Source organism: Hakea prostrata, chromosome 5 (genome assembly GCF_041222555.1).
Source record: "Hakea prostrata isolate BN-2017 chromosome 5, UWA_Hpros_2, whole genome shotgun sequence".
Lineage (NCBI taxonomy): Eukaryota > Viridiplantae > Streptophyta > Magnoliopsida > Proteales > Proteaceae > Hakea > Hakea prostrata.
Window position 1 is genome coordinate 49,227,524 of NC_142604.1, and position 72,089 is coordinate 49,299,612.

Sequence of the window (72,089 nt, forward strand, 5' to 3'; positions counted from 1 at the left end):
ATTTGAATTACAAAAACTTCATTCAAGAACTTGAGAAAATGCAGACACATCAAAGAAAAGAAAAAATATAAAAGATAGATGCATGAAAACACAAGGTTCAATCCGAACCAAAGAATGAAAATTGACTAGATGACGTACATGCAAAGACAAGGTAATCCTGGCTAAGGAATGGGTCGAGCTCAATGACAATAAGCCCTTAAAATAGTAGTTGTAACTAAGGGTGTCAATACGGTACGGTATCGGTAATTCAGTACGGTACCGCATTTTAAATTGTCCAACCATAACTGTTCCATACCATATAAATTCGGTACGGTATGAAGACGGTATTTTAAAAACGGTTCGGTATGAAATCGGTACGACAAAAACGGAATGGTTCTGTATATGGTACGGTATGAATTCGGTATAAAATCATATCACTTTGCTAATGAACCTTAATTTAGAAGGGCACTCCAATAGATTAGAAAGAGAAGAGATTGATTAAGCCAAATAATAGCCAGGGTAAACATACCCTTAAGATAGACTGAAGGACATGGATGAGACAAAAAAATGGAGACAACATTGGCTATTCTGGAATTCAAACTTGCCTACATGTTTGTCTATTCTCTCCTATACAAGACAACGTTTTTAGGCTTCCAATATAACGAAACACCCATGTAAATTTCATACTTGAAATGCTTGGAAAATTGCAAATACAAATGAAACGCTATGCTTTCTTGGCTCTTGTTGCTAGGAGGTTAATGATTATTAGGCAAGTAGGCAACTTGTTTGGTGGGGAAAGAAATAATAGAAATACAATCCCAAATTAGCACAAGTTGTTTAGAGACTAACTGGTTAAGATCTACAGAAATGGAAGAACCATCTATTACAACTATAGTCCTTTAGCACCTTAGTTATTCACATATTAGGGTTTAAAGGTTAAACTAAAATTCAAAACTTACCTTAAAAACGGTATTCGCTACGATTTGGTATTCGGTACGGTATACGTTATCTACCAACGATATACTGTTTGAAACCAAAACCGTACCGTACCAAATTCCAAAAAACAGTTTCGGTACATACTGTACCGAATTTGAATCGGTATGGCACGGTGCGGTTTTAAACGGTATGGTTAAACGTTTTCGGTACCATATTGACACCCTTAGTTGTAAAAACCACAACAATTAAGCACAAGGAATACGACATATGTATCATCCTTCACAAACACCCAAAGAGGTGCAAAGACACACCGACGGCTGGTGAGTCTCGCAACAGCAAAGCTTCTAGATCCACGAGAAACACTTCCAGCTCCGGCTTAAAACCTTCAGATCTAAGGAATGCACTACTAGATCTCACATCTACTTGATTATTTTATTTTATTTTTCTAATAACCCCCAATTGGGAAAAAATAGAGAAACATAGAGATGGAGAGAATCAAAAACTGCTAATGACTCTTTTGTTTTTCTTCCTTTTTTTCCTAACCAAAACTTCACGGGATGAGAGACTGATGACAAGGAGACAGGAACCGCAACATCAGGTGGCAAGAGGCTGAAACAGTACAATATAAACGTATGAAAGTTACAATTTCTTATACGGAGACGGAATAAAGTATCAAAGTTCCAAGTTCAACCCAGAAAACTGAACTACGACAGATCGACCTACATAATGGATTCCTAAAATGAAAGTTTCAAGTTTCAAATCACGTTAGGAGGGAAGAATATCAACCATGAAGCATTTTTAAACTTTATTTTTTACGTGTTTAAACAAGGTTATTCACATTATTAACGACTGCACTGAAGAAAAAGGATGAAAGAGACTTAAGAATGTATAAATAAAAAATAAAATGACTAAATTAAAGGAAAAAGAAAAAGATAAATTACAGGAAGAGAGAAAACAAACTAGTGTTGGGTCTCTTAATAGACAACAAACTAATGTTGGGTCTTCTTAATATAATATATTACATTTGGGTCTCGATCAAGCTAATGGTGTCACTCACTATTAAGTGTTTTTAAATTTTAAACCTAGATGGACCAAAACACGCCTTAAATTGCTTAATAACCAAAATACCCCCTCACAAATCATGCTTTCTTTCTAATGCCAACGTTCCTAATACCAAAATTTAACCCTTTTGATTCTCAGGCAACCCCTCCAATTCATGAAGTCATGACTGTTACTTTCACTCTCCATCTACAACCTTCATCACATCACTAGATCAAATTCTTGCCATTGGAGGTTCAATGTTGAGCTGTAGCAGGCGAAAAGACAAAGGGTTTTCATTGAGAGAGACGCTTGGATCAGTGATGGCTCAACTCCATGACGAAGAAACAGATTGAGCAAGAATCTCGTCAGGGTATAGCAGGTGAAGAAGGCAGTGTTCAGCGATTTCATCTGGTAAACTAGGGATCAAGGACTCAGAATTCTGAGTTTTCTCTTTTGAGCTTTCTTCTTTGATCATCATCTTCAACCCCGCCTCTGCAAACTCATTATAGAGGGAGCAAATTGTAGTAAAGAGAATCAAGAACAATTTTAGAGAAAAATACATAACTAATTGATTACTTTTTCGGTGGAGTTTGTTTGTAGAATAATTTAATTCTCCAAGTTGCAATGTTACTCTCATCAGGAGTTTTTATTTGGAGATCTATAGAGAGGGGCTTAGAAATTATTGTTGACAATGGCAGCGACACTTGTAGGATCATGGATGAGTGAGCTGTTAAAACTTGGGGAAAAGATGCGAATTCAATTAACCCAGAAGTTCCCTCGCTCCCAACTTAAAAGACGAAGATGAGGAATAACTGAGGAAATCTCCTCCTTCCTCACCCAAATTGCTATTTAAGAGAAGCAAAGTTGTTCAAGTTGCAAGGCACAACGCCAGGAGTACATCTTAGAAGCCACAGTCTTTAATTCTTCGTCGTCATCGTACTAAATAAAATACGAGAAAAATGGAAGGTCTTTATTTGTCTTTACAAAAGAAAAGAAAGAAAAAAAGAGGAAAAGTCATCTGTGACACGTTTACTAAAAAAAATCCTTTTGCGGCTAATCATTTATTAGTAAAAATTGAGAAACTCAATACGAAGGCAAAAAAAGAGAAAATAATAACTTGGTCTTGGGCATCTACTATTATACTTACAGGGATTGGCCATACAATTGCTAGCCACCATCTTTATGCTTATGGATGGCTCTTTGCCTTCTTAATTTTCCTGAATTTTCGAATTGGAATGTTTTTGTGTTGTGTGTTTAGTATGTATATTTGATGCATCCAAAAATTGATCAACCTTCAAATTCTTGCAAAACAACGTCAGTTGTGGGCTAGTTTAGTAGTTGAGAAGCTACCTCCGAAGTCTAAGTCAGTAATTGAATCACCACAGAGCTCTGGCTAGTTGTAAAGCTTAATTGAATAATGATAATAGACGGAAACGGTTTAATTACCTCTACTTAGTGTGATACTTCAGTTTATATAAGGTTTACCTCTTATTCTCAAGCATTAGATTCATTTATAGTTCTCCTTCATGGTCGTCCGATCGTAAGGTTTTTCCCCTTAATTTGAGTCAATTACAGTTTCCATGTATGGCACAATTGTCTATCCCAAATTTGACTGAAACACGTCGCTCCATAACCTTTGTGTTCCTTCATGCTTACGATACCTTGGGTTCAGCTCTCGAACCGATCCTGGTTTGGTTCATTGAACCGATTGTGGTTAAACCAGATTATCATTTTATACTTATCATGAGCCCCCCAGGCTAAGTGATTGAGATGAAATGACCAATTGTTTGGTTTGTTTTTTCTCTATCATGAACTCTAAACGACCCATCACTCTTCAAAACATTGCATTTATTATACCCGTCTGTGCAATGGTACATTTCATCGAGCCGTACTCGTCTATCATACTTCGTGCCATCAGCACCACTTGGCCCTAGGGAACAGGCGCCATCATGACAACCTCACCCTTGAACTGTTTTCTTCTTTCCACCGTTGATTATGGGTTAATCTTACTCGTTGGATCATGTCTTGAACTGTCATTCGAACTCAACCATCAATCTAGATGCATCTCGCTCGTACAAGTTGTTCTTCCAAATCTACTTAAACCTTTGCGCATCCTCATTTCTTCTTTACTTTGTCAAAACTACGAGTTGCCTGTGTCAGAAGAACCTCTGCACACATGATTTGAACCATTGGTTGCCTTCAAGTTTTCAGTTCAAGCTTCAATTTCTTCAAGTTTTCTACTAGTAAGTTTCCCCAACTCTTTTTTCCATTTCTTTTTCTTTTCTTCTTTTCCTTTTGAGACCAGCTCCATCTTCTTTGGTCTTCCTCATTTCCACCGTAGAATAACCTTCTCAGCCCCATTTTTACTCTTTTTCAACCATGGGTAGTGGTAGAACCACGGACAATGACTCGATCGATCAAATGATCGACGGGGAAGAATCAGTTAACCGATCCACCCTAATTGCTTTTGTAGAACCTTCTAGGGATAGGAACATTAGGGTGACTGACCATTGATTTGGCCCCTCCACTCAATCCTCCAGTAGAGACCCATAGGGAAACCCTCTTGAAGATGATGTTGTTACCTCATCTCCCGTTCCCCATAAACGAAAAAAACCCTTTCAAGGCTTCTGCCAGCCACTCCCGACCATCTAAAAGGCCCTCTCAAGGTCCCAGTTACTTTGTCTCTTACCTTCATAGTGAAGAGATAGACTTTGCTTCTTATTTCTATTCCCTTCTTTTCTCTTATCTCCTTCGGGTACCCAATCCGAACGAGAGGGTTAACTCTAACCCTCCCGAGGAGTTCTCTTTTTATATTGACACCTTGAAAAGTGGTGTTCGATTCCCTTTTAACTTTCCTCAATTTTAGGAGATTCTCAACCATTGGGAAATTTTTCCAAGGATGCTCCTCTCAAACAATTGGCATCACATTGTCGGTTTTTTTGGCTTATGTTTTGAGTTAGAAATTACTCTCTCTCCCTCTTTTTCACACTTCTTCTATCTTAGTAAATCCAACCCTCCTAGTTGGATTTTCTTCTCGAAGCGCCTCAAAGATTAGTTGGGGTGGTCAGGGAGTATCCTCGCTGAGGGTACTTGCCCTTCTAACCATAAGGGATGGTGCCATCAGTACTTGTTTTGCCTAGAGCCTCCTTCTGAGTTAAGCTTTTCGGTTGACTGGAATCGACTTGATTCCTATACCCAGGCAAATCGTGCTCTTCCATTATCTCCCGATGAAGAAAGTGTCGTCAAGAAAATTAAAAACTATTCGAGTGCATCAAGAGATCCATGGTTTGGCCATGTGGAGTACAAAGTTGTCCTTCAAATGTGGGGTTTAGCCCCCGGTGAGCTCCCAACCCCTTATAACCTCTACTTTAGTCATAATCTATCTCGAATTTGACTGAAACACGTCTCTTTCCATAATCGTCAGGTTCCTTCATGCTTACAATACCTCTGGGTTCAGCTCTCGAACCGATCCTAGTTCGGTTCATTGAACCGACCGTGGTTAAACCCGGTTAGCTATCACTTTATACTTGTCAATATCTATAACAAAAGAGAGACATCTTTTGTTAATGATCTCAACCAAGTTGTAAACAAGTTAATGGCTTTGACTTTGGGTTTCATTTGATCATTCGTGATTACTATAACTTGGGTTGGACATTAATTGAACAAGCAATCATAATATCTCTTGAAAAGAAATAAAATTAAGGATTGGGGCGTTTTAGAAGCCAAATCTAATGGAGGACAAAGACCATTTTAAGATGCATAAGATTAAAGAAGTACTAGAAGACAACCTTAGAATCAGGAGAAACTGATGTTAGCCGATGCAAAACTTACTCTTGATTTAAAAAAATCTTTCACAACTGCGTATTAGATAAAATGTCTATTTTACCCATGTCTTTTATGTAATGTTCTTAATTGTAATCACTCATATGATATAAAACAACTCTCTCTCATCAACAATAGATTGAGAAAGATATTTCGTTAAACCTATTCTATTATGGTATCAGGTGCAGGTTCGGTCTCCTCACCGTGTTTTCTGCAATTTCTTCCTGTGGTTTTGTATGTGCAATTTCTGCAATTTCTACTCTCGTATGTGCATTTACAAATTTCCATCTTCATCATCCTCTCCCACGGCTTTGTCAGCTGTTTCTGCTTCACCTGCAATTTGGCATCTTCGACTTGGGCATGCTGCTTCTCCTATGGTCAGTCGTATAATAAAACGTTTTTCTCTTCCTACTGTTGGTAGCAAGGATAGTTCCCTTTGTACCCCTTGTCAGTTAGGCAAATTTCATTGTTTACCTTTTCGTACTTGTCATACTCATACTACAGCTCCTCTACAAATTGTGTATTCTGATCTTTGGGGTCCCTCTTTTGTTCCTTCTCATGAGGGTCATCGCTATTATATCTCATTTGTAGATGACTTCACTCGTGATACATGGTTGTATACACTTTCTAATAAATCTGAGGCATTTTCTATTTTTCAAATTTTTAAAGTGTTTGTTGAGAACCAATTTACTTCCACCATTAAATATTTCCAATCTGATTGGGGAGGGGAATTTCAAAGTTTTTCCAAATTTCTCAGAAATTGTGGTATTGGACATAGATTATCCTGCCCTCATACATCTCAACAAAATGGACGAGTTGAACGGGAGACACCGTCAGATTGTGGATGTTGGTTTGTCATTACTTGCCCACTGGATTATCTTTAGATTTTTTGGTCTGAAGCATTTTCTACTGCTGTCTACTTGATGAATCGTCTTCCCACAGCAGTTCTTGGATATGACTCTCCTTATTTTCGGGTGCATAATCGTCCGCCCGATTATCTTTTCTTGAAGGTCTTTGGCTGTAGGTGCTTTCCCCTATTAAGACCTTACAATAAACACAAAATTGAGTATAGGTCTGCCTCTTGCATTTTTGTTGGATATAGTGCAAATCACCATGGTTATCGATGTTATAACCCACTCACACAAAAGATAATCATATCTCGCCATGTTATGTTTGATGAAATGATCTTTCCTATGAAAGCAAATAGGTCATTATCATCCTCTGCTTCCAGTCAAGAGGCTCAAGAATGTTCTTTATGGCCGGCGGTGCCTCTTGTTGTTTTTCAAGATCTTTGAATCTCCTTCATCTTCACTGTCAATGTCTCATGGCTCTCAGATTCCAAGAAGTGGGTCACAAGCTCCTGAAAATTCTGTTATTAGGTCTCATGGATCTCAGCATCAAGGACGTGGGTCACAAGCTCAAGAAAATTCTGTTATTAGGTCGCATGGATCTCAGACTCAAGGCAGTGAGTCACAAGCACAAGATAATTCTGTTGTTAACATTACTGGTATTGTACCTAATGGACTTGAACATTGTCTTCATTTTGGGCCTGTAACTAATGGGCTTGGACATTTTGATAATTCTGGGCATGTAACTAATGGACTTGGACATTTTGATAAGTCTATTAATTTTTCATTAGATATGGATAATGGTTTACCCATATCTGTTGGGCCTCATGACTATCATGGACCATCTGGGCCTTTCACTACAGGGACTTTGGAAATAGCTTCCTCTTCCTTACCTTGTATTTTGGGTGCTGGGCCTTTGTCACAAAATGAATGTGTACTCCATGACTCACCTTCAGCTGTACCTCATGCACCATCAAATAACCCTTCTAATGCACCATCAAATGACCCTATTTCTTCACGCACACATCCTATGCTGACCCGTTCACAGGCTGGGATTCGGGTTCCCAAGAAAGTTTTTAATCTTCTTGCAACAAAACATCCTATTCCCATGGCTCTCATTAGCACATGTCAAGTTGATGTTGAACCGACATGTTACTCTCAGGCTTTGAAGCATCTTGTTTGGCGTCAAGCTATGGACGCCGAGTTTAATGCCCTTATTATTAACAAGACTTGGGTATTAACTCTTCCTCCCCCTATGGATAATATCATTGGTTGCAAGTGGCTTTTTAGAATTAAGCGTCGCTCCGATGGTACCATCGAGCGTCACAAAGCCCGTCTTGTTGCTAAAGGCTACACTCAAGAATATGGTTTAGATTATGATGAAACATTTAGTCCTGTGGTTAAACCGACCACTATTCGCATTCTTCTTGCCTTAGTTGTCTCTTCTCATTGGCCCATTCGATGACTTGATGTCAATAATGCATTCTTGCATGGTTCTATCAACGAGGATGTTTATATGCATCAACCGCCAAGTTATGTTGATTGTAATTTTCCGGGTCATGTTTGCAAACTTCAGCGCTCCTTATATGGGCTCAAACAAGCACCGAGGGCATGGTTTCATCGTTTGAGTACCTTTTTGCTTAGCCTTGGGTTTATGGGGTCTAAGACTGATTCTTCATTATTTTTTCGTCATCATGATGATGGTCCGCTCTTCATTCTTGTTTATGTTGATGACATTCTCATCACTGGACCGTCTCATCAGGCTATTTCTCATCTTATGCACACTTTGGCATCTGAGTTTGCTCTAAAGGATCTTGGACCGGCACGGTTTTTCTTGGGGATAGAACTCATTACACTTCCTACAGGGTTACTTCTCTCCCAACAAAGATATATTTGTACTTTACTTGATCGGGCTGGTATGACTGGCGCTAAACCAATATCAACTCCTTTTTCTCCCTCTTCAACTTTATCAAAGGAGGGTGGTCAAATACTCCCTGATCCCACTCTTTATCGAAGTATTGTTGGAGCTTTACAATATGTGACCTTGACTCGTCCCGATATAGCATTCTCCGTCAACAAATTGTGTCGTTTTTGGCTTCTCCGACCGATTTACATTGGGCGCTTTGAAGAGGTTGTTAAGATATCTCAAGGGAACTATACTCTATGGGTTACATCTCATTCCCTCTTCCACTCGTGGTCTCATGGCTTACACTGATGCAGATTGGGCCGGTTGCCCAGATGATCGTAAGTCTACGGGAGGGTTCTTGATATTTTTGGGTGACAATCTCATCTCTTGGCAGTCTCGCAAACAAACCACCGTTGCTCGCTCAAGTACGAGTAAAGTGAATATCGGGCTCTTGCGTTGGCAACTACCGAGTTAACATGGGTGCAATCGCTTCTTCTTGAACTAGGTCTTGCATCCTCTTCTACACCCACTCTTTGGTGCGATAATATCGGTGCTACCTATCTCTCTGCTAACCCGATGTTTCATGCTCGTACCAAGCACATTGAAATAGATTTTCATTTTGTTCGTGACAAAGTTGCCAATGGGGGTCTTCATGTTCGCTACTTGTCTACACATGAGCAGCTTGCCGACATTCTTACAAAGGGATTGTCCGTGTCTCGCTTTCAGCAACTTCGTTCCAAACTCAGGCTCCTTTCAGGACCCTTGACTTTGCGGGAGGGTATTAGATAAAATGTCTATTTTACCCATGTCTTTTATGTAATGTTCTTAATTGTAATCACTCATATGATATAAAACAACTCTCTCTCATCAACAATAGATTGAGAAAGATATTTTGTTAAACCTATTCTATTACTGCGAGCTTCAAAATATTCAACTACTAGACGAAGCCACGAAACTACAGATTGAAATAGAGAAGTTGCAGGGCTCTTATCGGGAGTTGATTTGGTCAACTTCTAGGCTTCCTTCGAAACCCATTTGGAAAAGAGCCCTAAGAGGGGATTTATAAGCAAAGAAGAGAGAGAGAGTCGAGGGGCGGTGAGAAGAGTCCGGATCAGCTCCCCCGACGGTTTCTGACCACACAAAGCAGTGGGGCCCACGGTGAAAACACTTTTTAGAAAAACAAAAAAAACAAAAAAATTTACCCGTGGGCCCCACGTTTTGTGTGCTCAGGAACCCGTCGGGGAGCACTCTGTGCTACCCCGACGGGGTGAGGATCCAGATTCCGGTGAGAATTGCAAACAAAAGGAGATCGAGTGACATGACTTCAAGAGTTGGAGTTGTTCCCCCTGCCACAAAAACTAGTGGGTCTCACTGGTGATTTTATTTTTAATTTTTTCAAAAAATATTTTTCACCGTGGGCCCCACTGATCTTTGTGGTCAAGAAGCGTCCGAGTCGCTGATCCGGACTCTGGAAACAATTTCGTAACGGGAGCAGTTGAATTCTCATTGAATTAATTTCTACAAATCTTGGCAACGGGTGATGATAAGGAGACAGGAACCGCAATACCAGGAGACAAGAGGTAAGAGGCTGAAAGAGTACACCAATAATAGAAGCTCCAAAACCAGAAATGCATGGAAGTTGCAAGTTCTTATGCCGAAAAAAGAATCAAATTTTCAAGTTCCAACCCAGAAGAACTGACGAACTACATCAAGTTCCAAACCAGCAGTTTATACATATTTATGTTCACGAAACCCAGACGAAGCCTCAACTAGTCTAGCAAACAAAGCTTTTCAATAGTTCAGATTCAACATTCTCCTTTTGCATTGTGAAATTTTTCGGCGACCCATCAAAACAGATTGAACAGAAGAGGGAAGTAAAACATCAGATTCATGTAGAGACACGCATTGAAAGTTTATATATATTTATGTTCATTAAAGAACTAAACAAACAGAGCATTACGTCCAAAAGACCAGAAGCCCCAACTCTGTTCCTAATTCCTACAGCACACACACCGTCCAAACCATTAACATTCTATATAGATAAAGAGAAAAAGAACTGAGTTATTTTTTCATGTTTTTAAGTGGAAAAAGCAGTAACCCAGATGGAGAAATTTATAGCGGGAAGTGAAACACTTGATCTACATCCTGCAACGGGTGATTCTTGAGCAACCACGAGTGTAGGGGTGAACAGGTCCTCTAGCTTTGTAGCAGTTATGTGTATAGTAAGACCTTCCAGAGCGAGGTGGGCATGGAATCCTGTTAGCAGAAAGAGCACCATAAGAAATGTAGTATTTCACTGCTCTCCAGAACAGAGATCTCCTTTCTAAATCATCACCATCTTCATCCTCTTCTCCGAATCCATCGTACAGTGACCCCTCCATTGATGGCCATTTCATGGCTTCTGTCATCATCTGCAAGCTAGCTTCCTCAGATTGAGCTAGAACAGTTACATTAAATGTGAGCAAAATCACGAAAAACCCTAACAGCAGAAACTTCGTTGGGGTTGAAGTTGCCATGGATTTCTCTGGTTAGGCACTTTCGCTTCACAGGTTCTCACTTCTCACTTCTCACTATTCACTACTTTTATGGAAGGAGGGAACACCAGTGACCAGACGAGACCAAAGATTTTAATTCTCTTGCTTTTAGCCAGCGTTCTAGGTTATGTTGCCGTGTAACGTCTAGTGAACGCGCAAGGGAGGTGGAGCCCACTTAAGAAGGACATTGATAGGTCAGAATGGAGGGAACAGAATTCACATGGTCGCGTTAAAGCTAATTGGTGTACAGCTGTGTACCTGCCCTGCTATCCAAACCCACCTCCACCTCCACCTCTCTTCCTTAATTGTAATATAATGCTGGGACCTCAAATGACACGTGTCAATTAAATAGGATAGCGGAATCATGATATGATCTTGAGGCATCTTTGGATGTAGTGTAATTTTTTTTTACAATTACTAATTTGATCTTAAGAAATTATTAACCCCATGTACCCCTGTATTTTGTGGTCAACATCTGTCGATGGAGCAAAGGGTGCTCTCCGTCAGAGGAGAAAATTCTGACTCTACACTCGTTTGCTTGAGTCAACTCGTATGCATCTTGACTATATCTTCTGGGAATATAAGACAAGGCTTTACCCTTGGTTTTGAGGGTCTCAAACCCTAGACGGTTAGACCTCATATTATATGGTATTAGTCTTTTATCAACAAAGCAATCCCTCAACGTTAAAATCCAAAGAGAAATATAATGACATGGGAGGACTTCTTGGATGTTAGCAATTTTCGTGCTCTTTTAACTTAGAAATAATTTGGTATGCTCACAATATCATAAGTGGCTTGAACTTTGGAGTAATTAAAGGGTTGGTATCCAGGTAATATTCAAACTCCATGAGATTTTGTCGTTGATTTCAAACACAAGTAAAGAAGGAGGATTAATGCATTAGGTCAACATTGGTAAAACAATGGCCCAAAAAAAAAATCCAGCCAAACTCTTTTTAAATGGATTCAACTTTATTTTATGTTATTGATTCACTGTAGGTTTAGTGGGTTTACTTAGAATATCTAAACTCAAATCAAATCCATTTATCCACACATCCATCTTTGACTAAGAAATAGATCTGATCACATTTGATTTGTAATCTGAGCTATTTGTAATCCATCGATTTTTTTTATATGGTCTATGGAAAGGAACAAAAAAAAAAGAGTTCTTAAATAGTAGAAATGCATAAATATAAAAAACCTTTTTCAGTTTGAGCAAAATTGGAGACACTTGAACTTAGGACAAGGGAACCAATAAGCGATAGATTTCTTTTTTTTGGATCAGAAGATAAAACTCCGCTTACACTTCGAGGCACAAAAGGTTCCCCCCATCACAAATGGTAACTCCCCTTCTACCATACAAAATGAGCTATTTTTGGCGACCATTGGAAAGCATCGCGGAAACTAGCACTAACCATTGCTAAAAATGAAAATCTATGCTTTTAGTTCAGTTGCACAGTCATCATTTATGGTGTTGTCGCGAAAAGGTAATGATAAGTTCCTACTAACTATAAAATATTTGAACAAATTATACTGGCACACTAAAATGGAGGCCTTAAAGAACTGACACCACACTTTATGTTTAAAAAGTACAAGACCCCAAAATTGAATTTTTTTTTTTTTTTTTTTAAGTTGAGGTTCATTCGGGCTAGCTTACGCGCATACATCCACGATCTCTACACTAAAAAGTATAGATCTCTACCACTCTACCGATCCAAAATTGAATTTTCATTAAATATATTTATCAAATTTACCACTGAAAACCGTTAAATTACTATTTATTTTCAAAAAATATCTCTACGTTAATAAACAGTGTTTGAAAGGTTTTCAGTGACAAATGGGACAAATATATTAAATAAAAATCCAATTTTGGGATCTTGTGCTTTCTAAACATAAAGTATGGCGTCAGTACTTTAAGGCCTCCATTTTGAGGTGCCATAGCAATTTGCTCAAAATATATTTTTGTAATGACAATAATAACTATCGCGAAAAAACATATTTGAGAATAGTAAAAACTGTTGTGAAATTATTTTTTTTGGCAATAGTTTTTAACAAATGTGGGTAAGGCAGATTTTAGCAATGCAAATTATGAAACCATCCCCAAAAATGGTTTTCTGCACCAGTTTAAAAGCATCACGGGAAACGGTATACACCTGGTGACAGTGGGAAAGCAAACCATGGGTTAAGATATTGAAATTTACCAACGTCAAAATTTTTATTTATTTTTTTTTTTTTTTGAGGGATTCCGGTTCATTATTATAGGCAAGAAACATATTCATGCAACAACCAAATGCTTAAGGTACATATAAACAAACTTTTTTAATAATACATTCCTTTCCCTTTAACATTTAAATGTACCAAAATCCTAACATATATGCATCTGTTTAAATAAAAATAAAGAAAGATATCCAAATAAAAATAAACAAGGAAAAAGAGATTGTGTATCTTAGCCCATTCCTCTCATCTCATCTTTTAACCATTACCAGCTTTAAAAGTCCAATTAGGTATTCAAAAATAGAGATGGCACGCCAATGCTGCCATTCAAGTGCCAAGCTCTATCAATATAGATGACAGAGTTGTCGATAAAGGGAGGGGGGAACTTGCTTCAGTCCTACACATGTAATGCGCAGGACTGTCTAGCCAAACATTTTTTGCCGTTAGATCGAAACTCGACCGATATTTTGGATCGTCAATGCGCAGGGCTATCAAGTCAAACATTTTTTGCCGCAGGATCGAAATCTCGACCGAAAATATGGATAAGACGATCCGAAATTTTGCATAACAATCCTATGCAGCGCAAGACTAAAGTAATTTCCGAGGGTGGGGGAAGATGACATTGAGAGGCCTAGATGTAGTGGCAGGAGGTGTTGGAGAAGAGTTATGGAAGTGAATACTCTCACTTAATGTGTGATTGCACCTACCAAGGTAGAGAGGGTATTTTGTTTGATACCATCAAAAGCACATCCCTTCCAAGACTTCCACAACTACCAAGCTACTACTGTCCAAAGTCGATCAACCATTCACTATTTTTGCTCCCTAAACTAGCCGTTAATGAACCAAATCCAATCCTTAAAATGGATACCTTGAAAGGTTGTGACATCAAGTATCAAAGGAGAGAGTGAAACCAATTCCATATACCCTAGGTAGTCTGGGCATAGTTGCCAAAGTGCCGACACAAAGCCCCAAAGCAGACCAGCACCCAACAAGGAGAAAAGAAAAGAGGCAACCAACACCAACAAACACAAGGAGAGTGGGGCTGGAAGGAAACAAAGTGGAAATGAATAATTGAAAACGAATATAACGGGGACAACGCCTAAACAGTGGTAGGTTACCTTGTTGATTGATTTAATTATTCAATTAATTACTTTGTTGAATTTGTTTTATTATTTTTTATAAATTTTAACTTAACATATGAGAATATTTTTTTAAACTATGTTGTGAAAAATAACAACGCAAGTGTACGCTGCCGTAATAAAATAATATAATGTTGAAAAAATCGTTCTCTCGAAGACTATAAAATAAATATCAGACTAATTATACCAATTTTATTCGAACAAATAATATGAAAAATAATTATTCTAGACTAAATTGCAAATTTAAATTTAAATTGAGATATGTTAATAGCTAAAAACCTAGAGATTAGATTTCACCATAAGTAGTCCTTTCCACCCTTTGATCCATCTTTATAATCGGGAAAAAAAAATTTCTAATTGATAATTGAAATTCTCACCCAAACAAAGATTCTTTATTATTATTTTTTTTTTATGGGAAAGAAAACCTTTATTTATTTAAATGAAATCCCCGGGGGATCTTACACATTAGAGAGTCAAAGAGTAAAATCCAAGTTAAAAAAGGGTAGTGGGGAGTTATGGTACATGAACCAATTCTGTGAGCGGGCTGCTAATTTAGCGAATTCATCTGCTGCATAATTGGCTTTACGAGGGATGTAGGAAAATGAACATTCTATAAAGGACGTTGCCAGCCTACGGAAATCGGAAATTAGGTGTGAGATTTTCCAACTTCCACAAGAGTTTGGATGCTGAAAGGAAAGAACAAGCAATTGGTTATCGCTCTCAACTTGTAGATTTGTGATCTGGAAGTCGAGAGCAAGGCTAAGACCTCTGCGAACTACTTGTGCTTCGGCGGTAAGAGAGTCCTCACAGCCCGTCCCTTGTCCAAAAGCAAAGATCACCTGATGATATGAGTCACGAGCTAGACCACCAATCCCTGATCATGTAGGATTAATAAAGGAGGAGCCATCCACATTTAGTTTGATCTTGCCCGGAGGTGAAGGGTCCCATCTGATGAGTGGAATAGGTTCACTAGGGAGGTGAAGAGGGGGGGGGGATAGGGGTGAACTCATGGATCGCGTGTTGTAAACGCAACATGACATCTTGAAGCTTTGGGGGGGATGGAAGAGTGGGTAATCGTATTATAATATCCCCAAAAAGCCCAAAGGGGTATAAGGGTGTGAAAGTGTTGTTGTTGATGAGAGGAAGAGCCAGTGGATTGGTTGGCAAGGGCTTGAAGTTGCAGGTCGAAAGGGCGTGTGTGATCCCATCAGTGAAGGTTAAGATAATGCTAGAGGTGGTTGGTGAATGGACACATGATAAAGAGGTGATATGCTGAAAAGGTGTGATGGCCACATAATTGATAATGGAGCTGTACATGACAACCTCTCTGATGGAGTAGATTTGCCGTTGGTAGTTTCCCCAAAACAGTTTTCCAAAGGAAAAAGAGAATTCGAGGAGGTAGGGGGAGATGCCAAAGTCGAAGCCAATTAAGATTGGGTACAGGGGAGGGGGGCAAGGCGAGAAAGTTGCCAACCGGTAAGCCGAACTGACAGTGAACTTACCTGAGGAAGTGGGTTATCAAATGAATCGATTAGCCTGTGGGAAGAGGGGGATTGGGATATTGAGAATGTTGACTGCTAAGTCCGTAGACCACCAATCGAATACCTTGTCCTAATACCAAGAAGCTGTTGCAGAATTGATGAATGCCGAGACCTTCATGGGTAGATAGGCTACTAGAAAACAACCCATACTTGGGGGTTAATTCAGTAACCAGTTGAGATTTTAAGGACTAGCTTGTGGACTGTCCCCAATTTGTAGAAAGAGATCGTGACGTAAAAGTTCCCTTGCTTTGATTTTCTCACACGAATACATTAAATTCTTGTCCAACAGCTATTCCAGCCAAAGTAGTGAACTAAGAATTATTTGTAACCTTCTTTTGATTGCTTTATTTATTATTGTGTCAATATTCTGAAAAGATCTCATTGTTATTAGACCTGTAAATGGATAACCGAAATCCGTCTCTGAATTCGCATTCGTATTCGTTTAATGGTATCCGTATCCGAAAATTTTCTTACCGGAAAATATCCGTATCCGTCCGCTAAGCAACCGGATTCGGATTCAGATATTTGCTTATCGAATCGGATAATATCCGGATAAATTTTTATCCGGATAGAGTAAAGTATTTAACATTTTTTCTTTAAAAATAGATGATAATCGGATTCGGATACCGGTAATCGGATTCGGATAGCGGTATTCGGTAATCGGATTCGGATAGCGGTATTCGGTAATCGGAAATTAGAAATTTATAATAAAAAATGTAAAAAATGGACAATTATCAATCAATAATCGGATATTTTATCGGATCGGATTATTATCGGATATCCGATAAAGTTTCGGATTCGGATTCGGATGCGTTCTCTAAATTTTTGCCGGATTCGGATTCGGATAGCGGATTTGCTAATCGGATTCGGATTCGGATACTGGTGTATCCGAGCCGAATCCGGTCCGTTTACAGGCCTAATTGTTATTCATGTTTTTCAAATATACTGCTGAAATACTAGGATTTTACTTTCAGAAAAGAAGTGCATTTAACGGAAAGGGCAAAATTAAGGTTATAGCTTATTTCTCTTCAACTTTGGTTACAACCATGGTTCCTAGTGTCGGCGATGGATCCATATCAGCAATCAAGCTCTTCAAGAGTGAGATTGGTAGACTGTTAGAACACAAAATTTGGAGTGTTGAGACAATTTCTAGAACAAAAGCAGCAGGAATCAAGATACGATAGAGTAGAAGATATTATAATGTAGAGAAAACAATAGGATTAGGGCCCATGAATTTGAACTCTGATAAAGAAACAGAGGTATAAATCTTGATGACATCAGCAGCTTGGTCTCTGTGGGATGGTATTCCGGTTCTGCAGCAGAATGAAGAAGTAAGTCTTTTTTTAATTTTCCTTTGCTGACCAACGAATGAAGTCTTGAGTCAAGTTCAAGAGGAAGTAGGGAAGACTAGAAGAAGAAATCTAAGTGCAACTCATGATAACAGGGGTTTGATTTTGGCGACATGTCGCTAAGGTCCGACACGGCGATTCAGGCCGACATGCGAACCTTGGTTACAACAACATTTTTCCTTTATTTAGTCTTCTTTTCAACTTGTTATCACTTGTCACCTCATGCATCTTAGACAAAAAACCCTATTCTTTCTGCTAAAAAATATGTTTTACAAGTGGTGGGAGATGAATTTACAAGAACCATCCGATTAAGCCTTCTAGATGAGTTTAAAATGGAATCTAACTCTTGAACGATCAGATTATCTCTGGAAAGTAGCAGATCAAATTTGGACTGTTAGATCTCCTAATTCATGCAAGATTGGAGCGCACTTCATAGAATTATTTCAATAGCATCTTCCTTGATCATATTTTAAAGGGTAAATATCACTTACCTCTCCTCTTAGCTGGACAAATAGCACTTACACCCCCTCTTAAAGTAGTGAACTAAGAATTATTTGTAATCTTTTTGGATTGTTTTATTTATTTTTATGTCATTCTGAAAATATGTCATTGTTATTCATGTTTTTCAAATATACTGCTGAAATAATGGGATTTTACTTTCATATAAGAAGTGCATTATACTGAAAGGGCAAAATTAAGGTTATAGCTTATTTTTCTCCCACTTTGTTTACAGCAAGATTTTTCCTTTACTTATAATAAATTAATCAATAATGAAACCAGTAAAACATTATTAAAGTTTTTTAATTTTAGATACAAAAATAAGAAGCAGAAGATAAACAATAACTTTCTTATTATTTTTCAACTAGAACTGCCGTAAAGCTAATAACGGCACATACATTTAAGGCCTCTTTTGCTAGTGCTGGTTGGATACTCATGGCTGCCACTGCAACGGGCTGTAAGGCTGTAAGAGCCCATCTCTTGGGTATCGACTTGGGTCTACCAGTTCTAAAATCATCAAGTGGTCACTAAACAAGGAGCGTGTCTACAAGGTCACAAACCCATCAGACAACAATCAGGGTTGAAGATGAAGAACCAAAGTTGAGTGGATGATTATAGGATTTCTTCTACATTTCTGATGCCAGAGACTTTCAGAATCAAAAGAGGGGGAGGAAGTAGTTTTTTTTTTTTTTTTATCAAAAATCTAAGATCTCAAGCAGTTAAATTTACATGGGTCGATCATGGGCACGCTCGACCTAAAAATAAGATTCTCAATTTTTGCCAATGGAGGAGTAGTAGGATGGTTAGGAATCTGCTTATCAGTGGAGAGGTCATGGGATCAACTTCTACCGGCGGCATGTAATATCCCTATCCCTATATATAAAAAGCAACTTTGTACAAAAAAAAAAAAATAAGATTCTCAATTTTCAAATGGTAGATTTGAAATTTTCCTTATCACGTGGATAGAGGATCCGGCTGCTCTAAATTTGTTTTTTTTTTTTTTAATAAAGAAAATGAGACTTTATATTAATAAAAATAAATAGAATACATACAAGATTAGGTTCTACAACATATTGAGAGAGCTGAGTAGGCAAAGAGAGAGGATCTAACAAAATTTATTGATCCACCGTTGCCAATCCGACTAAATAATCTACGCACTTATTAGTCTCCCTAACTCCATGCACCAAAATACATCTTTAATACAAAGATTTCAAGTGAAGAATATCCTGAACAATGTGTAATATCCCCCAATGTGGGCGGTAAATACCCTAAAGTCTTAATTGTCATTTGGGAGTCTAAATGCATCAAAACCTTATTACAGCAATATTGTCGCACAAATTAAAAAACCACACCAAATTGCAAGCATTTCAGCATGAAAAACACTCACATTAGCACACCCACTAGAACAAGCAAAAATAACATCACATTTGCAATTCCGAGCCATAGCACCATATCCTCCAATATGTCCTTGGAGAGAACGATCACAGTTGATCAGGATCCAACCTCATGGCGGTGGTAGCCAATAATGGACAAAACTTTTGACCTAGGCAAAAGAAACCGAAATACCCCAACTAGAGAAGTAGGATCTGTCTCTGTGGGCAATCCTCCACCATTAGCTTGGGTCATTTTAGCCACTAAGTAAAATATGTCAAGGTCACTCCGAGAGCCCTACTAAAAGGTATGGTTATTCCTTTCCTGTTACAAAAAATAAATCATGATAACAAAGCTGAATCATGTCACATCATTCAAAGCTATCGATCCCTGAAATGTTCAATGATAAAATGCTCAATGCTCCATTGCCCTAAAATTCTTTTAACTGAACATTTCTAATCATGTACAGTCAAATTTGATGAATTAAATCTGGATCGTCCAATAAATTATTTAATTTTTCTCCCATTACTTTTGTTAGTTAGTTTAACCTTCCCGCAATTTAAACGGCATTAAGTTTAAAAAGATGGAAAAAAATAACCGGTAAAAGTGGAAACCTCCACTCAACTATCTCGGAGGTAGTTAGAGAGGGTTTTAAATCTACGAGTTCCATTGGGTTTTATCGATAACTGCTTTTCCATATCAGATGTGTTTTTTGCCTTCACTCGCATCTGATTTTCTCTATCTTAGATCGATTTACCTTTTTCTCCACATTCGCTGGCGTAGTTGGGTTTCAGTGAGGATCGTTCTGAACTGAAGTTGAAGCCCAATGGAGGTAAGAAAAACTTATCCAATAGACACTAGAAAATGATATTGGGCTTGCCCTGTTTCTTTGCTTTTGAAATCATTATTTATTGCATCATAGGTTTTATGGGGAATCAATTCAATTTGGATTTGATATTGATTTTTCTTCTTTGCCCATTTGATTTTTAGTAGAGGAATAAGAAAACAATTGAGTATTTCGCCAATAAAGAGAGTTTATAAGTCACAGAAGAGCAAGGTTCTTCAAGAAGTTAGCATTTTTTTTGTCCTCTCTCAATGCATTGCTGCACAATACTGTTGTTTTGAGTTCTCAATGGAGCGAAATACTTCCTAATTTATTTACTTTTCCCATTTTTCGGATTCTGCATCTAATAGACTCAGTAGGTGAAGCTCATGATGGAGTGGCTGATTACTTGATTGATAGCCATATGTTTGAATGTTTAGTTTTATTTCCAACTTGCAAGCCGTGACTTTTCTATTATTGCAGATAGAAGCTTATGTTTAGGGTGATCTCATTTATTATGGTTGTATCCTTGATGCCTCCCACGGCTGTAGAATTCAGAGATTTATTAGTGCAAACTGTAACTGTCTTTCTTGTTCGTAATGGATCTCCCCCCGTTCTATGCCAAATTTCAACTTGGCATCATCCTTTCAATTATCCCAGTTTCTTTGGTTTATCATACATGTGAGCAGATGTATTGAGAAAACCAAACCCACTTCAAGAGAAGATATCACAAGGATGATTTCCTACTAGAGGAAACCTTGAGAAACAACAGCAGCGAATAACTTCAAAATCCAAAAAGAGGGGGTGGGGGTTGTTGTGGACACCTTATGAAAATGGAACCTCTATCTTAAGAAAAGAGTACTTGAGAACCAGGTTGTGGACATCAATTAGTGCACACATTATTTAAGAAGGCTGAGGTACTAAGGATTCCTACAACAATTTAAATCTGTATTCTCAGCCAGATAACAAGTTTCTACAAATTAATGGTAATGGTTATATTATGGCACAGAAGCTATGGTGGATGCTTATGCATGCATCCTCTGTCGTCTTTGCATCCACTGTGTTCTTAGAAGCTGCCATAGGTAGCAAGTTTCTAAGTTTCTCAAGCAGCAGCATAATGAACAATAGCATGGTAATTACATGAACACAACTGGCAAGAAAAACCCATTTGCTCAACATTTCTGTGCTAAAAAAAGCATTGGGAATGAGGAAAAAAGAAAAAGGGAAGTGGTGAAAGAGATAATAGATATTCAAAGATGAGATTCTAGGTTCAGATAAAGTTTTTTATTACAGAAGAAAAACCTTCAAATAATGAATTATTTAGTAAGAAAATTTATCATTCGAGGAAACCATGGCTAGGACTTTTCTTCTTGAAATTTCCGTGGCTGAGCTGAAGTTTCCCCAAAGCTGCCAAAGTTGAATTGTGAACCAAGTTTCAACCTTGCTGTCAGATTGGCAGGAATGTTACCAAATTGACATATGATTCCAACATGCCCAAAAAATTTCTATTGTCAACAGGGTGGTGCATGGCATGGCTTGGGCCATGTAAAGACCTGGACAACGGGCAGTAGAAGTAAACATTATGTTACTTCCCAATTTTAAAGTATAATTAACAATTAGGACAATATCACATACATGAGGTTGAAAATCTTGCAGTGCAATTTCATGGTTGGGTGTCCTTTATTCTGCCGTGTTTCAAGTTGCCTCTTAGGCAGAATAAGAAAATTTTACATGTCAGTAAACCTACACGTCTATCTTGGCCTAATCACTGCAAATTTGGGGTTAGCATGAATATTAAATGAAGTTTGAGACAGCTTTACAAAATACAACGTGGTCCATGCTACCATCTTTTTATTTAGTTATTTTTGGCTGGAAAATGATCATGTCCCTGGAAGGGAGGAAAACAGGGAGAGCCATTTAGTTAATCTCAAATGAATGTTGCTAATTTGGAAATCCCAGTTCTAACCCTAAACAGAGGTCTGAATCAGTTCTGGCCAAAACCCCTTGAAAGTCTAATTCTTCTTACTTATATTCATCTAAATGTCTGTCTGGGAAGCTGTTTCTGTTTTGATTCAGTTTTGGGTTTTACCAACCAGTCTCTGATATCTATGCTGCAAGCTTCTGGGCCAGAAGCATCATATTTCCTATTTATGTATTCATTTAACTTTTGTTCACTACAACTGTTTCCTTTTGTCTTCTTTTTTTCTTTTTGGATAATTATTCATTGGCATTGCTTACCATGTTAAATGCAACTTTATTGTGTTTTCTTGCGGGGATTACTCTATGAAAGGGCTGAGGATTCTGTAAGAGTCTTATAAACCCATACTCAAAGAGGTTCTTGTGGGTGGAGAGCACCCCAAGAGGGCCAACTTGGTCTGGTGTGGATGACATAGTTCTTAGGGAGATTTATTCAAGAAGATTGTACTCAAAGGGACTTGAAGCTTATTTTGCTCCATAATTCTCAATATGGATAGACCAATTAAGTCAATTGAAAGGTGTGTTAATTCACTCCAGAAGTTTAGGTTGATGGCTTTCATCTTTTAGTGAAACATGTGGTGCAGGAAAGTGAAGTACACTGTTGCTATCGTTGTCACTGATCTGATAATTATCATAGACAGAATATATTTTATCTGTTAGCTACATTCTCATATTGACATGTCTTCTAATACCAAGAGAGATTTTGAAATGAATGGATTTGTCTATTGAATTTCTGATGATAACATTCAGTTTGTTTTCGTTTGGATATTTTCAGAAGCCAAAGTCGAATCTTCCAACGGACAAAATTTGAGGTTGACCAGGATCAATTGAACTGGCAGATGATCTCAGAAGGCTTGGTGAGCATTGGGGGTATATGTTAGATCTTGAAAACCTAATAGGAAATCTTGAAAATTTTCCTTCTTCCCTCCCAAAGCCTGAGGGTTGCCTTCTGCAGCCTCGCTGACAATACCTCTTTGGATTTAAAAAAGAGAGGATATTATTAGGAAGGTGACTTTTCTATAGCTTGTCAGTATTCCTCTTCACCCTAAGGATATCCATTCATAAAGAATGCTATTCAAACTCATTGAATCATATCGGGTCCTGTTAGGCTGTTACACAGAGTTCTGCGAGATGGAGTACTAATGATGATGTCCCAATTGTTGTTGAAACTGCTACATGCAAGGTTAGTTTCCTTTACCTTTTACCTTCGTACTCAGCCATGTTTCCTGGTATCTGGTTAAACATCATTGGAAACTTTTCTGATATATGCTTTTTATCTGTTATAGAATCAATCCATGATTGTTGAAACTGATCCATGTAAGGTCAGTTTCCTCTACCTTCTACTTTTCTACTCTAAAAAGTTTCAGCCATATTTCCTGGTATCTAGTTAAACGTGTGTTGGAAAATTTTCTGATTTATGCTTTGTATCTGTTTTGGAATCAACCCAAGCCCGAAGGCAGTGAGGCATTGCCTATGGGGATTATTTCCAGGACCACTAACTTGGATTTACATCCCTTAGCTGGTCCAACTAAGGGAAGGTTATGTTACAACACATACAGTAGTCTTAATTGGTGGTAGAATTAACCTCAAAGTCTCAAATTAAATTGTCACATACTGTTCATTGCAGGTCCAACTTTTTTTTCTTGAGATGTTTGAGTATGCAATGAATATGCTTGCAAATGTCAAACTGACCTTACCGTTTGCTTCATGATTCTTCTGAATCCATGAGAAGTTTTCTAGTTGTTTGCTTAGTTGGGTCCTTATGCAGTGTAGTAAAAACTTGTTATGGCCACCTATTTTAAATGCTCTAAGTGTTAACTAGTTGTTTATGTGAGGCCGTCTCTGATTCTTCTCTACTCTTCTCCCCAGGTCATTTAAGCCTACTGCTTATCATTATAGCACCTCTAATCTGTACCATATCGCTCCTCAAAGTTGTTTTAGTGACATACTTCGTACAAAATGACTTTTCTTCTGAACCTCAAAGTTCAAATTAAATTCTATTTTTCAGTTATTCACTTTGATCTTATGAATATAGAGAGTGATTGCTGCCTAATGCTTGGACTTCTACGTTGTTAAGTGGTTTTGTTTCTGTGAATTAAATTGATATTTTGAACATAGAAATGCTTGTTGTATCGACTTTATTATTGACCACACATGCCTTCATGTACAACTCAGCTTGGAAGTGAAACTTTTTTTTCTGAAACCAAAATAAGATACAGGTTTGGGAGGCAATCTCCTACCCATCACCCAATTGAGCCTGTATTTATATATAATCCATCCCAGATACAAGTGCCAAAATACCCATTTTAAAGCAGCAAGTATATAGAATACAACATAGAAGGCTAAATCACTTCTCTTTGCATGTTTTAAGAATCATTGTCATATAGTGCTCTTTTATCTTGATGAATAAGTTGAAGGTCCTATAAACATCAGTAATCTGCTTAATTTTCTTGTGTGGTAAGGAATCTGCTTAGTTGAATATGGTGTCTTTGTTGATTCTTAATCTCTTCATGAAAATTAGTAGATCAATAGGCTTAAAAAATTGAGAACAAGTACTTTTTGTTGTAACTAGAGCAAAGTACTTAAGAAGTATTAGTGTTGTGCATTGGGAAATGACCTTTATTGGATTTGGTCCTTCTATCCACAGGAGACTTCCATAGTCGGTAGTGGAAGATGGTGTGATGCAAACACTACATTTCCTCCATGTTTTGGGTAAAGCTCTTTCACACTAATATGTTCTTCACTTTGAAGTCCATTTATGTTAATAGTAATGCCTTCCATCCAAGGAAAGAATTTATTCCATTTGCAAAGAATTCAAAGAGGATATCTTGTTTCAGGTGGGTAGGGATGATGACTCCGGTGTTCTCGAGAGCATTCATTAAATGTGTAGGTTTCTCTTTATCTATCATGGCAGATGGTCTAGATTATATATTCTGAAAAAGAAGTGATAGATCCTTACCTGGATTCGCTTTTACCAAATAAATAAAGATGCAGTGGAAGAAAATCAAGATCCACATCCTCATTCTTCCATGAAATCGTCACCGGCAAATCATCCTAAATCTCGCAGAAAGAAAAGAAAAATCCACAACCCAAATACCATTGTGGATGGATGGTCAAAAAGCGAGATCGAACTAGGAAGAAGAAAATCTCCACGGATTTTCTTCGTGCATTTCTTAGATAGAAAGAGAGAGAGAGAGAGTTGTTTCCAAAAAATCCCATAACTCAATTGTGTGTTAAGTGGGTCAGTAGTTACCAAAATATATCCTCGTGTTTTGTAACCGCCTACTATGTAAATTTATGCAATTGTCCTTGGGCATATTCAAAATTCCCAACATCTCCCACTTGCATAAGGGCAAATATCGATCTCTCTGTCACAGTGTGTCCCAGACATACATGTATATACGAGATATACATATTTCGATTTATCTACTATGTATCCCAGATACATTGACCACTTGTGTCCCAAACACCAACATCTATAAGTCATACTGATAAATGGGTCGTGCGACCGGTGATATACCTGCAGTTGTAAGCCCCAAACGAGCATTCGCCTTTGTCGCTTTGGTAGCGAGCAGAGATGAGACGGATTGTGAATGACCTTATGTAGGTCGATTCAAAATCATGTTATTGCCTTGATTTTAGAATCAATATGAGATTCTATATGATGAAGAGAATCGACATGAATGTTCCCACTGTTCATGTTGCCTATAGAAGCCAGGTGTGAGTACTTTATGTGGTGCTGGGGTAGCGACAATAAAGAAACTCGGGTTAGGCGCAAGTGGTGCTACTAGACCAAGACATGAATGGTGTTGGGAGAGACATACGTTCTATTGTATGTAGAATACTCCACCATAGCACGTATATCATACTATGTGTGTTTAGCGACCATTGGAAATGAGAGGATGGATCCCTGCTCCTTTCAATGTGTGAGTCATGGACGTTATGGTCCATTAGTGTCCTTAGTGACTTTTGATGATGTCATGAAACGAGGAGTTGATGTGGCTACTTTTGGGTGTTACTTATGGTCATGATTGATTCATTCTAAAGGGGCATTACTGGGAAAGGAGTCAATCCTAAGTGAAGTGATGGTATGAGGCAAAAGGAAATGTTTGATTCAACTACACTGTAAGAGTGTTTGCTAGCGCCAGTTGTATTAGTTACAGTAGTGAACATTTTAAGGACAAAAATGTGATCTCTCAGAGGGATCAAGATACCTTTTGTCTGGTGAGTTTGAATAAACATAGGACATTGTGGTATACTAATGCTTATTTAAGGTGTTTCTTTGAGTGATGCAACCATTCTAGCCTTTTGAGAAGGTTTCTAGTTTGGGTCTCACGACTGCAGGTATATCATCGGTCGCACGACCCATTTACCAGTATGACTTGTGGATGTTGGTGTATGGGACACAAGTGGTCTATGTATATGGGATACATATTAGAGAGATCAAAATGTGTATATTTGGGATATACATGTGTGTTTGGAACACACTGTGATAGAGAGATCGATACTTGCCCTTGTTCAAGTGGGAGATGTTGGGAATTTTGAATATGCCCAAGGGCAATTGCGTAAATTCACATATTAGGCGGTTACAAAATATGATGATATATTTTGGTAACCGCTGACCCGACCTACTTAACACACAATTGAGTTAAGAGATTTTTTAGAAACGGCTCTCTCTCTCTCCACAAGAAACGTAGGAACGAAGGAAGAAGAGAAGAAAAATTCGTGGAGGTTTTCTTCTTCCTAGTTCGATCTCGTTCTTCAATCATCCATCCACAATGGTATTTGGATTGTGGATTTTTTTTTCTCTTCCTGCAAGTTTGAGGAGGATTTTCCGGCAACGACTTCGTGGAGGAACAAGGATGTGAATCTTAATCCAGGCAAGAATCCATCACTTCTTTTCTAGAATATATTATCTGGACTATCTCTCATATTAGATTTAAGAGAGAACCGACAATGTACATGGTATATGATCCAGGTGTGGCATCTTCTATATCATATATGCATATTTTTTATTTACTTCTTAGAACATAAATGGGCAATTGATTTTGGGAGTAGTTGGTCTGAGGTAGAGTGGGTAATCCTTGATAAACTTGGTAAAAACCTTTTATCAACCCGAGGGACAACAGCCATAGGGAACCTACTTTCCTTGCATTATGTGCTACCAAAGAAATTGGTGGTGATCTGAATTGATATTCATCGAGCTTGCTGCCTTTGAAACAACAGCATAACTCTATCAAATAACATGAAACCAATAAGAACAAGCAAAATATCTATAAAGTCTCTAATTGACGTGGTTAACTTGTATGGACAAGAAGTTTATCCTTACAGATGCTTTCACTAGGACATGGATCAACCCAAATGAGGCACCAAGATATGAGCACCTGCAAAGTTCCATTTTAATGGTCAAAAAGTGATTTTATGGATTGGAAGCCGCTTAATTGGTTCACCAAAGCTTGATGATGATTAAAAAGCATAGCTAGGATGGCTACCATATCAAAGCACTTGAACAATTAGTGATAAAACTGTACACTATTCATTCAGTACTAAAGGATCTAGTGAATCCAAGTTTGAGATCCCAATTGGTCATGTTGAGCTGGAAAATAGTCATTTCTGGCATTATTTTCCGTTGTAGAATTTGTCTTGGTCAAACTATTCCAGGCATCCTAGTCTCAGGTAGGCTTTTAAAGTTAGGCATTGATGTATTGTTCCAAGCTTTATGTGGCACATAATTGGAAACATCAGAATGTATATAACTACATACCAAAGGTGCCCATGCTAAACCATAGAACAGTCCCTGTAGAGTAAAAATAAGTCCTTGAAACTTTGCTGGCAATATTTGTAGCTTGAAACTTCAAATTTGGTTTATTTATATATTTATTTTCCTTTGGGGGGGGGGGGTGTTGTGCTGGACTATTAAATGAACTTTTGAGACAACTTACATAGGTTATTGACCCGAGTAATGCAATGTGTTGTGGAGAACATATAGCCCGAGGGCCCCCCGAGACGAGCGTACACCCCACTTAGGGTAGAGAAGTCTTCTTAAGGAGATTCTGAGAATCTCCTTCTAGAGTAAAGCACATACCCCCTCGGGACATGTGTCTTCTGCATGCTCAGGATCAACGGTGCTCTCTCATGAGAGGCACAGAAAACCCCCTCGGGAGGAAGCATATTAACCCCTTCAAGAAACATGTTCGTAATAAGTTTAAGAATCCCACTTGGACTAAGTCCAAGAGTGACGTTGAAGACGGCCAAGTCAAAAGAGTTAGTTACAGATAACTACTCAATAAGGCTGTTCCGAGAGTTGGGGAGATGAGTTATCGAATAACGGCTTTATCTGGTCCGCCAAAGAAGGAGCCGTAACTCCGAAGATATTTCACTCTCTCTTTAACTGACGATCCGAAACTCAAGGAAGCGCCGCCTCTAGGTATCTTCTATATAAACCCACATCCTATATGGAAAAAGGTACGAGATTCATATGATCATTTATTCATTACGTTCTTGAGAACTATCTTAAGAACTCTTATTGTTGCCTAGGCTGAGTTAGGCGTCGGAGGCGGTTCCCCGGCCAAAACTTGGCCGGACCGTTCTTGTTTTCTTTGTGAGTGCAGGCATCTCAGCTATTCCAACTTAGCTAAAGAGCTTTTAAGGTGGTCATCTCAGTATCCGGCCCTCGAAGAAGTTCTAGATGCAACAAATTGGCACCGTCTGTGGGAATTGTCACAAAAAGTCATGACGAGACGTACGTCTCATCAGGTGACAAGTTTCAATCAAGTTCTCACTCGAGCAAGAGAAAGGGAGATAGAAAACGGACGTGTTGAAGAACAAATTCTCCCTTCTCCAAATCAACAAATTCCTATTACAGAGAAGTTCGAGATGGGATTCCAGAGAATCCCCCATTAACCATTCCAACTCCGTTTGGAGAAGGAGGTTCGAATCAACCCCCGATTCCAGCGACAGTGGCCGATTTACAAAATATGCAAAGGGAAGTCCAACAACAAATGTTGGAACTCCAAGGAATTGTTCGAGACTTAGTCCATCAAGTCGGGGTACCATCCAGATCCCCTAAATTTGCAAGAAGGACGAAGGCGTGAAGCTATCCGGCAGACTAGGGATAAGCAACGTCCGATGAACGAAGTTCGAGAAAGGCGAAATCCTAGAGAACCCAGATGAATAGCCGAACGAGTTGGAGAAAGATCTCAAGGAATCCATATTGAAGAACCACTTCCCCGAGGAGATCGGACTAGGGGAAGTGTGTTCAATCGTTTGGCTGGGCTCAGGCAAACTCATGATTTACCAATGAGAGAATGCCGAAATGAAAGTGTTCGAGAACACGAAGGCGAAAGCCATGGAAGAGGTTATTCCAGATCTGATGACCCGAGAGGATCGGTTAGTCAGTTTGGATCTTCTCATGGACCAACTTCCCAATATTCTGATCTTGGAAGTGTTCGGTCTCCACAAGAACGTCAAGAGGCGCATGGTCTCGGGAGAAGGTTAGATGCCATGGAAAGAAGGCTTGATGATCGGGACCTTGACGACGACTATGACGTGGTTGACAGAGAACCTTTCTCAGAAGAAGTCATGAGAGCACCTCTTCCACCTAACTTTATAATGCCAACGTTCACTCCATATGAAGGTAAATCGAATCCTCGTGAACATATTAGTTATTTCAAATCTGTCATAGCTGTGATTGGCCGAGAGGATGAGTTATTATACCAAACCTTCTCGGCATCTCTCAAAGGCCCAGCAATAAAGTGGTTTTCTAGCCTACGGCCAAGATCCATCCGAAACTTCAGGGAACTTGGGAGAAAATTCATTGCCCGATTTCGAAGTTGCATCGGGAGTAAGAAGACAGCAGATAGCCTTTTTGCCATTAGGCAGAAACCGAATGAGTCTGTTCGAGACTATCTTCTAAGATTCGATAAAGTGGCTATCGAGGTAGAAGAATTGGATGATACGGTGGCATACAATGCGCTATGGAGTGGAATAACCCAAAGACGCTTGCTAGAGGTATTGCTTCTAGATAAGCCAAAGACTTATGGAGCTCTTCTTAAGAAATGCCAAAAGCAAGCAACAGTTGCAGAAGTTATCGAAGCCCGAGAAGAGTCCACAAGGGGGATGAAGGAAAAGAAGAATTATGGAGAAAAAGGTCAGAATTCAAACGCTCGGGCAAAAGATGAAAAAAAAGGAGGTTGGAAAGAAAGACTCGCCAATGAGAACTTTACACCTCTCAATACTAAGAGGTCAGAAATCCTATTACAAATCCGAGATAAGGATCTCTTGAAGTGGCCTGGCAAGCTAAGAGCCCGACCCGAAGACAGGAATATGACAAAGTATTGTCGCTTTCACAAGGACTACGGCCACCATATGGATGAGTGCAGAAATCTTAAGATTGAGATCGAGAAACTCATCCAAGGAGGGCATCTCGAAAAGTATCTCCAAAAGAAGCGGCAAGATCGAGAGAAGTCCCCACCTAGATCAACAAAAAGGCTCAGATCCAAAAGTCCCGAGAGGGCAGATAAAAATCCCTAGAAGAAACCCGACCATCGGGAATTCTCTCCCATCTACATTGTCTTAGGAAATCCAACCGAGGAATCCATTAAGAAGGCGAAGCAAAAAGCGCAGTTCGTGGGATCGATGCAGTTGCCAAGAAAATGAAGAAATGACTTATGTCCAGATCCAATAACCTTCACGGATGAAGATCTCGAGGGCGTAACTTCTCCTCATGACGATGCAATAATTATCAAAGTGAAACTTGCAAATCGGGAAGTTCACCGAGTTCTTGTGGACACGGGGTCTTCCGCCGACTTGCTATCTTATGAAGCATTTAAGAAGTTGAGATTTGAAGATGAGATGATGACCCCATGTGGGACTCGTCTATACAGATTCACCGAGTCGTCAGCCATATCCGAAGGAACCATCCAATTGGATCTGAGGATCGGGACACCTCCTCGGGATGCTGTCGTCCAGTCAACCTTCATGGTGGTGCGGGACCTCTCAGCTTACAATGTCTTACTCGGGAGGCCAACTCTTAACGCCTTAGGGGCTGTGGTTTCTCCAAGACATATGAAGTTGAAGTTTCCATCAATAGCAGGGGTCGGGGAGTGCTTTTCCGATCAGTGACTCTCAAGACAATGCTATGTGAGTTATCTCAAGAAAGTAAGAAGATCCGAGAGATCGGGCAATACAATGAGTATTGAAGTTCGAGATGACCATGATGAAGAAGCTATATAGAGAGCCGAACTTGTTGAGAAGTTTGAACGAATTCAACTTCATCCGGATTTTCCCGAGAGAGGGACCATGATCGGTTCAGAACAACCTACAGAATTCAAGGAAGAACTGACTGAGTTTCTCGAGAACAATCTTGATGTATTAGCATGGTCAGCCGAAGACATGCCAGGAATTGATCGAAGAATTGTAGAACACATCTTATGGATTAGGGAAGATGCAATTCCCATGATCCAAAAAAGAAGGAATTTTTCGCTCGAGAAACATGCTGCCATAGAATGCCCAACTTGGTTGGCAAATGTAGTAATGGTGAAGAAAGCTAACGGCAAATGGAGAATGTGTACGGATTACACAGACTTGAATAGCATGCCCAAAGGATTGCTACTCACTTCCTCGGATTAACGTGTTGATCGACGCCACAGCAGGATATGAAGTATTGAGCTTCGTGGACGCTTAATCAGGATATAATCAGATTGTGATGAATCCCAAGGATGAGAGGCACACGGCCTTTATGACGGATCGAGAAAGTTACTTCTATAATGTAATGCCTTTCAGGTTGAAGAACGCTGGGGCAACTTATCAAAGAATGGTAAATAAGGTCTTCAAAGACCAAATTGGAAGAAATATGGAAGTATACGTGGATGATATGCTCATTAAGAGTACTGTCCGAAGAAGTCATTTAGAAGATCTTAAAGAAGTCTTTGATATGTTGAGAACATATCAGATGAGGCTAAATCCAGAGAAATGTGCTTTCGGAATTTCTTCTGGGAAATTCCTTGGATTTATGGTATCCCAACGAGGAATCGAGGCCAACCTGAAAAAAATCAAAGCCTTGCTCGAGATGGAAGAGTTAGGGATATCCAATGCCTAACAGGAAGAGTAGCTGCCTTAAACAGATTCATTTCGAGATCGGGTGAAAAATGTTTGCCCTTCTTCAAGGCTCTTAAAGACCTCGGGAAGGCAAAGGACACCTTCTGGGACCGACAAATATCGAAAGCGTTTGAGAAGTTGAAGGAGAAGCTCGGGTCACCACCTCTCTTAGCCCGACCTTCAACGGGAGAGCAACTATTCATATACTTAGCCATTTCTCCAGCAGCAGTAAGCGCGGTGTTAGTAAAAGAAGAAGGTACTTCACAAAACCCTATTTATTTCATAAGTCATATTCTAGTGGATGCCGAGACGCGATATCCGGATGTGGACAAACAAGCTTTAGCCCTTGTAATCACATCTCGGAAACTCAGGCCATACTTCCAAGCACATCCAATTGCAGTCTTGACCAACTTCCCGTTGAAGAAGATACTACAGAAACCAAACTAAGCAGGAAGAATGGTAACATGGGCCATTGAGTTAAGCGAATACCAAATCGAGTACAGAACTCGTCCAGCTATAAAAGGGCAAGTATTGGCCGACTTCATTCTTGAGAATAGCATGTCCACTTCGAGAGAAGAAAACCAACCCAGTCGGGAGTTATGGACTTTGTATGTTGACGGCTCGAGTAACTCTTCTGGGAGTGGAGCAGGGCTAATGCTAATCAGCCCGGACGGATTCACAATTCATTACGCTTTAAGATTCAACTTCAGAGCATCCAACAATGAGGCTGAGTACGAAGCCCTTCTAGCAGGATTAAGACTTCCCCGAGCCCTAAGAGTCCGAGAATTGGAAGTCTGAAGCGACTCTCAGTTAATCGTAAATCAAGTTTGCGGCGTGTACGAGGCAAAAGAAACTAGAATGGCAAATTACTTAGCCAAAATTGATGAATGTCGCCATTATTTCGATCAGCTCGAAATAAAGCAAATTCCAAGAAAGGAAAATGAAGTAGCAGATGAGTTATCCAAGCTGGCTTTATCCAAGTACTCAACCTTAGGCTCAGCCGTATATATTGAACAGTTGGAAATTCCTAGTATTCAGGAGGCCGAGGCGATGGATGTTGAAGAAGAGCCTAGTTGGATGAATCCAATCATAGCATATTTGAAGAATGATATCCTTCCAAAAGATATCAAGGAGGCTAAGGCAATTAAAAACCAAGCCGTGAAGTTCACCATCATAGAGGATCAACTTTACAAAAGATCAGTCACACAGCCTCTCCTAAAGTGTGTTGGTCCTTCTCAAGCTCAATATGCCTTAGCCGAAGTACACGAAGGAATATGTGGAGCGCATATGGGAGGTCGGGCTTTGGCCCACAAAATAATACGCCAAGGACTTTATTGGTTGACTATTCAGAAAGATGCCGTAGATTATGTCAAAAAATGCAAGCAATGTCAACTTCATGCATCTGTTCCGAGAACTCCGGTTGTCTCTCTTACATCTGTCTCCAGTCCAATCCCTTTCGCCATGTGGGGAATGGATCTGGTGGGAAAGCTTCCTAATGCCACCAACAATAGAGAATATTTGGTCATGGACCTCGTGGCAATTGATTATTTCACTAAGTGGGTGGAAGTCGAACCTCTCTCAACCATTACTGAGAAACAAATGCAGAAGTTCTTTCAAGAAATGATCATCTACAGATTTGGAATTCCAAAGATCCTTGTGACTAACAATGGAAGGCAATTTGTCGGAGCCGACTTCAAGCATTTTTGTGAAAGATATCACATCTAGCATAGAATGTCGTCTATGGCGTATCCATAGAGCAATGGCCAAGTTGAAATAACCAATCAAACACTTTTGGATGGAATAAAGAAGCTTCTGGAGACAAGTCGGGCCAAGTGGGTAGAAGAACTACCGAGCGTCCTTTGGTCATATCGCACCATAGCCAGAACTCCTACAGGAGAAACTCCTTTTCGGCTAGCCTACGGCACAGAAGCACTTGTCCCGGTAGAGGTATTAGCAGAGTCAAAGAGATACACAGACTTCAATAAAGAATCAAACGAAGAAGGTTTGAAGAGCAATCTTGATCTGATAGACGAAGTGATAAGCATGTCAGAATACCGAAATCAAAGATATCGAAACCGAGTAGCTGGATACTTCAATGCTCGGGTAAAAAATAGAAGACATCGTGCGGGTGACTTAGTGCTCCGCAAAGTAGCGGCATCAGACCCAAGAAACCAAGACAAGCTCTCACCAATATGGGAAGGGCCATATCTCGTAGAGCAAGAGACAAAACCAGGGACTTACAAGCTATAAAACTTAGCCACAGGTGAGACAATAGACCGAACTTGGAATTCCATGAATCTTCGGAAATTCTATCAGTAGAATTAGTCAAGATGTGTAGCACTTGCAAGCAAGTCGAAAGACCATTTGATTTTCAATAAAATCTACGCTTACATTCTTTATATCCTTTTTCTTAAAAAGAAAGTTACAGCGAAGAATACACAAGTATTTCTTCAAATCAATAAGAACCCAAGAGAGTTCTTGACTTATGACAAGTTCAAGAACCCGAGAGCGTTCTTAAAATCAAGAAGTGCCCGAGAGAGTTCTTAACTTATAACAAGTTTAAAAACCCAGGAGCGCCCTTCAAAGCAAAAAAGAACCCAAGAGAGTTCTTGACAATATTCAAGAACCCGAGAGCGTTTTTAAGATCAAGAAGTGCCCAAGAGAGTTCTTAACTAATAACAAGTTTAAGAACCCAGGAGCGCCCTTCAAAGCAAAAAAGAACCCAAGAGCGTTCTTGACAAGTTCAAGAACCCGAGAGCGTTCTTAAGATTTAGAAAAGCCCAAGAGAGTTCTTAACTTATAACAAGTTTAAGAACCAGGAGCGCCCTTCGAAGCAAAAAAAAACCCAAGAGAGTTCTTGACAAGTTCAAGAACCTGAGAGTGTTCTTAAGATTTAGAAGAGCCCGAGAGAGTTCTTAACTTATAACAAGTTTAAGAACCCAGGAGCGCCCTTCGAAGAAAAAAAGAACCCTAAAGAGTTCTTGACAAGATTCAAGAACCCAAGAGTGTTCTTAAGATTTAGAAGAGTCCGAGAGATTTCTTAACTTATAACAAGTTTAAGGACCCAGGAGCACCCTTCAAAGAAACCTAAGAAAGGACTCCACAAAGGGTAGAGATCTCTCAGAGGCGTCACACTCGGGTAGCCATTCGGGAGAATCTCTCAACCTCTTATGAAGCCCAAGGAAGGCTTTCATAAGATATGATCTCTCAGAGGCGTCACACTCGGGAAGTCACTCGGGTAGCCATTCGGGAGAATCTCTAAACCTCTTATGAAAGCCCAAGGAAGGCTCTCATAAGATAAGATCTTTCAGAGGCGTCACACTCAGGTACTCACTCGGGTAGCCATTCAGGAGAATCTCTCAACCTCTTCATGAAGCCCAAGGAAGGCTTTCATAAGATGAACTCCCTCAAAAGCTTTACACTTGGGAAGCCACTCGGGTGGACATTCGGGAAAAATACACGAGCTTCTATGAAGCCCTTGGAAGGTTCACATAAGAGAAATTTCACTCAGAAGTGTTACACTCGGGACAGATAATGGGAGAACACTCTGGAGAAATCTCACAGTCTGAAATAAGAATATCAAGGGTTTCAAAGTATCAACAATCTCTAAGGCATTCCGCTAGGGGAGTGACTTGAGAAGATAATCGGGAGATATAAAAGCTTAATGCCTCAGTGATACGCAGATGATTACAAGCTAATCTTCTACAAAATATTACAGAAACAAAACAAGTTCAAAATATTTGGCCGCAAGAACCGATATTACAAAAAGAAACTTCAAAGAGGAAGTGATGGCAAGCAAAAGTGTAAAAATGAATTTGAACCTCTATTTATAGTGAGGAGGAGGAAATGAAAAGACACATTTAACGATTAGAAATCAAGCAAAGCGACGGTTTAGATCAGGTATAGGAAAGGTCACGATCCAACGACCGATGATGAACAAACACAACGGTTGAGATTGAGAGGGCTCAAGATTTCAATCGCACGACCCACGATCGGGTATCTCAACGGCTGAGATTACACAACCGTTGGCATATCAGAAGTGGCAATAAAGGCGAATTAATGCAATGGTTGGGAGTTAAAAACCACAGCTTTTAACGAGACTTTAGAGAAATGATGACTATCATTCAAGACGACACATTGGGATTTCCTCAAGAGAGAAAACCTTCAAAGAGGTGTGAGAAAAGCATTCCATACACTCGGGAGACCGATCACACGGAATGGGGGCTCTGTTGTGGAGAAAATATAGCCCGAGGGTTCCCCCTCGGGAGGAGCGTACACCCCCACTCGGGGTAGGGAAGTCCTCTTAGGAGGATTCTGAGAAATCCCTTCTGGAGTAAAACACATACCCCCTCGGGACATGTGTCTTCTGCATGCTCGGGAGGAACGGTGCTCTCTCATGAGAGGCACAGAAAACCCCCTTGGGAGAGAGCTTATTGACCCCCTCGGGAGGAAGCTTATGTTCGGAATAAGCTTAAGAATCTCACTTGGACTAAGTCCAAGAGTGACGTTGAATGCAGCCAAGTCAAAAGAGTTAGTTACAAATAACTACCCAATAAGGTTGTTCCGAGAATTGGGGAGATGAGTTATCGGATAACGGCTCTATCTAGTCCGCCAAAGAAGGAGCCGTAACTCCGAAGATATTTCATTCACTCTTCAACTGACGATCCGAAACTTAAGGAAGTGCCGCCTCCAGGTATCTTCTATATAAACCCACATCCTACATGGAGAAAGGTACGAGATTCATCTGATCATTTATTCATTACGTTCTTGAGAACTCTCTCAAGAACTCTTATTGTTGCCTAGGCTAACTTGGGCATCGAAGGTGGTTCCCTGGCCAAAACTTGGCATTTGTTGCTTCTAGAACTTCTTCGAGGGCCGAATACTTAGATGACCACCTTAAGAGCTCCCCAGCCAAGTAGGAATAGCTGAGATGCTTGCACTTACAAAGAAAACAAGAACGGTCCGGCCAAGTTTTGGCCTGGGAACCGCCTCCGACGCCCAAGTGAGCCTAGGCAACAATAAGAGTTCTTGAGAGAGTTCTCAAGAATGTAATGAATAAATGATCAGATGAATCTCGTACCTTTCTCCATGTAGGATGTGGGTTTATATAGAAGATACCTGGAGTGGCGCTTCCTTGAGTTTCGGATCGTTAGTTGAAGAGTGAGTGAAATATCTTTGGAGTTACTGCTCCTTCTTTGGCGAACCAGATAGAGTCGTTATTCGATAACTCATCTCCCCAATTCTCAGAACAGCCTTATTTGGTAGTTATCTGTAACTAACTCTTTTGACTTGGCCGCCTTCAACGTCACTCTTGGACTTAGTCCAAGTGGGATTCTTAAGCTTATTCCGAACATGCTTCTTGAAGGGGTCAATAAGCTTCCTCCCGAGAGGGTCAATAAGCTCCCTCCCGAGGGGGTTTTCTGTGCCTCTCATGAGAGAGTACCATTCCTCCCGAGCATGCAGAAGACACATGTCCCAAGGGGGTATGTGTTTTACTCCAGAAGGGATTTCTCAGAATCCTCCTAAGAGGACTTCCCTACCCCGAGTGGGGGTGTACGCTCCTCCCGAGGGGGGACCCTCGGGCTATATGTTCTCCACAACACAATGCATAGTATAACTTTCTCTTCTACCAATGGATTGATAAGTGGAAGCACCAAAACCTGGAGCCCCAACCTCAAGTTTTCAGAACTATAATACCGAGAAACAAACACATTAAAACTAACACAATACAGATTATTTATGTAACAATTAAATAGGATAGAGGAGGGGGTTGAAGAAGCAAAGGGGGAAAATGGGACATCTAGTACAAATAATTAGACCCAAGAAGTTAAATTAAAAAGCTGAACAATCTAAAGCATCTCTTTGGCAACATAGTTAAGAACTTTGTGGCTCGGTTTGCTTTCAGGTCCACTAGATAGCTTCTTGTGGAGTACAATTTTACAGTGTTATAATGTAGGTTTCCTATGGGGACAATATAAGTGGTTCTCTATTTCCTAGTACTGTCATTCTTTTCTTTTTCTCCTTTGCATTCCTCAAGACTTAGAAAGATTTCATGTTCTTAACTTTACAACTTACTTTTTCCTTTCACAGATTGCAAAAACTTTTATGAAATTAATTCTTCTTATTAGCTGAAAATTAACCTGCACTCACAACAGAGTCTAGAGGCAATATATCTAAATTAACTTCAAACTTTGAGACTCTTCCAAAACAGAGGATTGCAAGACATAAATAAAAGACATGACCTGGGTGGGGGATCCCAAACTTAAATACACATCCTTGATTAGGGTAGTTTTTGTGTTGAGTTTACCCTTAAAGCATTTGTATAGAACTCTAGCATATGAAATGAATTTGACTACTAGATTATGTTTTCTGTTGCAATATAAAACACAAAGAGACATTAGTCCCTTCCTTTAGGTCTACCAATCAACATAGCTGAATACATCAACATAACCATCCACACAGAGAACGTAACAACATAAGAACTATTCTTTCTTTCATCTATTCATTCATCAATTCACTCATTCAAATAGGAAACATTACAATGACACAACTCTAATCAGTTCATTAGATCCAAAACTCAATACGTTAACTCAAATAAACTGGAATACTCCTACCTCCCTACACCTTACATGGCTTGTCCATTCAAAAAGACAATTTTAAAATAAAAAACCATGATGAAAAAAAAAATTAAAAGGCAAAATCCTTAATCTTTCTCTATCTTCACTTTCTGCAGCCTAGTACCATCGTCAACCTTCACATTTGTAGTTGTTCCCTATCCTCAACTTTAACAGTATCGATATCCGCATTTCCTTCTGCATTGTTGCCATCGGCGAGGATGTCAGGATTGATTTGGGAACTTATTTCATCGACTATAAAATCATCATTATTATCAATGATGATGGCCTTCTCCCTTGATATTCCATCGCCATCTTCAAAAACGTTAGTGGGATTCTGAGAAGATCTGAAACTCGAACCATCTACGTTTAGCTATTAAGGACTGGTGGTAACAAACTTCTTTGCCTGCTTGATTGGATTCAAGGTTTTTCTTAGACATGGCAACTTTTTTAGCTGCAAAGTGAAATAGAAATGTTATTCAAACTCAGAATAGGAAACTAAGGGGTTGTATGGTAACCATGCCAAAATTCTCACTTCACCACGAATCCACTTTTTAGCTGTGAAGGGGCAAATTTGGAGAATCGGCCAAATCTTGTATGGTGGACACGAGAGGGCACGTTCTCCGGCCCAACTGGCATAGAATCTTGTATGTTATATACTACTCGGCCAAAAGGGCACATTTTTTAATAAAATATTTAAAAGATAAATATAAAATAATTTAAAATACGAAATATCGGTTCAATTCATACACAAGTGCTCACATAAAACGGGGGTTAGATCCAATTTATCACTTTTTTAAATCCTAGTTCATCATTGAATCAAAGAACCGGTGGATTGAACCACCATCCGAAACATGTTCATGTTCCAAGTGTCACCAAGAGCAGAGATCCACAAAGAACATGGAAAATTTTAATTAATTCTAGCAACATCAACAATTAAGTTAATCAAAGAACATGGAAAAATTCTTCAGCACCAAATAGAGAGGGCCTCAGAGGAGATGGCGTCAAACCATTTGCAAGTCATGTCCAAGCAAACAATGCGCAGTTGTTAAGCCCTAGTTGATAAATAATGATGGTCAGACCATGGCATCAATAAGCAGAATTTATTAAACCGAAAGATTCGAGGTACTGGCAACATAGTGGTACATCATCCAAGGGTTGCAAGTAATCGAAGAAAAGCGGAAAATTAACAAAGAAAAACAGAAGATGACAATGAGCAACAGCATCACCCAAGAGTAACAGAAAGTATCGGCAATATTCTAGACAAGGAATATGTAATCAAGTATAATGCCGCAATAGGGAAACAGAATTATCTCTCTAGTCCAACAAAAACACGCAAATGTAAACCAAATAAAAGAGACAACAAACAAACACGGGGATCCAAGAAGGGAATCAAAACCTTTATCGATGGAACTTAATATTTTTGGTAGTTTCTGCAACTTCTGAATTTTAAAAATACAAAGGAATAGATTCTAACGGGGAGGTTAATATAAGGGAAGAAAGGAATCGTGAATAGGATGACACGAGGAACCCGGAAAGCCACGGGCCATTGCGAACAAGTGGCTTTTCGATTCAAGAATCGTCGATTTGACCAACTGAACCCCAACCTCTCAACCCCAACCCCACAAAAAAAACAACTAGGGAACCGGGCCGGGAAAAAGCAGAAAACCAGACCCCAGAGAGCACAAGGGCAAGAACGCAAAAAAGAAGAAAAAGGAACCAAAAAAGGAAGAAGCCCAACACGGACAAAAAAAACAAGGGACAAGAACCCCCCAAACCGAAGGGGGCAGGAGACAAAGAAACCCAAAGAAACAGACAAGAGCCAAAAAGAGGGGACAGGGGGAAAGAGACACACAAGGAACCAGAAACGAGCAGACAAAAAAGGAGAAGGGAAAAGGGGACCGCCACAAGGACAAGGCCAAGGAAGCAGCCCACAGCAAGAAGGCACCAAAGAGATCAGGGACCGAGCAACACAAGGGCAATACCAACTAATGTATGAACAAGAAAATACGATGAATAAAAAACCAGTGGAGAGCAAAGAGGCAAGAAAGAGGGGAAGACAACGGCAACAAACCAAAAAAGGGACCACCCGGAAAAACCCAACAGTGGAGAACAAAGCAAGCGAGAAAAGGAAAAAGCAGAACACACAAGCCAAACAAAAAAGACAGAGCACGAAGCAGAGGAGAGAAAAGAGGAGAAGAAGAAGAAGCACCCCGGAGGAGAAAGAACGGAAGAGGAAAAGGAAACCAGAGAAGGACAAAAACCCAAAACACCGGAGGAGAAAGAGCGGACCCCAAGAACGGGGGAGGGGGGGGAAAGGACCGAGGACACAAGGAAAACAAGGAAGAAGAGGAAGGAAACACGCCGAAGAAGAAAAAGCAAAAAAACAAAGAAAAAGAAGAAAAGAAGAGGAAGGAAAAGGGAAACAAGGAAGGAGAGGAGGAAGGGAGAAGACACAAGGGAAGCACAAAGGGAGGAAGGCAAAAACAAACACACAACCCAAACAAGCACAAGATAAAGAAGAAAAACAAGGCACAGAGAGAGAAGCACAAAAACAGAAAAAGAAAGAAGCACAAAGAAGAGACCAACGCAGGACAACAAAAAACAAGAAAAAAAGAGGGAAGGAAAAACAACGCCCACAAAGAAACAAAAAAGAGAAACCCGGAAAGAGACAGAGAAAAAAAAAAAACAAAAAGGAAAAAGACAAAGCAGGAGAGAAGAGGCACCACCACAACACAAAAACAAAAAAAACAACAAAGAACAAAGGAAGAGCAGAGAAAAAGACAACAGAGAAAAGAAGCCAAACCCAGGGAGAAAGAAAAAGAAGCAAGAGCAACAGAAAAGAAGAACAAGAAGAAAACAGAACAAGCAAGGAAAAACGAGAACAGAAAAAAGAGAACACAGAAAGAGGGGAGAGGGGAGAAAACCAAAAAGAACCACAGCAACACGGAAGAGGGGGGAAAAAGAAAAAGCGAGACGGAAGAGGAGAGAAAGGAAGGACGGGGGACGGGGGAAGGGCACAGGGGAGAGAGGGGCGCAAAAAGAGGAGCACCCAAAGAGAGAGAGAGAGGAAAAGGGGACAAAGACGAGAGGGAGCGAGAGAGAGACGAAAGAGACAAAGAGAAAAGACGAAGAAGAAGAGGAAGGAAAAGGGGAAAAAACAAGGAAGGAGAGGAGGAACGGGGAAGACACTAAGTTGGCGATCTAAAATCGAGGATAAACGGAGAGTTCGATAAAGGAAAAAACAAAGGGAGGGCAACGAGGGGGGAAAGGGAGGGAACGGGAGAAAAACAAAGAAGAAAAAAGAGAGAGCAAAGAAAGGAGAAACAAAGCCAAAAGCGGAGGAGGGAGGAGACAGAGAGAGAGAGAGAGAGCAGAGGAGAGAGGAGAGAAGAGAGAAGAAGAGACGAGAGGGAAAGGGGGGAGAGAGAGGAGAGAAAAGAGGAGAGAGAGAGAGAGAGAGAACGAGGGAGAGAGGACAGAGACAAGAGAGAGAGAGAGGGAAGGGAAAAGGAGAGAGAGAGGAAAAGAGGAGAGACAGAGGAGAGGAGGGGAGGAGGAGGGGGAAAAAAGAGAAAGAAAGAAGGGAGAAGAAAAAGGTACCGGGAAGGAGAAAGGGGTGGTTCCATTTTGGAATTCTATGCAAACACTTTAAGGGAAAACTCGATAAGAAAACTACCTTGATCAGAGATGTGTATATAAGTTTGGGACCCACCCCTTCTCCAGGTTTTTCTTTTATTGATGTCCTGTAATCCTTTTTTTTGGGAAAATCTGAAAGGCTGAAGTTAATTTAGATATATCGCCTCTAGACTCTGTTGCCAGTATTTGTTAATTTTCAGATAATAAAATGAATAACTTTCTTGAAAATTTTTGCAAACTGTGAAAGAAAAACACAAGTTGTAAAGTTAAGAATAGGAAATCTCTTTAACTCTTGAGGAAGGGGGGAGGGGGAAGAAAAGAATGACAGAACTAGGAAATAGAGAGTTGCTTATACTGTCCTTATAGGAAAACCCTCATTATAGCATTGTGCGATTGTACTCCATAAGATGCTAGCTTGCTCTTCAGGTTGTAAACTACAAAGAGTGGACCTAGATGCAAACCCAACAACTGGGGGTACTGAAGTTCATAACTGTGTTGCCAAATAGATGCTTTAGATTGTTCAGCTTTTTAATTTAACTTCTTAGGTCCAATATTTTGTACTAAAAATCCCATTTTCCCCCTTAACTATGAAATCAGTGTATGGGGTTCTTCTTCGATTGAAGGAAGAAGAGATGCAAAGCAAACCCTTGTCATCCGAGACACAAAGCTGCCCACATGTAGAGAAAGGCGTATGGGATGAAATTTGGAAGACTGTGCCCCCCTACCCCAACCCACCCCCAAAAAAAAAAAAAAAAAAAAAAAAAAGAAGAAGAAGAAGAAAAGAAATAGCTGACGTGGAGGGCGGTGGCTAGAGAATTGGCATCTGTGGAGCTGGTTAAGAGATGGGGTAAAAATGAGGAGACTAGTGAATCATATTTTCCTTACCTACTTGTTTGCCCGTATGGTTTGGTTTACATCTCCACTTTCCTATGTGGTTCCTCCAGGAAAGTTCGTCGATGGATCTCAACTAAAATTATTACAGGATAAGCAGACAGTTGCCGGTGTGGTGGCATTTATAATGTGGCAAATCTGGGCCACCAGGAATGAGCTAATCTTTAGAGGGAACTGGTGATCACTAGTGGAGGTGGTCCAAAGAGCTATGAGTGAGTACAATCAATTCCAGGTGGTGAATTTCAAAACACCAAGGACAAGCAATAGTATATGCATTTGTGAACAAACGCCTAGTTGGTCTTTGCCGGAGGAGGGATGGATGAAGGCCAATTTCGAAGCATCATAGAAGAAGGCAAGTATGTGTGGATTGGCCTTTATGATCAGAAATACAAGGGGGGAGTATAAATTGGCAGTGTCCAAACCAGCCCAGGCCCATTCGGTGATCGAAGTGGAGGTTTTAGCATTGAGGGATGGTATGTTGTGGGCACTGGGCCTTTGTAGAATGTTATATCGAGTAGTACTGGAGACTGATTGTCAGGAGCTGGTTGATGCGATCTCTGCAAGCCCTCAAGGACCATTGGAGCTGCTTCTAATCTTGGATGATATTCGTCACCTTAGGCCATGTTTTTGGATTGCAGGATCCAACATATTTTAAGGGAGAGCATAAATAGAATACTGTAGATGAGAAAAAGCTAGAAGTTAAGAGTTTTGGATATCAATCCTGGAAACAAAAAACTTTAAGAGTAATGAAACAAAGGCATAGTATATGAGGTTTACATCATGCACATCGAGGAAAGAAACATGCAATATAGTGACTAAATTAAAAGTCTAGGATTAACTACAGATTAGCCTAAAAAAGGGTAAAATAGAGGAGGGTTTACTTATAAAAATGAAGTGGAATGGATGAAGTGCATAGGTGCATCAAATGTGCTATGCCATGTTTTTTGGTTAAAGGTCATTTAATTGAAAACCTCATGGACAAAACATATGGAGGAGAGAAAGAGCGCATTTACAATAAACTCAAGGGGAAAGGATGTCCAAGTCCTAGAGAATTGGAGCTTTGCACCCCCACGCGCGAAAAAGTCAGCTTCATACAAATTTTGGTGATGTGTTACAAAATGAAAGGAAATCAAAGAGAAGAACTAACTAAGCTTTAATTGTAGAAGATAGAAGCAATCCAACGGGAGGGAAGGTTGTTCAATGTGGCTTCTAACAAGAAGCGGTCATTGAAGACTACCATAGAATGTATAAACAACACTTGGACTAAGAGAAGCTCATCTAGGAGCGAAGTCAGAGTAGTCATGGGTGCATTTGGCAGCAAAAAACTGATTGTCTGAGTCCTAGAGGATGCAGCCCAGCCCCCTGTTGCACAGATTTTGTCTAGCAAGTGTTGTTGGTGAATAGGATATAGGCTCCTTCTTCGCAATGGGGAAATACTTGGCTTGGAGTGGAGTCGAGTGAAGGAGAGCAGTTTTGCAACTAAGAATTTAATTTCATTCAGGGTGGCGGCGAGGCTCGGTTCTACCCCTTCGATTGTAGCTGACATTTTGAACTTCCAGATCTCCCAGAGAATAGTAGGGAGTTTTCCGGTGTTCTTGTTCCCTGAGTTCTTGAACATAGATGTAATGAAGAATGCTCAATCTTGGGTGGAGTCCCCATAGAAGTCTGCAGTACATGTTGATTTGTAAGGAAGAAAATTTCCAGCAACTTAATGCAAAAGGGCAATGAATCAGAGCATGGCTCACAGTGTCGACCTCGTGGGAGCAGAGGGACCACAAAGGCGATGGTCTCAGGTTTCTTGCATATAACCTTTGATTAGTAGTGATTGCATTATGTCCACATCTCCATAGAAAAGACTTCAACTTTGATTGGATTGGTAGAGACCACATCCTTGACCATACAGGTCAACCATGGAGGTTGATGCATGGTTTGTAATCACTACACATCTTTATATCAAAAGCTAAGATGTGCTATGCCATTAACGTATTCCTTTGAAGTTTGAAAAGGAAAGTTTTATAAGACAATTGTAAAACCTTTATGATGTTGGGGATAAAACGTTGGACTGTGAAAAAGAAAAAGCTTTTTGTGGAATAGATGAGAATGCAAAAAATGAATGCACAAACTAGGAAGGACAAAGCAAGAGGTAATCATATTATATTTGTGATGCGTCCAAAATTTGTTCAGCCTTGAGATGCTTGAGGAATCACCTGCAAAACAGTGTTAGACGTGGCCCGACCTTGGGGTCGGAAGGCCACCTCCGAAGACTAAGTTAGTTTTGGAACTGATCATAAAGCTCTAGCGAGTTGCGGAGCAGAAATTGAATATAAGCGCAAAGGAAACGATTCAGATACCTCTGCTTTATGCGACCCTTTAGTTTATATAGGGTTTACCTCTTGTTCTCAGTCGTTGGATTCGTTCATGATCCTTCTTGGTGGCCGTCCGATTGTAGGGTTTTACCCCTTTTCTCGGGGGTGGAAGCAGTTTCCATGTTTAGCACGATTTCCTACTCAGAGTAGCAGTAACTGTTTATAACTCAATCATGTATCCCGAATTCTTCGGGGTTACGTCTATATCTATAACTGTAAAGTCAGTCATCTTCACGCAACTGGTCCTGGCCATGCCATGGTCGTTGCTAACTGGTATCTATGACCTGACCGTGGTTGAGCCGTATTCCACCAGAGTTGAAGATTGAACCGAAGGTAGACCCAGAAGGTAGACCCGGTTCGGTAGCAACTTTCCCGACCGTCGTTAAATCAGGTTCGGTAAAATTTTATCCACAACAATTTGATTTGGGAGTTGCCCTAGTCAATGACATACTCAAAGAGAGTAACTAATGTGGTATGAGCATGTCTAGTAGAGGTCCAAGGAAGTCCAGTTGGGTAGAGTGACATGATTCCAAATGAAGGGGCAAAAAAGGGCTCGAGGTACGCTTAAACTAATGATGTGAAGTGTGAAGAGCATCTTTGAAAGATTTCAATTTTAAGGGAGATGCACTGTGTTTCCAATGGATAGGAAGGAGGCTTATGTAAAAAATTCTTAAGGAAAAAAGAATATTATATTATATTATATTATTATATTACTATTGTGGATAAAATATTACTGAACTTGGTTTAACCACAGTCGAGAAAGTTGCTGCCGAACCGGGTCTACCTTCGGTTCAATCTTCAACTCCGGTCGAATACGGCTCAACAACAGTCGGGTCATAGATCCAGGTTAGCAACGGCCATTGCATGGTCGAGACCAGTTGCGTGAAGATGATTGACTCTACAGTTATAGATATAGACGTAACCCCGATGAATTCGGGATACGTGTTTGAGTTATAAACGGTTACTGCTACTCTAAGGAGTAGGAAATCATGCTAAACATGGAAATTGCTTCTACCCCCGAGAAAAGGGGTAAAACCCTACAATCGGATGGCCATCAAGAAGGATCATGAACGAATGCAACGACCGAGAACAAGAGGTAAACCCTATATAAACTAAAAGGGTCGGACAAAACAGTGGTATCTGAATCATTTCCCTTACTCTCGTATTCAATTTTTGCTCTGCAACTCGCTGGAGCTTTGTGATCAGTTCCATAAATGACTTAGCCTTCGGAGGTGGCTTCCCGACCCCAGGGTCGAGCCACATCTAACACTGTTTTGCAGGTGATTCCTCAAGCGTCTCAAGGCTGAACAATTTTTTTTTTTTTTTTTTTGGTGTAGACTGAACAAATTTTGGACACGTCAATTTACTATTAAAAGTACAAACTGAGGTTTTGCTTGGTATACTTTTTCATTAGACCAATACAACCCCACTTAACCCCAATAGTTGCATCTTTTTACACTATTTTTGCCAAATGAAGATATCTAAAATACCCCAGTTTATCCCCAATGGGTATAAGTGTACAACTTCTAACACTATTCCCTCCCAACAAGGGCATCTCCTTCTCAACAGGTACATGTCTCCAAAGGCATCAACACAACAAAGAGAACTCTGCCAAATTTTATATCCAACATAAGAAACCCCACAGCAGCCACACACAACATGGAACTTACTCATGCTTTAAATTTACTTCTCGGGCTTTACCCCCCCCCCCCCCCAAAAAAAAAAAAACTTCAAGTTTTTCTCTCACAGCAGTCACCTTCCAACCCAACACAGCACAGCAGGATGGCCCTTTTCTTCTTAACCTACTAAGGTTCCCATCTGCAAAACTTGGTCGAGTTCCTAACCATTGGCTCTCCTTTCCTAGCAGAGATTTTTCTAAGGCTGCACTTAAATTTTCTGCAATTCAATTCATTCTCTAGATTCAAGTAAGTGCCTCTCTACAGGGAACCTGGGTTTTCCCCCTCCTTTTTCCACTTGTTTCTTTCTGACGTTCCTTTTTGTTGTCTACAATATTTTCCTGATCCCTAAAAGGAGGGATATGTTCGGCACACAAAGATGAACCTGAAGAGGAAGCCAGGGAAGTGAATAAATGGCTTGGAGATGATGAACATGCTCCTCCAACCAAAGTAGTTAGAAGGAACTGAAGGTGCCACAAAAAAACAGACTCTCTCTAGAGAGCAGAGCGACAACATGAGATTCATGAACGTCAAGAGGAAAGGATTTCAACCATTTGGAAAGAGCCAAAATAAAGATTGCTAACATCCTTGATGCCTGGGCTTGAGTTCAATACTGGTATTTTTTAGCATTGCAGAGCAGCAAAGAATACTTGACTTTATCTATGCTCTACAAGAAGGTAGGGAAGGAGTTAAAGGAACCCTTTTGTATCGTGTGTTCTGATGTACATTTGCCACTGGTATTTTCTATATATCTAATTGTGGATTTCTATATGGTTATGTCATTGCTTGGATCATGGATTTTGGATTTTTTTATTATTAGATAAACGAATACACATCAAACTGTAAGTACAATAGATAGAATTTTATTGTATTCACAGCAGCCTCGATAGAATTTTATTGTATTCACAGCAGCCTCATTTGAGCAGTAGATAAATTCATGTCCAGTTTTAGCAAGTTGTTAGAAATAGGTAAAAGTAACATTAACCACTCCGCTGGCCACGGCCTAGACAGTTGGGCAGAATTTATAAATCCAGAAAAGTTAGTTAGAACAGGGGCCTTCAGACAGATTTTCTTCCCAGAAGCATATGCCAAGGTTTTTCAAGGCCAAATGCACCCTGTTACAAATAAAATGCATTAATTTTAGTGGGTTAGAAACATGGGCACCATGTCTACAAAGATTTTCTTCCTACCAAAGATAGTAACAGGTTGCTGTCACCACTATGAACACCCAAGAGAGGACATGTTTTCTCCATCTATATAACTCACATAAAGTAACACAGAAGTCAATAGGAAACTTAAAACTAATCCCGCTTAGCTGTGCTGTGCTACAAGGGGGCCAGCAAAGCAGATTGCCAAACTATAGTCACACCTGAAAAAAAGATGCAGAACAGGTTCATTATGTTGCTTACAGAAGGTGCAGTTTGGGATAATGTTAAGACCCTCTTGAAGTTTTTTCACCCGCTGGTAAACCAGTATGAAACAGCCTCCACTCTCCAGAAAAATGTATTATACCTGGGAATTCCTTTCAAGTGCCAAAAGAGAGACCACCAACATTTAATTTTCAGATGTAGAGGTTCAGGTGAAGGCAATTGCTTTACCATTAATTTTGTAGTAGATTTAACTGATTTGGAGGGGGTGAGACTCCTATAGTCCTTACCTTGGGATATGTTAATTTTAGCAAGTTCCTGAGCAAAATGAAGAGGCACACTTTGGAGTAGTACATCATTATTCCAATGATTATTAATAATAAACTCAGAGACTTAACATTAATTTTGGATCTTGGATCCTTCTCTAACTAGAGACTTTGAGCAAGGTGATGGGGTTTGGTCTGGGTTCACTGCGTTAGGTGGGGGGAAGTAGCAGCTAATTGTTACCCATGAGAAAGGGAAAGAAAAAACTTGGCATTTGTTATCCATGAGAAAGTAGCTTATGGAACTACAGACAGATCCAGTTGTTTAGGAAGTTTCAGTTTTGGTGCGGTGGAGAATATCCTCCTTAGGTCCCTAACAGTGTCTCGTGAACAAATCTGATATTTTGTGAAGGCTTATATATGATAGTTATTGTAGAAATTATTGATGGAACAAAAATGATTTCAGCTGATTTTATGTTAAAATTTTCTCCTATGCTTGATATGAATTGATAAATTGATTTCCCATGCTTTGGTGTAAGCGTGATAGCTAGGCTCTGAAGTTGGTATTCTTTTTTCACTTCCAAAATTTCATCTAAACATTGTATTTTCTGATACTGTTTCTTCCTTTATTTGACCTCATATTGAACTCTTCCTGAAAGAAAATCTGTGTGTTAAAACTCTTTTGAAACATAGTTGCTGATTTCATCCCACTCCATCATTGAAATTTTAACTTTTCTTTCACTTCTGGCTTTTTGAGGAATACCCTGAACAGAAGGCCTTGATGTCTATTTCTTTTTTTTAGTTGGGTCAAGATATGTTCACATTTTTCTTTGATTTTGTGCTTCTAGAGAACTCTTTTGATATGTTTAGGACTCAATTGAGACTTTGTGGATTGTGCCATAAGGATTAGTGCTTTAGTGCAGGGCTATATTTCCTTCAAGATACCCAGTATGCAATAGTGTGGATTGTTTGCTTCATTCTTTAAAGAATTATTTCTGAACTTTAAGGAGTTATAAGCTGCAAGAGAATAAGATTGGGAAGTTTTCCCCTAGATGAGTGTGGATATCATTTGAAAAAACAGAAGAGAAAAAAGGCACACTTTTCCCATTTGCCCAACTAACTGGATATCGATGGGGTAAAAAATCTCCTATTTGGCAGAGATGCCCCTGTATATGCATTAGTCCCTCCTTATATCTCTGTGGATCCACCTACTAATAAATCCCTAGTGCCCTTGACCATGGCTTTGGCCAGCACAATGTATAAATAATAATTGCTTGTGTTAGGTGCAAGTAATTGCTAAGTTGTAGAAATGAATACATGTAACTATTCTAAAAAAGAATACAAAGGGATAAGGTATATTTCATAAAGAATTGTTGTCACCCTCCCTCTAAGCCTCACGGTTTTAGGTTCTGCGGTCAATTAATTGCCCTTTGGAATCATCAGCTCATCAAGCCAAGCGACGTAATACGAGACATTGCAAGTCCCCCCCCCCCCCCCCCCCCAGAAAGAAAAAATAAAAAATAGAGAGAGATAAAGAAGAAAGAAAGAAAGAATATCTCAGCCTTGGCTAGAATTTGTTGCATAGAACCTATTGTAAGCATTGTAAGGCATTGTGAGCTTTGTACCTTATTTTTCATACAAAGGCATTTTTTCAGTATACAGGGAATAAGGATATTACATATGCCATCAGTAAGAGTCAAACATATGACCTCTTCATTAACAGTTGTTGGTTTTATCAACCGAGCAATCTTGCATTGGCTTGTACTTACTTTTATTCAATAGGGATTCTGAAGACCTAAAGGCACTTAACAAGTAGGATTGAGTGGCCACATTCCAACCCTTGGTTTTATGACTTGTTATCCCAATTTCACTTAGCCCTTGTGACGGATGAATTTATCTTTTACCAATTTTAAAAAACTGGTAGGTAAACCCAAGGCTAGGCATAGATCTACACCTTTTTGCTTGGGCTAGTCAGACTCATATTTTCTATTAATATTGGTTGTGTTTTGGAACATTGAACAAAACCCTTATTTGACTGTCTCTAAAACCCTTGATCAAAAAATTTAAGGAAAATGTGAAGAAAAATGAACTAATCACATTGCATCAAACATTAAATTCATCGGTATTTATTAAAGAAGAAACAAGTATTCATGTGCATTGCATATGGTATTGTACTAATCATACTATCATACTACTAATATAAAAGCACAAATTGATGGAGAATTGTTACATTTCAGTTCCCTAAAAAGCCCCTACTCATTCGCACATTTACCCCCTATCCGTTCTCAGTCATAGATGGAGGACGGCTGAACATGAAAATTTTCGGAAAAGACATGGTAAATATAGTAAAAATAAAGGTTACATTATAGTTTCCCAAAAAACCCCTACTCGTTCACACATCGAGGATGGTTGTAATAATTAAAAACATATCAAAGGGCGAAAAGTGCCTTTGAATCCACGAAAACATAGTTCAAAATGTAATTTTCCAAAAAGACCATTATGGTTCAAATATACCTAAAAAAATAGTAGACGGTTTTCCTAAGATGTCCTTTACATGCAACTGCTCCTCATTTACTATATTTACACAATATATTCTCAACCCCCTGCGCCCCCCCCCCCAAAAAAAAAAAAAAAAAGGCTACAAAGGATATTTACGACCTGAACTCTTAATCTCTACTGCATTCTTCTCTCTTCTCTCCATCAAGGATATTTTCTAAACTAAACTCTTAATTCTAGTTATTACTCTCCAGCAACTACTCAAGAAGACATTCTCTCATCATCTTCTAGGAGCATTTACTCCTCCATATGATGATTTATGTTTGGACGTGGGTCGTGGGTCATGGATCTAGAAAACCCGATTTTGGGTTTTGCAGTAAGGAGGTGATTGATCATACAGTCACAACTCTCTGCAGGTGACCTTACGTACATATGTAGCTCTCTGAAGGTGTCCATACGGGCCGGTAAATAGAGGTTAAGCTCTGAACAAAGGATCCATTCCATTTTTGGTGAAAAAAAAAAATAAAAAAATCTATTTAAAAAATTTTTTTTTTTTTTTTTTTTTTTTTTTTTTTTTTTTTTTCTTTTTTTTTTTTGCAAGTAGACTCTGTTGGAGTGCTGCCTTCAGATCTAGGAGTTGTTGTATCTTGGAGGTAAGAACGTCAAGGTCAAACCCAGCAGCATAAAGGGGACGTTCAAATACCTTAAGGAAAAGTACAGTTCGTACACCTCAACTCACCCTGTGAAAATTCGTGCTGGTTTTCCTTTCGCTCATTCTACTACATTCGGGTAAGTGATTCTGAAATAATATATATTTGATATATTCGTTTCTCCTTGATTCTGTTATTGGTCTGTTTATATTGTGCCTTTGGTCTTCTGGTTCTAACAAGCTTTAGAATAATAAGAGCAAATACTTGTTGGATCAAGTTCGTTTTTAGAGCTTCGGACATGTATTTGTACATTAATCAAAAATATTCATTTTAGAATTTTCAATTAAACATGAAAATTAAATCCCAAAGCGACCAAATATTGACTGAAGTGAACACAAAATGTAACTGCTACGCAGGCTCTTAGCAAGGTCAAATTCTAAACTTCTAGATTTCGAGATGCAAATCTTATAGATGTATATAATCAAGATATGTTAAAGCAATTTCATGAACTGTAAAGATAGCAGCATAAATAAATAAAGGCTAGTAAGAATATTCACAAAATCATGCATACTTCTCCAGCACTGATTGATGCTGCTCTTGAAGTAAACTAAAGACATAAGGCGTACATCTACCTGAGAAGGTAGATCCTTTGCAGTGATCATTTATTGAATTAATCAGAAACTGGAAGACAAAAACTGGGAGCAATAGAAAACTAGTAACAGCATAAACCAAATGATTCATTTGCATTAGGCACACCCATGAAATGCATATTTAGTACCTACGATGGAATACCAATCACCAAAAGCCAGATAACAATAACAATATGCAGATTGAACACTTCTGACATAAAACAGTCAAAATCTCTGCTATTTTATGAAAGGCTTGTTCTCCACTCAGCAAATTGAAGAAGTCGGAAGCAAACAGAGCCATGACTTTGACTAAATCTGGCAATCAACACTACAAATGGAGAGGTATTAAATGTAAGATTTGAACATGACTAATGAAGAACGATAAGAATATCAAAACAAAAACATAATAAAAATAGTTAACACAAATAGCTACTTTCGACTAAGGCAATGAAAGAAACACCATTATCTACAAAATTGACTTGAAATCAATCCATATGTGATGACGACTAAGAAAGAATCAACCAGAAAAAGACATAAATGAGTACATAATCAAGGAAATGGGGAAAAAATAATGGATTTGCATGATTACAAAGAGGAACAACGATCAGAGACAGGCATCATCATGGGTTTGCTGGTTTAACAACTGCTGATTGTTACCGATAAAAGCCGAGACGGAGAGAGACAGAGACTGGGGGAGAAGACAAATGGAAGAAGCATAAATAGTGAAGGGTTTACAGGCTACCCCTAGAGAAAGGAGTTTCAGGAAAAAGAAGAACAAGATGACGAGCTCCTGATCGTGGATTAGAAAATGTAGTAAACCTTCACATTCATTGGATTCCTTGGAATGGAATCCAACTTTAAGGAATTGATTTGCCAAGGAGTTTCTTTCTTTATTTTTAGGTAACCGATTCGCAGAGGTGTCTCTAGTGAGAAGAGATACTGCAGAAACGAAGAGACAGGATTCAAAGAGCTGTACCATTTAAAAGGGATCAATACGTAATAATAAATAGAAAGGGGTTTTTTTTTCGGTTTCGATACAAACGATAACCATGCAATTACAATAGTTATTATTTTGTGCCCACAACGGCTTTTTGAATTGTGATCCCATTAATAATCAACAAAATAATTATGAATAGATAAAACGTAAATGACTTTTTGTTCCATTTTTTGTATTTCCATAAGAAGAAGTTACATGGGATTCTTAAATTCACAGAATCCCATATAATTTATTGGGAGAGAAAAAAATTTCAATGTTTTTTAATGTTGTTTGTTTTCATCAATTAATATTTCTTGTTTTTTTAGAAAATCTTTGAATTCAAATAATTTTAAGAATAAATAATTTATTTTTAATGATTGTAATAATTAATTATTAATAATAATGTGTAATTGTAGTTGATTGATAATGCGTGGATCTGGGGTTGGAGGGTTCAGTTTATTATACCTGTGTGGGAGGTACTATTTATTGCTGTCGTTTAAGTGAGGTAATGTGATGGTCAACCGTTTTTAAGGGGTGCGATCGTTTGATTACGGGTTTTTTTGAGAATGTTCATGTCTATTTAGGAGGGGTATTTTGGTTTAAGAAAATACGTGCCACAAGTGTTGGAGGTTTTTCTTTTATATAGTAGTATAGTAAGATAATAATAAAATAAAAGATATTATTATTAATAATAAAAAAAAAAAAATATAAAAAATATTTTAATTATTATATACTTGATAGATCATGGTGAAGGCTGTTGTGGTTATGTGTAGTAGCGAAGGTATCAACGGCACTATCTACTGTTCCCAAGAAGGACATTTGTTTTCAAGATAAATTTGAAAATTATAAAAATCTATTTTATAAAATAGTGATGGCAAACGTATTTTTTATATTAGTTGCAAAATGATTATGGTAACTAATTTAAAAATAATAATAATAATAAAAAGAGCAAATTACACTGACACCCCAAAATGGAGGCCTTAAAGCACTGACACCCCATTTTATGTTTAAAAAACACATAGGTCCTATTTTGTTAGAATGGTTATTACTTGGTTAGTCATATTTATACAAAGACTATTATACCCTTGACTTATTCTCCAATAAATCTATTTTCATTTACTCAAAAAAAAAAAAAAAAAAAAAAAAAAAAAACCGACTAACCCTGTGCACGATTGGGATTTCAACGGTTTCACTTATCATTTTTCCCTCCATTCAACCATTCTTTCTTCTTTCTTTCTTCTTCTTGTTTCTTTTTTTTTCTTCTGATTTTACGTTTCTGGTTTGCTACAAGGAAGAGGGGACAGAAAGAGAGAGAGGCCATTTCATTTCTCATTTCTCCTTCAACGGTTTCACTTCTCATTTCTCCCTCCATTCAACCATTCTTTCTTCTTCTTCTTTCTTTTCTTTTTCTGATTTTACGTTTCTGGTTTGCTGCAAGGAAGAGGGGACAGAAAGAGAGAGAGAGGCCAAGAGGGTGGTGTTCAATTAATCAAGAAGCACATATTCTTTATGCCTTGCTTCATTTTGTCATATTAAAGGCTTGCTAGAGGCTTTATTTGACTCATAAAGTTATATTTGCTGCAATTTTCTTAAGATCAGATTTGAATCTAGGTGATCTCTTCTTCCTCCTTTTTCTCTTTTCTTCTTTATTATCTTTTTGCATCTAGACGTTTGATGCTAGACAGATTGCAAGTAATTTTCTCCGCCTTCGAAGGTTTTGCGATGAAAACAAGCTAGACAGATTGAAATTTCTTCCGCCTTCAAAGGTTTTGCAATCAAAACAACAGCAACGAAGAACATATGTAGATGTGAATAGAGCTTTCTTCCGATTATCCGATGAAAACCACAGCAGCGAATGAACATTGCTGAACATTGGGCGAAATTCTGAATAGGTTCTTCCGCCGATGAAGCCAGAATTTTTGAATATGTTCTTCCGCCTACAAAGCCACGAAGGGGTTTTTTTTTTTTTTTTTTTTTTTTTCCTTCTCAGATTTTAGTAAGGGCATTGTGGAATTAAAAAAAAATTTAACAGTGGGTTAACAGTTTCACTAACAGAATGGACTAGTGTGTTTATTGAATTGGGGTGTCTGTGTTTTTTAAACATAAAGTGGTTAAGGCCTCCATTTTGGGGTTCCAGTGTAATTTGCTCTAATAAAAATCATGTCAAACACGGCCTTAAATGAGCAACATGAAAAAAAAAACACTTTGAACCGTTTTGTGGACTTGGCCTTCTTTTGAGTGTGGACTTGGCCTGAGTGTTTTATTTAAAATTTTAAATCACGACTATATTTTTAAAGGAGTTTTTTATTTAATTAATTTAGAAAGGGGATTCGCTCTTGCTCCGAGAGGATTTAAACTCTGACATCCTATACAGTTGCATTAGTCTTTTAGTAACTGAGTTACTCCTCGAAATTCCAAAAATTAAACTGACTCTAACCTGGACGGTACCGTTACATAGTTAGGGATTTTTATTTGCGGCAAGCAGGCGGCCTGCAGCCAAGGGTTACGATTTTGCCACGTGCATGGTATGAGATCCAACGGTTGTAAATAACTTAAATGTAAATAAATAATTTCTGTTTTACTTCTTTAAACATGATATTTATCAAATCTCTACTTGTTTATCCAAAAGAAACCTTAGGTATCACTCCCCCGCTCGTCGTCGCAGGTTCCATAATTGCGTCTTGAACAGAAACCCTATAATCCATTTTTTCAGCCTCTCCGGAATTTATCTCCCCCGGAACACCAGCTTCTACAATCCCACTTTCTCCTATTCCACATGTTCCGCTACCGAACTAACAGCCCCACCATCTGAATTTTTGGTTTTTGCGTGATGGACTTCGACCTGGAGATTTTACCCATGCTGGCGATTCGATTCGAGAGACAAAGATATGAAGAGAGAGATTCGAGCAATGAAAGACAAAAATCCAAAAAACCCAAATAAGAAATACAGAAATCCAAAAAACCCAAATGGGGAGTGACTAAAAGTGATGAGATTGGGGCATTGTAAAAAAGAAAAGTTTTATTTACATTCATACCCCCACACTTTTAATCCCAACCGCTCCTTTCTTTTCTGTAATCGTGGTTAAATCCAGACCATTGGCGGCAAATAAAAATCCAGATAGTTAGACTTAGACGATGAATGGTTAAGTTGAACAAGTGTCGTGTCGTGTCGTGTCGAATTTTAGGGTTTCCCCAGGCTAGGTTTACAAGAGGAGCCGATGATACCTGTATTCCTTCTTCCTGCTGCTGAAACTAGGGCGGGGGGGGCGGGGGGGGCTGCATTGGGGCGGGCGGGGGGGGTTTTTTTAATCCCAAGCCCAGCCCTATATGGTATAATTTGAGCCCATTCCCGCCCTGGCCCTAGTTCAGGGACAATACCTACAGGGCCAAGCCAAGCCCATTCCCGCCCTAATTGGCCCTAATTGAGCCGAGTCGGAATGGGTTGGCCCTGATTGGCCCTGATTGGCCCTGTCCCTGGCCCTAATTGGCCCTGTCCCTGGCCCTGATTGGCCCTATTCTTGGCGCTGATTGGCCCAGGCCCTAATTGGCCTTGTCCCTAACTTTAATTGGCCATATCTTTGGTCGTAAATATCAAATGTAAGACAGGTAGTAATTAAAATACATATTAAAGTAATTAAATACTTAAATTCCAAACTCAATTCTGGAAAATAAAATATTAAAGATGTCGACAAATAATCCAAAACATAGATTCAATATGTATTTAACTATTTATACCCATTCTGTTTTTTCCTTTGGTTTTTCTCCAGCAGCAAAGAGTTAAAATTATTCATGAAATAGAATAAGTAGAGAGAATAATTGTAATTAAATTTAGGCATATTTGAAAGTCAAGTCAATTATAGAGAATGTCACACAAACTCTTTTTGTAAACTTAGAAACATCAGAGATTCATAATTCAAAAGAAATCTGATAAATGAAAATTTTATCTTCAAAGTCAAGAATTTAAGCCATAGGTAGGTATGTTTTCATTCACAACTGTTCAATAAATTGATATCTTTATTCAATACAAAAAAAATCATATTCAAAACCTTGTTAACAAGTAAATCGACAATAATTTAGTATTCAACAAAAAAAAAGTATTTTTTTCATAGTTAAAGAAAATGATGTTTTAGTTACAAACATAGCTATATGTTTTTAATAATTTTTTTTGAAATATCACAGTAGATTTGTTAGATATTCATGATGAGAAGTTAGGGTATAGATTTGTTAGATATTAATTCTTTATGTAATAGTTTTTATTATTTATAATATATTATCTCGCCTTAGTCACAAAACAAAATCCATATTTTATTGAACTAAAAATGACTTTGTTGGAAAATTAAAAATTACCTTAAAAATAATATAAAAAGTGAATTTATAGTCTAATATGATCAAAGTGACTAAATATCAAAATCAAGACTCATATCAATGTTAGTATGAAGATCAGGGTAAAAATCTAGTACTGTAGTACATGATCATCGTCAAATTATTATTAAGATTAGAGCCAAAATTATGGTCAGGATCAGGGCCAAAATCAAATAGATGCTTATTACATTGGTAATGAGGTTATAATTTATTTTTATTAATTTTCTACAAAACATGATCATGTTTTTAAAATTTGACACGTGTTAATTATCCACCTATATGTATTACAATTAATTCCTCTCCATGTGGGTGGAGGGTCCAGAGTCTTTAGACTCAAATCAGGGCCAGGATCAGGGTCATGGCTAATATCAGGGCCAGAATCAGGGCCAAGATCAGGGCCAAAATCAGGGCTAGGATCAGGGCCAAAATCGGGGCACGGGTCGGGGGCAGAAATCGGGGCACGGGTCAGGGCCAAAATCAGGGCCTTGGTCAGGGTCAAGATCAGGGCCAAGATCAGGGCCAAAATCAGGGCTAAAAATCAGGGACGGGCCGGGATGGGCTGGGCGGGCCAGAGAGTAATCCCAGGCCCGCCCTTGGCCCTAGTTCAGGGCCAGAATATTTTGGCCCTAACCCGCCCTTAGGGCCAAAATCTTTAGCCCAAGCCCTATTCGGGCTCAGGGCGGGCTTAGGGCGGGTCAAGGCCGCCAGGGCCAAACTTGCACCCCTAGCTGAAACTCCTTTGAAGTTTCTGAGAGGCTTCAGTGTTTGGATGTTGCTTTCTTTAGAAAGATCCGTTCTTGAATTTTTGTTAGCAAGATCGGGTTTTTTTAAACAAGAAAAATTCAAGATCGGAAACCAAAATCCGATCTTTGAATTTTTTTTTTTTTTTTTTTTAAATCCGATCTTGAATTTTTTTTTTCCCCTTTACATGTTGCATTTTGATGAATTTGATTGTATGCCTTTCATACAGGCTATATTATTTCCTTCTAGTATTTAATTTTTTTTCAAAATAATTGCAGACTGTTTAAGATGATGGACAGTTTGACCTTCGAGGACTGTACTACTGCCATCCTGTTGGCTTTCATTCCATTCCATTCCTAAAGCAAGCATTAAACAAAAAAGTCGAACATAGTTTGGTTTGGTTTCTCCATGATGTCAAAGTTACTCCATATTATAGAATTGTTTTAACTTTAGGAAAATGAACTACCATGAAATTCCATGACCTTTTGCATTCGGTATATTTGAGTTTTTTGTATGAAAGACTATTTTCCTCCAAGCTTCAGATCATTGATATATGTTAACACACACACGGTCTATTTGTCTCAGTCTTCTTCAAAATATATGATCTAGACAGCAATCAGCTATAATCAAAGTAGCCGAGATAGGTATATCCATTATTTACAATTCTCTGCTATAATCAGTCAAATTAAATCTAAACTCCGATGGTATCCATCAGTGTGCATCACTCCATGCAATCAACCTAATAATCAGAACTTGCAAGAGTGAGTTCTAGGAATTACGATAAGGGAGAGTGAGTACCTCTGCTGATTTTGTGCTCGAGTTCTTGCAAGATCTGTCAAGAAGTTCTCATTGCGTTCCCTCCTGGAAACGGAGGTAGAAGGTCCCATCGAAACCATTTTCTGCTAGTAAAATCAGTCAAGAGTCTCTTCGCACGCTGTAAACAGGTTTTCTGAATCGAAAGTTAGCGAAGAAGCTAGGGATTAGATCTGACTCTCGCAGGTTTTCCTTAAAAGATGTGTTAAAAGTATCACTGAAGCAATTTAATTGGAATTCTGATCATAGGTGGTTCTAGCTCAAGAGTAAATAATTTATTACCTTCAATTTTTGGGCTTTAAAAGGTACCCAAGTTTAATCGAAATTTTGATTTTAAAATGTAATGTTTAGTTTAATTGGATTTTAAGTTCTATTTAGAAAAACATTAGAGGACCGCATAGTCAAGTAATTCAACAATTATTTATATTTTTTTGTGGTTTAAATTTTTATTTATATCAAATGGTTAATAAAATGTAGCATGTAGCCAATGACTCATTTTGTTTTTAGAGACAATAAATTGTTTATTTTATTAAGTAAATATAAAATATAAAAACAGAAATAACAAAATGAAGTGAGTCATGTGACCCTTGGACCTAAACTCCTATTTACCCACTTAAATGGCCTTTGTTTCCCGTGAGCTTTGAATATTATAAAGAATCTAACGTTAATTTTTTATAAACCTTAAACTTTTGAAAGGGTAAAGGATTTTAAAAAAAATTTTTTTTTTAATTTTATAAAACCGTCATTTATCTTCTTTTTAAATTTAGAAAAGAAATTACTGAATCTCAGCTGTCCATTTGCCAGCGAAATTTATTGCGCTGGTTAAACTCAAACTTTGTCAACTTCGTAACGAAATTGGTATAAAATAAGAACGCTAAAGTGCAATAGAATCTGTTTCTTAGGTTTAGCATTTACCCCCAAAAAATACCAATATAACTTTTGAATCATTCAAAGTAAGGGATTCATGACAAGGTTGAGCTCTCTAACGAGATTTTGTTGAATTTAAATTTTGATCTTCGTTGCTTGGAAGCTACCAAAATATACCCTGAAAGTGTCCCATTTTAGACCATCCATATCCATAGTATCACCTTGTGTTCCAAAACTCGAGGATTTTGTCACTTGGAACATACGATGAATTGTCAGTAGAAACTGTAGAAAATAGGAGAAGGGGTGGTTGTTGCTAGCTGTGGTGGAATTTTCAGTGAGATGTGAGAAAAATATCTTTCTTCACGCACCCAAGCAACATGAAATTATTGAATGAACAAGGGAGTTGTTTTGAAAATTTGAAAAATTAAATGAAGTTCTGTAAAATAAAAAAATTATATTTTGTTTCACCCCTTCATCCCATGGGTAAAATGATAATTTTAAAGTTAAAGTTAGCAGAAAACCAATATTGGGTTTTTTTTTATAATATTCTAAATTTATTAGATGGAACAAATTGAAATATTGACCACTCAAGTGAACAAACAAGAGTTTGGGCTCAGCTTAAGTAAACAAAATGAAAATAATTTTAAATGATTTTAAAGTATTTTTTCAAATTTACTTGTAAGATGATTCATGAGAATAAATGTGTTTTTTCTATTTAAAATTGGCATTAGGAATAAGGGAACATTTCAAAAACAATGAGTTTTAGGGGATATAAATATAATAGTTTGAAAATCCAGGGAATGTAGACATAATTTACTTTTTTTTTTTTTTATGATGTATACTGCATGGACTAAATTCAAGTTTGTTACAAGATGTGAGAATTATTATAAATTATTTTTTTCAACAACGAATGTATAAATTAGGGAAAATAATACAATAAGTACATGAATTTATGATATCATGTCATTTTTTTTTTGGTAATAACATCATTTATTGTTTCTATAAAAAAAACATTATTTATTGAGGATTTATCAAAGCAACAGAGGAATCACCTAGTCAAGAAGTGGAGAGTGGCCAAATAGTAGGCACCTCAACAAACTGGACCTTCCAAGCTATAATATGACATCCGCTACATAATTGCGAGTCCTTGAAACAAAAGAAACTAAAAATAGAAAAAAATAAGTGCAACATATCGACAATATGATCAATGCACGCCGTATGAGGGGGTGATATCATGCCATTCATTCGCATTTTTTCAAGTCATGAATTATGAAATTTGAAAAAGTATATAACAATAAAAACAAATGAATGAAAGCTATTAAATAAGCATCGTATGATAGTTAATCATAAAATTTCTTCTTACTTCTATGATATCCGAAGTCATTGCAGATGCAGTACATCCAATTATATATAATTAATCAATATCATTTGAATTGTTATATTCTGTCCAAATTGAACCAAAGTGTAATGAAGTTTGAAGAGGAAATAATATATATTTTGTGAAAGAAAAATTTTAAAGTAAAAAAATATAATAGTGGAGATATCAACCATGAAATAATTAGAAATATTTCTCAAATTATTAGCTGTTGGAGGTATTTGTTTCAATTGCTTTATAATACTTTCCTTATAAATAAATAAAAAAATGTTTTCTATTGATGATATCTTTCTGCAAGTCAAGCTTTCAGTAAGCCAAACCTTCCGAGACCTGATCATGTTTTTCGAAACTAATCAAGGATATCTAACAAGTTAAGTCACATTAAAGTTTCTAATCAGACACTAAGGCTCTTATCAGCTGTTTTCTCACAGAACTTCTTATTAACCATCAAGGTTCTCATCCGCCATTTTCTTAAAAGGCTTCTAATCAACAATCAAGGCTTTCGTTAGACATTTTCTCAAAAGGCTTCATCAGCAACTTTTGCATAAAATTCCTAATCAGCTGCTTAGCAAAGAAAAGGTTACGCAATTATACAATTTCTTCAAGTTCAATGTAGCATGGAAGATGAAGTTGGATCAAAAGTTGTATCCTAAGGGAAAAAAGATACAACAACAGATTAGAGTACAAAAAGAAATAGCAGGTGATTAGAAATACAATAAGTGGTCAGAGGTGTAGCATATGGTCAGATGTGTAGTAGGTCAGAAATTACTGCACTCTCTGTATTCTTTTCACCCCTACGATTCTTTTCCTTTTCACATTTTTAAAATGATCTGGGGGATGAACATTTTCCAAGTGCAAAAGAAGATCAAGATTGGATGAAAAAACATTTTTCTACACATGTCAAGTGTCAAAGGGCCCAAATTCAGCCACATAGTTGGTAAAAAAAATTCAAAGATGAGCTTAAACCTAATTTCAAAGACAGATGGCTCTGATTGAATCCAGTATCTATTGATTGATCTCTCCACCTGACTAGAATTGGATGATTCCCGATGAACTCCCAAGATCAAATGATGAGCTCTACAAAGCTTTAGATTGATCTCAGAATTCCTGATCAACTCGTTTGATCTAGGATGAGCTCGAAAGTTTTTGATGAGCTCCACAGGTTGAACAGATGAGCTCTACGAAGCTATAGATTGATCTCAGAATTTCTGATGAACTCTCTCAACTAAAGGATGAACTCAGCGTGCAAATAATCCCTCATAACTGGAGATGAGCTCAAGTATTGAAGAATTCTCACAGCCCAGACCATGTGAAGAGATGAATTAAAGATGATCAGATAAAAATAGTTTAAAGGGTTAGGGAAAGGATCTAAACCTCCTGACCAGAGTTTCAGATTGATTTCTCACAGCCAGATGAAGAATAAACTCAAGATGACCAGGCAAAAGCGGTTACATTGATCAAAGGAAAAGCTCAAAACCTCTTGACCAGAGTCTTAATTCGATTTCAACTTGATCAGTAGGCTTGGGGGCTAGTGTTGCGAATAAATTACCCTGACTTCGGTTGATGCCGGTTTGACGTGATTCAACTAATGATATGAATCAATTTATGGGTCCGCACGAAGGTTAAACAAAGGCTTAATCATAGCCATCCGATTTATACTTTCCATCCGACGGTCATCAATGATAAAGGACAATGTAAAAAGCCTATAAATAAGGCCAAGATGCTCATAAGAGCTAAGTCATTTGAATATTCACAAAAGTTCACACTCTTCTCACTTATTTTCCATTAAAGCTCTTTAGAAGCTCTCAGAGAGCTCAAAAACCCTACTTCTTGCCCACTACTGACTTGATTGTCGAAGACGGAATGCCGATCTAGCTGATCGGCTCTGTTTCTAATGATCTTCTTCAAACTGTTTGCAGGTAGCAAAGATACAACCAGTTCGAATCAAGCTTGGTGTGATCAAGGGCAAAACTTGCACCAACAATTTCCGTAAATGCTTTCGTTAACTTTTGGAATTGCTAGCTTTTTTCTAGTGTCACCCCATAGAAGAATCAGGCCTGACTGGACGTAAGCTTATAAACTAGGATGGAATTGTGATCTTGTATTCTTATATACCAAATATCAGTCCACTCTTAAGCCACTTTTCTAAAATTCTACAAAACACTATTTTACCCTCATCTTAATTATTAAATTTTAAGTAAACTTGAGCTTAAATGAGGAGAATGAAATTTTCACCATAATTCATAATAGACAAAAAGTCTATGAATTTTGGAGGTTTTTTATTATTTTAAATAAAAATAAAACTGATAATAAATGTCAAACAATTTAAAATAATAAAAATTTCTCATAATTGAGAATAATACTTGATATCAAAAAGAGCCTTATTCGTCCCTCATTTTATCAACAACCAAAGCATCTGACTTGTGATTTTCTTCTTATCTCTTCATTTAAAATAGGGATAATTACTGTTGCCCACCTGTAGTTTGATTTTATTACTAATAAAACCCTGTTCTTTACGAAATTACTATTGCTCCCTTCTTTATAACGGTGTTAAGTAGCCGTTAAGTTTGAATATGTAATGTCTAATTTGCCCTTCATTAAAATTAAAAAATCAAAAGACGATGCTACGCCATTTATAAAAACCAGATTAAATGTCAATTTTACCCTAAACTTCATTTATTTTGAATTAATGAAATGGGCAAAATCCAAACCCGATTTGGTTTCCCGTCTTCACTAAACTTCATTTATTTTGAATTAAATAATGGACAAAATCCAAATCCGATTTGGTTTCCTACGTTCACTAAGCTTTATTTATTTTGAAAATATTTTAGGTGATATTCAATTTCCAATTTGAGTTGAATTTGATTTTCTTTCCTCTTCGGTTTCTATTTGAGTTTTATTCAATCATTCTTTCTTTTGGTGGTTTTTTTTTTTATAAATAAAATGAATTATAGTTATTTTTTTGTCCACAGTTAATTAAGGGTACTACTGTAACTTGACATAAGGATAAATAAGTAAAAAGATAAGTATAAGGGTATTTTGGGGTTTTGATAAATATAAAGATGCCACATCATTAGTAAACTAACGGAACTTAACAGTAGGGGGCAATAGTAATTATAGACAAAGTTGAAGGTTGGATCAGTAATTTTGCAAAGTACAGGGGATACAAGAGTAATAAAATCAAAGTACAGGGGGCCAATAGTAATTATCCCTTTAAAATATTATGTTTGACCAAATCCACTAAGATTATACCATTTGGAGCTGAGTTAGATAATGAGATTCTAAAGGTCTCTCAAGAGTCTAGCAAAGAATTAAGAAATCATAAACCTTGAATCTCTTCATCAAATTTGATTCACATAGCAACCAATTGATTAATAATCCTTGAAAAAAATTCAAGTGATTTATTACTGTAGTTCCATCTTGATTGAAAATAATTTATCATTCCGTATCTTTCGAGCATACAATTGCTCAAGCTTGGACCACAAAGTGTGTGTATGTGTCTCTCCACTAATGTGGTTCAAAATATTATCCTCCATCCATTGTCTTATGTAGTCACATATTTGTCTACAAAAGATAGTTCGTTCTTCATCTATTTTATCTTTTGGCTTCCAACTAACAAACACAGGCAAATAAAAGTCTTTTACATAAAGAAGACATTCGATTCCATCTTTCCTTTCCAAATATGATAATTAGAATTAGAACCATTTAAAGTGAATGGTTTCTCTTTTGGAGGAAAAAATAAAGAAGACAATTCTACTTGCTTTTGTCTTCATTGTTCAACTCACATAAACACTGATGACAACCTGAAAGATTGATTCCACTCTATTTTTGGGATTTTTTTTTCTTTCTATTTCTTCTCCAACAAACATGCAATTAGTCCCTCTTTTGACTTCTTAAAAAAACATATATTGCCCTTCTAAAAGTTATATGACCATCCTTCACATGGAAGAAAACCCAAACCCAACAGATTCTCCTTATGTTGGTTCCATTATAAAAATGATTTTCCTACATCTAGTAATGCCGGAATCTTTAGATTTGTTTATACCGAATTTAAATTCACATTATATTGTTCTGCATGGTCTTTAATTAGTGTATATGAAGCAACAACATTGAACCGAATAGTTTAAGAAGGTAATAACCGTGAGGTAGGAAGGGGAAAGAAGCATAACAATTATTAACTGTGACTCCTGTTCATGTCTACTGAATTGAAATATCATTTTGTTACTATTTTAAAGTCAGCTTCTTTCAACCACAGCTTATTTTAACTGTGACTCCTGTTCATGTGAAACTTTATTTTCATACTACTTAAAACTCCGTAGCTAGACTTCTCATGGTCTAATGAGCGGCCAAGAAAATATATATCTAAAGATATAAACTTGATGACGAAAATGGAATTCATGGGTACAAGTCTCAACAAAGAAAACTTGATTCAGTTTAGTTAAGACTTGGTCAAGCGGCAACGTTTAGCTAGAGGAAAGATTCAGTTTAATCAAAGAACCTAATCACATTAGTTCTTAAACAGCATTTTTATTAAAATTTATTAAGAGACCAATGCTCATGGATAAAAGAGGTTTTTTATTGAGTCTGGCACAGGGAATAACATATCGCCGAATTTCGGTGATATCGGGAGGGGGCAAAACGAAACCCCCTCCTGAAACGAGAATCTTGCACTTTTTAAGCGATTTCTCTCGCGATTCTACTGCAAAATCTTTAAAATTAATGGACAATCTTACCAATTATATTCCAATGATTTATGACTCAAAAGGTAGTGTGATAAATGTAATTAGGAAGATAACCTGCATAGAATAATTTATAGAAATAATTTAAATTAAGAAGACATTTTATATAAAATCTTCAAAATTAATGAGCAATCTTACCTATTATATTCTAGTGATTTAGTCCTCAAAAGCCAACATGCCAAATGTGGTTTGGAAAGAGTATATACGTGAAATAATTATTGAAACAATTTAAATTATGAGGGATTTCGTAATAGAATTTTCAAGAGTGAAAGGGTAATCATTCCAATTATGTCCGAATGATTTAGTGATTTAGTCCTCAAAAGTTAACATGCCAAATTTAGTTAGGGAAGAGTATATACATGAAATAATTTAAATTATGAAGGGATTTTGTAATAGAATCTTTAGAGTGAAAGGATAATCATTACAATTATGTTCGAATGATTTAGGCCTCAGAAGGTATCATATTAATTGTGATTAGACATGAGAATTTAAGTGGAAATATTTATAGGAAATAATTCATATTTGCCACATATTTATCACACTTGGCGAAATATACCAAACGGGAGGCAAAATATCGCTGAGATTTCGCCCGATTCGACTGGTAACGAACCCGGCGAACCGGTCGAAACTTCGTTCCTTGGTCTGGCAATCTAGATTAATCTAACTAACTTAACAAACACTTGAAGAGAGAGCCCTCTTCCAAATGAATATTGTAAAAACTTGGAAGGCAATCAACAACATGCATTAATAGGATAAAAATTAAAGGGGAACCATTTCACTTTTTTTATTTTTAGGATGGAAAGTCACTTGTATCAATCAATATAAGCATTAAAAAAAGGAGAAAGCAATATAAGCATTAAAAAAGAGAAAGCAAGAACAAGAGAGAGCCTGAGCCTCTCCAGGATGAACACTGTGAAAATTTGTAAGCCAATTGACAACGTATGTATTAGTAGGATAAGAATAAAAGGAAGCTGTTTTACATAAATATGTAAGCATAAAGAGTAGAAAACGATTAAGGACATAGCCCTCTTCAACACAAATTGATTGCCTACTACCAAGAAATTGGAGCGAACCAAATGGGCAGAGATATGTTTGAATGAACTGTGTGAAGAAAGTTGTCTTCTAAGCGGAATATGCCTATTTCTTGATCGCAATTTAAACCTCCTTCTGTGAAAAGATCGGAATTTAAGTGTGCATCTACGAAAAGTATGCAGTTTCCTTCAAATCCAGGGCAGTGAAGTGATGAGAGGGAGAAACTAGTATTTGTGCCAACAAATAACATTTGATCACCCAAGTCCTTTACCTTAACCCAACGCAGATGTTGTGTATCTAACTTGAATATCTCCAGCATAAGAGTATTTTGAAAACAACCACTACCCCTACGCTTCTCAATATATCTTATAACCATTAGCAGCTCCCCATGACATTCCACCAAATAGAGATACTTACCCACCAAACCCATCCGGTTCTGGCTGATATCCACTTGTTGATCAGGAGGAGCAGCAATGTGACAACTTGTTTCTTTTGGCTGATCAGGAACTAATTCCAATAGTACAAGATCACAGTTGTACTTAATGCCATACAGTTTTCCATGATAAACAATAAAATCTTCATATATTTGATAATCATCCATCACATGGTCTTCTTTTTTTGTCAATGCAGTCCACGCCTTATCCCCTAGTCTACAAAATGCAAGGAGATTTCTCCAATAAAAAACTAAGACCAAACAATCATCCAAGTTGTTGTTTCCATAAACATCATCGGAATTAGAATTAGAAGCGGGGTTAGCAGCAACAGCTGCTGCAGTAGGAAGAGGAAGAGACAACAACATAGCCTTCTTAATGTAAGTCTCCTTGGTGTAGTCAGGAAATAGCCTTCTTAATCTCCTTCTGGGAAGAGGTAAAGTAGATTTATGTGGAAGTTCAATACGAACCCCAGTAAATGGATTGAAAAGAAACATGTATCCAGTAGCCCAACAGAACATTATCAACCATCCCATGTTAGACCCACAACATATAGTATCAGGCATTGCAGGCATTCCTAACCTAACAACTTCTTCAGAGTCCTTCCTGCAAAACCCTCGATGGTGATGATCATCATCGAAGGAAAGCATCAGCCATGGGAATTGATGTAGTTTAGGGAAGAATTGATTCTCATGTCGTATTTGTATTTGTATTTGTATTTTGTTGGCAGCAGCGGCAACCGAATGCCAGAACCTGCACGCTGCACTGAAGCGATGAAAACTTACGGAGTCTAATTTGTTTACTATCAGAATCAGGAGATCCTCTGGAAGGCGGCCAAGTAGCGCCGCCGCATCATGGCTGCTGCTGCTGCGTATGGGGTTGCTGCTGCAAATGTCGTTGACGAAGGAAGCCATTGAATTGAACTGAACTCAGAAATCAGAACCTCCTCCTCAACACGACACAACACAATACAATTCCCCCCTTGCCCGCAATTTATAACGATATAGATACCTAATTTGAAACGGAAACTGATAAATTTATTAGGGATTTGTAGATTTCGTTTCCGATTAGGCATTTAATACCATAAATACATACCCGTATCACAATTCACAATTCTAGATCCGAATTATACGCCGATGGATTTTTGTTCGCGCATGAACCCCCGTATGGCCGTATCATCATCATCATCATCTTTTGTAATTTGCACCACCGATTAGAAACACGTGGCAGTTTCGTAATTTACTTATTTAGAATAAAAAAAATTTTAATTTATTTACAAAAGTCATCCTATTCCTTCCCGATTTCTCCTCTTCTTGAATGATGAATCCTCTTCAAAGCAACGTAACTATGTAACTTGAATGTTTTTCTCATATTTTATTTCCTTCATCGATCTTTCCATCTCCACAGAATATTAGCTCCGACATTTTGGGTTTCACGGGTGACGAAGCTACAAGGCGCAACTTAAAAGTGCTCATCAAGTCCCTTAGCCGATTGCTATGAAGAGTAAGTACTGAAAGGTTGATGTAAATTTACACAACATACAATAGTAAATTGGATTATTATTTCTAGGGTTCCTTACACCCTGTTGTAAGAGAGGGACTCGCTTGCCATCTGTTTGCATGTGTCGGAAATGAAGAAACCGTGAAAAGAAAAAGGGTTAACAGCTTCGAGGTTTCGTCCTGGGTAGCAAATTTTGATAGTTTGTGTTCTCTATTCTGACAAGTAATATTGAAATTTCTCTCTTCTCTGATAGATAGTTGACATTAATTTGCTGTTTTGAGTTTTAGATTTTGTAGCTTCAAAACCCAGATTTTTAAATTCTGGAGTGTGAACCCTTAATATCAGTTGATTTGGGTTTGAAGGTCATCTATAAAAAATTAATTTATTTACAAAAGTCATCTGTAAGATAAGAGTACTTAACAGCCAAATACATAAGGAGAACAAGTCAAGACCATGAATTAAGTGCAGCCAATACAAAATTGAAAAAGAAAAATATGGTATAGAGCATCAAGGGGGTCATAGCAATAAGGCAGAGGGGCAGTTACAGCTGTTGAGTAGTTCATTAAAATCATCTGATCATGAATTCAGATATTTGTCCAATGGTGGAGGTAGTAATGATACAAACATTCTAGGTGACGAAGCTTGAGTACTGAGTACTTTTCAACTGATTTAAAATGCATTTGCTGAATACTGAAACCATTGTTGAAACTTGAAAGGACCTGATGAATAAACAGATGTTCTTTATCCAAACAAAAAGATTTACCTTGAAAAGTTTTAACCTATCAACTTACAAGTCGCTCATTATATTTGCTAAATGGAAAATGACCACCAAATAAAAGCATCAATTAACAAAGAAAAAAAAGAAGAAGGAAATAAACTTAATTAAAGAACAGATACTAACATATACATAAGTAGAAAATTACTTCAGTTGCAACATAATTTTAAAAAAAAAATAAAAAAAAAATTTCCTGGAAATAGTGGTTAGGCTGCTTATACTCAGCCCTCCCCAAACCCTACTACAAATTGCAGGCTTGTGCACAGGGTTACCTAACGGCTTAGGTGGCACTCCAATGCATAGGGTGTCTACTCTAAAAGGGTCAATCTAGTGTCGAAGGCTTCCACAAAAACAGAGTCCAAGGGGAAATTTTCCTACATAATTTTGTAATTTGAAATCTTAAAACCCTTGAATATAAAACAAAAATATTATAATTGCAATTATAATGTGTCTTTTTAATATGAACCATTAGATTGAAATGGCGTACATGGATACAATCTTTAATTATGATAACTTTATTTCAAGGTAAAAACATTTTGGTGAATTTCACTTGATTCAGTAATTAGCGATCCGAAATAACCATCGAATTTCCAAAATGCTAGATATTGCCGAATTTTCGACGATATCTCGTCTTTTTATCGAAATTTCACTACTTTTAGTGATTTTTTGCGATTTCTCACCAACCCCTCTCTCCTTCTTTTTCTCTCATGTCATCTCGGGTTGGGTGACACGAAAAAAGAAAAAACAGAAAAAAAAAAAAAAATGTGTGTTGTTGAGTATTCAAACGTGACTAATGTAATTAATGTACACTTCACCAAAGGGTTTACTTTGTTTTTCACCTTATTTTATTCACCTTTCTCTCACCTTCTCTTATCTATTACCATTAAGAATCTTCTTTTAAGTTTTAACTTGTCTTGTTTTAATTAATTTTTTTTATATTACATTGTCTTTTGATGAAAGCAACTACAAAGGAAGCCAAACGGAGGAGTGTCATCTCCGTTGAGTTGGAAGACATTTATTTGTAGAGATCTAATGAAACAACAGAACATATTTCAAAAAATCTAACTATTTCTCGCCGCTCCTCTTCCCCTTTTGGTTTTGGATTTTGGTGTTCCGGCTTTGTGAAGAAAAGGGGAAAAGGGGGAAAATATATAGATAATAATATTTAGAACGATTTCAATTGCCAACGAACTCGCTGTAGATACCGTTGAAGAACCTATTTCTCAATCGACGAACTCAGCAAAATGGCGAAAGACACGATGAGTTAAAGGGGTGGATTGATGGAGGAACTACGAATTATCGGCAAAATCTTGTTGAGATTTCGTCGTTTCGCTGGTTTCAGCAATCAACGAACTGGAAAAGTTCGCCGAGAGTTTGCACCTTACTTTATTTTATCATTTCTCAAAATTGTTGGGAAGCTAGATGCAAAGAACTTTGTCTGAACTAAAAGTGATTTGAGAGCCTAAATGAAAAATACTCATAAGACATTAAATGCGATAGTTATTTGTATCCATTACATTAGTCGCATTAAGATTTTTATTTTTTGGACAAAACATTAGTCGCATCAAGTGCATTGGCACGTGACATGGGTTAGTTACCTCTTATTACGATGCTAATTTTCCATTGCATGAAGTCATTAGACCTATTAGCTTTCGCTAGAGAAATACCGTTGAAAGAAACGATTGTGGTGAATGGCTTATTGATCCATGATCTCAAGCCCTCTATTTATAATTAAGTGAAAAGTAGACTATTACAAGGAATAGAAGTTTACATGAATGCAAACTCTAATTTAACTCCTATACAAACTCTTAATA

The 72,089-nt window shown here is 38.1% G+C and overlaps 2 protein-coding genes and 1 long non-coding RNA gene across 6 annotated transcripts; 1 reads left to right on the top strand and 2 right to left on the bottom strand.

Annotated features, from left to right (window-relative positions):
* Window positions 1-10,670: 10,670 nt before the first annotated feature.
* LOC149016324 (protein RALF-like 34) lies at window positions 10,671-11,048 on the bottom strand. Its single transcript, XM_089156726.1, has one exon. The coding sequence runs from the start codon at window positions 11,046-11,048 to the stop codon at window positions 10,671-10,673; it is 378 nt and encodes a 125-aa protein (XP_089012852.1).
* Window positions 11,049-19,787: 8,739 nt separating this feature from the next.
* LOC149016325 (uncharacterized) lies at window positions 19,788-48,885 on the top strand. Of its 4 annotated transcripts, XR_016173722.1 has the most exons (6): window positions 19,788-20,007; window positions 22,751-23,158; window positions 23,262-23,297; window positions 24,623-24,687; window positions 47,451-47,508; window positions 47,615-48,885. It is a non-coding gene; the product is annotated as an uncharacterized LOC149016325 (long non-coding RNA). The 4 variants fall into 4 exon arrangements; XR_016173723.1 differs by lacking the exon at window positions 47,451-47,508; XR_016173724.1 differs by lacking the exon at window positions 24,623-24,687.
* Window positions 48,886-67,588: 18,703 nt separating this feature from the next.
* Window positions 67,589-68,914, bottom strand: LOC149016326 (F-box protein At2g17036-like). Its single transcript, XM_089156728.1, has one exon. It carries the CDS (start codon window positions 68,912-68,914, stop codon window positions 67,589-67,591), a length of 1,326 nt encoding a protein of 441 aa, XP_089012854.1.
* Between the last annotated feature and the right edge of the window lie 3,175 nt (window positions 68,915-72,089).

Coding starts and splice junctions, on each gene's coding strand:
- LOC149016326 (XM_089156728.1), bottom strand. CDS start 68,914: ATGGCTTCCTTCGTCAACGACATTTGCAGCAGCAACCCCATACGCAGC.
- LOC149016324 (XM_089156726.1), bottom strand. CDS start 11,048: ATGGCAACTTCAACCCCAACGAAGTTTCTGCTGTTAGGGTTTTTCGTG.